Raw genomic sequence first — 57030 nt, 5'->3', positions numbered from 1 at the left:
CAAAGGCAGAAGCTTAACTAGCTGACCCACCCAGATGCCCCAATAATATCCAATTTTTGAGGGAAAACTCACGATAATAAAGAAAGGATTTTTCTTCTATTTGCTTAGCTGAATTTTCAAATCCAACTGAGGAATCTGTATTGTTTATATAATGAAGAAATACAAAGTTTTTTGAAAAGCACAATTTTAAAAATAGAAAGTCTGTGAAACAGTTAAATGCAGGTTTATAAATAATCTGATCATGTAGAGACAAAAAAATTATGGACTGGAATAATTGGAAAATATAAGAAAACACGAATCGAGTTATGCATCAAATAATTTGCAAATAGATGAAGAAATGACATTGAAAATGGGAGATGATGAAGGTACCATCGAACAACACTTAAGTGGGAAACTGGAATGGGAAATGTGGAAGAGTAAAGAATAATGTTCAGTTGAGAAACAAGGTTTTATAAGTAGGTGCTGAAAGTGACCTTGGGTAATGACAGGGTAGCTCTGTTTGCACTGAGTAACTTACTTGCAAAGAGAAATAGCAATTATTTGGCTTCCTTTCTACGTAGACTAGTTTTAGGATTTCTAAAATAGAAACAATAAGCAATATAGCAGAGTACCTATCTTGAAAATCATGTTATGATAAAGCACCTAAAAATACTGGATAAAATATTTTAAAAACCATAATTTTTAAGTGCACACCTGGGCTTGCAAAAGCATAAATAAAATTCTCAAAGAACAAAGATGAGGCACAATCACCAACTGAGTGGTGAGACTGTAAACCAGCATCTGGCTTTCAGGTCACTTTCAATCCCCAGGATTCCAGGTTGCAATGACTGCAAGCCCATGAGAGATATAGCCTTCCCTTATGTAAGGCAGGAAATCAGAATAAAGACGCCTTCATGAAACTGGACCCTTCCTCCATTACCATCGGGAATACAGTAATAAGCAGCTAACTGAGAAGTTAACTTCGCAGTTGAATCTACAAAAGTCATAGGACAGTGGGAGAATATCTTTAAAGCATTTAAAAACAAGTGTCAATCAAAAATTTTATATGCAGAAGAATACCCTTCCAAAACTCAGATGAAATAAACACGTTCCCAGACAAAAACAAAAATAAAACCAACAAGCAAACAAATGAATTTGAGTCTTTATTGCCAATAGGTCTACACTGCAAGAAATCCTAAAGAAATACCTTCTTTCTAGCTGCAGGAATGCTCCTAGATCATAATGGGTATAATTTTTTTTCTCTAAATATTAAGAATATTTACTTTATCTTTGGTTTTCAAAAATGTTACTATAGAATTTCCAGTTATCTTTTATATCAGTTTATCCTGCTTATGACTTGCTGAGATTTATGCATTCATGGGAGCACACTTTCACCATGATTGGGAAATGCTCAAAAATAATTTCTCCAAAATTTGCTTTTTTCCCCATTATGTTTTTCTTTCCTCTTGAGTATATGTTAGAATTTTTTTTTACCACACTCCTTTATATCTTTCAGACTCAACTTCATTTTTCCATTATTTTTCTTTTTATGTTTTTATTTGATAGTTTTCTGTTAATCTTAGTATGAGACATTGGTCCTGCTCTCTGCTGGGGACAATCATCTGTTAAATTCATCCAGTGTTTTTTCAATTTATTACATATTACTGTTTCAGAATGAATATTTGATTCTTTTTGTAGATTCTGATACTTCACTGAAATATTACATTTTTTATTCTTTATATCTTCATTTCCCTTTTCTTTGACAGATTATAGTTATTTGAGTTTTTATTTGTAACTTTAGTATTTGTTATATCTGGGACCTCTACTGTTGACTCTTTTACTTCTTGATTAGTTATAACTTCTTGCTTTTTCACGTGTTAAATGATGCATTTTAGAAGCTGTAAATTTTGTCAGACTCCTATAAAGATTATTGATATGTTTTTGTTTTTCCCTGAAAAAGCAGTGAAATTTGTTGAGGATCACCTTGTTTCTCTGGGGGTTCCATTTTAGGTTAGTCAAAACTAACCAATTTCAGCGTTACCCCTACTGCTCAGGCATCATTTCTGTGCCTACACCAAGGTCTTTATGAAGAGATCTCCATCCTGGCTAGACTGTAACTCCAAATCCCCTGGAACATTTTGCAACTTCTGAAGTTTCTGTTCAGCTCCTTTCAATTCCTCTCAGCTCTCCTCATCTTTTGGCATCTCAGCCATTGGTCTCCTTTAGGTTTCAGCATCCATGTACTTAGGACTAAGAAATGCCTAAGAAAACTCCCCACTCCCCTCATACAGTTCCTTCCTTTTCCATGTCCCCATGCCAACTCAATTCCCAGTTCTTTTATTTTTCTGTAACTCCAGTTTCTGTTGCTTGCACCCAGCAAGACTGCAACTTTCTGCTTGGACTCTGTTTTTATGACCACTGTTTGGGAATGTCTTCTGGAAGAAAGCCTCTGTGAATGTGAGCTCACTTTATATATCTTTTTCTCAAGGAGCACAACCCTGTACTATTGGTGTACTTCCTAAACACCCTCATGTGAAGCCTAAACTCACTTCTAATTATCTTAGCAACTTTGCCTTGCTCAAAAAGCATTAAATATCATCAAATAAAAATTTTGTGAAAAATTGATCTTATTAATGATTAAAGCAGCATGAAAGTAATGTTGCCAGTTTGAAGAGGGCTTAGAAAGGGCATTTATATGTAATTCATCCAAATGGCAAACTGCTCCAGTTTTGTTTTTATACTGAAGTCTCTCTTAATAGGTAGGTAAGAACTGAGGCAATATAATCCTGAACGATATTCCAAAAGATATGATTATTCTGAAATCTCAAGTCATGTACCTGAGAAGCAAATGTTAAGGAAGCTGACTTGTGGTTGTTAATCATAGATACCATGTGACAAGGTTTCATTGTCTGACAAGCAAGTAATTAGATGGGTTGGACTGAATTGTGTTCACTCAAAATTTATATGTTGAAATCATGGTGCTGTAATATCTCAAAGAGGGACTTTTTGGAGATGGGGTTTTATAGAGGTAATTATATCAACATGAGGTATTTAGAGTAGCTCTAAACAATATAGCTGGTCTCCTTATAAGAAGAGATTAGGACATAGATATAAACATGTGAAGACACAAGAAGATAGCCATCTACAAGCCAAGAAGAGGGACCTTGGAAGGAACCAACCTGGTCCATACCGAAATCTCAGTATACTAACCCACAGGACTGTGAGAAAATAAACTTCTATTGTTTATGCATCCCAGACTGTGGTAATTTGTTATGGCAGCCCTAGCAAACTAATAGAGAGGTGAAATAGAGAATCAAATGAATATTAATTAGCAGAGAGCCAAGCATTGTTAGGTGCAAGTCAGTTACCAAAGATACCGTTTAAGCAGCTACTGGAAAATTCTTCTCCATGACAAAGAGTTTATTTCAAGTTTAGGAACAAAAAAAATTTTTTTTCTTAATTGTGAAAGTCTTTTATTGAGGTCTTTTGGAAAAAAAATAGCATCTCTAGTATCATTACACAAAACTCTTATCTTAGATATCTTCAGGTTAACGTTCACTTTATGAAAGCACAATGATCACATCAAGATTATCTATAAATTTGCCAAGCATTGCATTTCTCTGAGACCCTCTGAGAGAATCGTATAAGCAAAATTTACCTTAAAAATTAATTGACCCTGCATGAAAATAAACACCATTATGGACAGTATGGATGTATATGATATATATATATTCTTCAGTCACTACACCAGGTTGATGATTAGCAGATTGAATTCAAAAGAGCAAAAAAGGAATCTCATCCATGCTAACTCTTCCCTAACTTCATGTTTTAAACACCAAGTGCAATAAAGTTTGGAGAAATCATCAGAAACCTAGTTATAAGGCTTCTAAACAGACAAGAGTTAGAGATATGAAAGGCTAGAAAAGTTTCTTTACATTTATCTAAGCTTATATGATGTCAAGAGCAGCTGTATGCTATCTATGAAGACAAGAAATATGCTTTTTCTTCAAAAAAATGTAGGCAGTGGTCAATAGAAATAATGTAGTAAGGATCTCCGAAAATCCTCTGCTCCGTAAAGAAAAAAGTACACTGACAAATTTGTAGAAATCAACTCTTTCAGAACTCAGGGGGGAAAAAGGCACAATCTGGGGAGTGTGCATGCAAGAAAAACTGCTGACCTTGTTATGAACCATGAGCTTTGGGGTGGTTCAACTTGCTGTGTTTCCATCACCAACTCCCCAGTTTTGCGATATCCTCAAAAACCAATAGCCCCACAGTCATCGTGGAAACCAACATCTCTGCAGCATCTGGAGGGAGAGAATATGGTTGAAACAATAAAAGAGCAAATAATTGGTAATCTATTGAAATTAAGTTGATATTAACCTAAACCATATTATTATAAATTAAAATGCTAATCATAATCCCCAGGGGTAGCCCCTAAGAAAATAACTCAAAAATATATATTTGTGTGTGTGTGTGTGTGTGTATAAAGAAACAACAAGAGAATTAAATAGTGCACTATAAAATATTTAACAAAAAGGGGCCAGTAATGAAGGAATGAACAGAGGAATAAAACATCATAAGATATATGGAAAAGAAATAGCAGTTAGTATACAAATGTTGATATTGGGTTTGGGGGCACCTGGATGGCTCAGTGGGTTAAGCAGTCAGCTCTTGATTTCAGCTAGGTCATGATCTCAATGGAGCTGGGATTGAGCCCAGCCTGGAGCCCCGCGTGGAGCCCACATGTCAAGCCCTCCATTGAGGCCTGCCTTGGGCTCCATGCTCAGTGGGGAGTCTGCTTCTCTCCTGCTCCCTCTGCCCCTCCCCCCACTTGCTCACTCTCTCTCTCTAGAATAAATAAATAAATCTTAAAAAAAAATAAATGTTGATGTTGGGCTTAGAGCCCAGGTAGACCTTAGGTCCTGTACTCTTACACTCTCATCCAAATTGTGGAATTAAGACTAAATTTTATCAACATCTGAGCATACAATGTACATTTTCAATGTTTAATAAGCAATACAAAAACATATATAAACTGATAGCAATCACCAAAGACAGCTAGAAGAAGGGAAGAGAGAACAGAGGGCATAAGGGTCTAGAAGTGCATCTCTAAATGTATACTATGGATCAGCCTCTACATAAAGCAGGTACTCTCTCAACAACAGAGGGAAGACATGAGAGGGAAGATTATAATTGGAGTCTTGTAAGTCTCTTTAAAGATGTTGGATTTCCTCTCTTGAGATAAGAGGTCAGTGGGCACTGCTGATCCACACTGATGTGCACTAGGCTAACATTCAGTCTGGAACACTGCATTTGGGAAGAGGCCTGGCGGGACACACTAATTTAAGTGTTATCAGCATGTAAATTGCAGTGAAATCCTTGGGGCTGATGAGGCCCCATAGAAAGTGGACAGAAAATAGATATAAAGAATAAACCTTGAAAAATGTCAGTGTTCAGAGGTTGGGGAAATGAGGAGAAACCCACCAAGGAGACAGAGAAGGAGCCACCAGGAAGGTAGAAGGGCCACAGGGGGAGCAGAACATCTTGAGAGTCGAAGGAAAGGAGTGTTTCGAAGAGAGAGCACTGTTGGCTGGGTTAAATGGTGCTGGCAGGTCAAGTCAGATAAGGACAGAGAACTACTGGTCATTGGGTTTAGCAAAATCAAGATAATTAGTGTCTTTGAGAAAAAGAGTTTCACGTGCTGACTGGATGTGTTCAAGGGAATAAGAGCAAAGACATTTGAGACAAATTGCTGGAGGGAAGTTCTTGAGTAGGCAGGAGGGGTGGGATTCACAACCTAAGTGGCAGGCTGTCCTTCATGAGGGTCGAAGCCAGTAACTTCACAGTGACAGCAGAGGAGTTGGGAATGAATGCAGATCCAGGATCCTGGTCAATATTTTAGTTAAGATTGTGAATTATCATCGGATAGCTTCTGCGTTCTCAGTGACTGTCAGTCAGTAGCTGGGACTGTGGGTGGGAGGACTCCTGGGAGGTTAAAGAGAGAAAATATGGGGGGGAAATCCTCTTAGAGAGGAGACTAGGGAAACAGAGTTCTGGTGGCATCGAGGACCAAACTGATGTGAATACTCATGAATTTAAAGTGGCCTGAGTCATCAGGGTTATGTGTTTTTCTTCAGATGTGTGGAGGTGGGCAAGGCCATCCACCATTTAAATTCAGTCTAACACCTAAAGGTGTAGAACAGAGGCATTAAAATTACCTCTCTAAGTGTAGGATGGAAAAAGAAACGTTAAAAAAATGAACACGTATTTAGGGGGTAGTTTGTAATCAAAGGAAGACAGGAAAGCACTGAGGGAATACGGTTCAATCTCTGAGTTTCCATGTAAAAATAAATATTTGCGATGGAAATTTTTGATAATTCACTTTACAGTAACACTTCTCAGCAGACAGAGATTGTTCACTCCCTAGGGAGGATATAGTCCTTTGAGGTGCTGCCGTAACAAGCCCCATGGGGGCACACTTACATCATAACATTTAAACCATTCCAAGAGGAGACATGGAAGCAGGCACACTTGAAGATCAAGTACATAAAAAGTCCGAATACTTGAGGCTTGTACTATGTGACATAAGCCATCAAGTATGACTTGTATCTGCTACATTTTCATGCCAACATCCTCCTGAGTAGGATCACTCATGCCATTCTTCCTGAGTTCTCACTTTTCTGCATAAGCAGGTGCACACACACACACACACACGGATAACAGAGCTGGAGAACTCTGCATAGGTTTTACACTGCTCTGTAGGGAAGACAGAATGGTGGGAAGACACTTTGTAATGTGTTTCCTGGATGCCACAGGTATGCCTCTGGGCAATGGGTGTGTTTTAGGTGATCAGAGTATAAAGCTCTCCCATCTAGATACCTCCTGAGCACCTCTGAGTACTGTCCTCTTGGTCAAGCTAGAAAGGATATCTGGGACTCATCATCCACCAAACCTGCTTCAGGGAGTAGGTGACTCATTTGCCCATCTCTGTGAGTTTTCCTGTACATTCAAGCCGAGTTTAAGGGATATACCAGAAATAGCATCCCCCTTTTACAAATCATTGTAGATAAACTGGTTGATGAGTAACAGAAGAGCAAGACAGAAGGATGGCAGAAATCGTCAGGTTTAAAAAGAAGAAAAAGCCACCTTTGTGAGACCTCTTTCTCCCATTATGCTGGGGATCTCAGTAGTACCAGTATTATTGACCACTATGCTGTCACAAGCCCTCCTCAGTCACACTTATGGGGAGAGGCAGATACCATGTGACTCATGCTATCTAACTGAAAGGTGCATAAGAGCCATCTAATCCATTTGCCTCTTTTTACAATTGAAGAACATGAGCCAGAGGTCTTCCACAATTTTCCTTGACTTGTCATTTCTTCCCCAGCTGCACAATCTGCTCCTACCACATCTTAGAAATATCTTCCAACCAGAGAAGTGAGAACACTAGGGGTCCATCTATATGCTGCCCAGGAGGGAGGTCTTAATCAGTAGCAGGGAGAAATCCTATAGCTAGTTGATAAAACTCCATTATTATTTTTTGTTTATCTGTGAAGCTTCGTAGAGATCCCTGATTAGCTTTTTCTTATTTGGTGTTCCAAGCTTGCTCTTCAGGGATGGTAGTCCTCATCCTGGGGGAACACTTTGATCCTAAATGGGATTATGTGATCACTAGTTTGCGTAAAATTAGGATGAAAGTATAGCTGGTGGAAATATGGTAAAAACCACTACTACAGAGCTTCTCTCTTTCACCTCTGTTTTGTATCTGGCACCATATTCAGTGAAAACATTTGCGCTATAAAATTTAAAAAATTTAAATGCTCTCTTTACTTTTTAAGTCACTTTTGAGAAGTGTTTTTTTTTTTAAACAATAACTAAAGTGAAAATGTGTTATTCTTAAATTTAAAAAATGCAAAAAGAAATAGAAGAATCCAGGTCAGTGTGTGTAATATGACATAATGAGATGATCTTTTCCTTGTTTGAATTCTATGTAAGAAATATTTGCGCTTGAGTGGGGGTGCACAAGTGCATGCGTGTGTTTCTGAATTTCTGAGTTAATCAAGTTGTTCCTTTGGTCTGACTGTTTATCTTTGCCCCAATACCACACTGACTTAATTACTGTGGCTTTATGATAAGTGCTGGCAATGGAATAACTCCTTCCTCATTCTTCTCAAGATTTTCATGGCTATCCTTGACATTTGCATTTTCATGTAACATTTAGAATAAGATTATTAACCCCCACACATTAAAAAACCTGCTGGGATTCTGATTTGAATTTCATTGAAAGTATAGATAATCTGGAGAGATTTAGAACTTTGTAAATCATCTAATCTGTAAACACATGCACATATAAATATCCTTCACTTTGTCCATTGACCTTGAATCCAGAGTTTTTATAAAATCACTCATTGATTTCAAGAGTTTATCTATAATTTTTTTAAAGATTTTATTTATTTATTTGAGAGAGAGAAAGCATGCGAGAGAGAGAGAGCGAGAACATGAGCAGGGTACAGGGGCAAAAGGAGAGGGAGAAGCAGACTCCCACTGAGCAGGGAGCCTGATGCAGGGGCTCCATCCCAGGACCCTGGGATCATGACCTGAGCTGAAGGCAGACGCTTAACTGACTCAGCCACCCAGGCACCCTATCTATAATTTTTTAAAAATTTCTACATACATAATTGTGTTTTTGTGAATAATGACATTTTATAGTCTCCATTTTAATTCTTATGCCTTTTACTTTTTATTCTTCCTATATACTCGCTAGTTATTGAGTCAATGTTAAATAGACATAATGTTATGATAGCAGAGTAGGCTTGTCTCCTAGCTCAGAAAAAGCTTCTAATATTTCATTAATTAAATGTCATGTTTCTATAGGTTTTGTAAATATTTTTTCAGATTAAAGTTCCTTTCTATTTGAAGTTTGCCAAGTCTTTTTTAGGAAATAGATCCTGAATTTTATCTTGTTGGTGGATTTTTTTCCCATTAGTATTGTACAGTATCTCCTCTGTTCCGATAAATGCTTTGGAATGATATTACTATGGCCACTACTAGTTTCTATGTGCCAAGAACATGTTTTTTCAATAATTCTTTTTAAACTTTGTGTGTGTGTATATGTGTGTGTGTGTGTGTGAGAGAGAGAGAGAGAGAGACAGATAGACAGAGAGACAGACAGAGAGAGACAGAAAGAGAAGAGTTTGGATTTATGTTTGGGTGGTTTAGGTATGATTCTTGTAAGATTTTGTAAATTGATTTTCTGATTTTCATCTAATATGATTAACTCTATCTTTTAGTGACTTATATTTATGTATAATGCAGTAATATATATAGATTTATTAATGCCAGCTTTTTTTTGTATTTCTGTTTATCAAATCTTATTTGCTTTTTTATTTCTTTTTTTTCCCCTTCTGCCTGCTCCTGGATTGACAATGCTTTCAGTTTCTTTTATTTGCCTTATAATTTTGAAAACTATAGATTTTATGTCTGTTTTTGATGATTTTCATTAATTGGTAATATCCAAGTTTAGTAAATTATTCTAACAAATTTAAAGTCATTTGGGGTTTCAATTCTCATCAAGGAAATTTAGTACTCATTACCTATCAAACATCCCTTCCTTGTTTACTTACTATTTTTAGATTTCATCTTGCCCCTTTAAAATACCAAAATAATTATTCTATAATCCATAGGTCATAAAATTTACCAGCATATGTTTTCAAGTGATGTGTCAAAATTATTTGTGTCAATATTATTTTTGTATTTAAAAAAAAACCCTCTGATTCACGCTTATTCTATTGAGGAATATACTTTAATAGTGTACTGAGGATCTGTAGGTTTCAATACCCTCCTTATCTGTATGTCCAATAATGTCTTTGCCGTCATTCATTCAAGAGAGTTCTTGAAGATACATTTTACTTATTTTATTTTTTTTAAGATTTTACTTATTTATTTGACAGAGAGAGACACAGCGAGAGAGGAACACAAGCAGGAGGAGTGGGAGAGGGAGAAACAGGCTTCCCGCTGAGCAGGGAGCCCAACGCGGGGTTCGATCCCAGGACCCTGAGATCATGACCTGAGCCGAAAGCAGACACTTAATGACTGAGCCACCCAGGCGCCCCTTGAAGGTACATTTTAGAACAACAGCTTACCTCTTTGGCAAATTAAGGTAGTAGGTTGTATCTTCAGACCCTCTCTTGCTGATGAGAAGTCACTGGCACTTGAATTATTGTTCCTATGTATTTCATTGTTCTTTTATTTGGTAACTCTTAATATTTCCCCTTAATCCTGGAAAAAAGTAAATGATAAAACAGTCTAACAAAAGTTACTGAAGAGACAAATGAAATTAGTGCTTCTATTAAAGAATCACAAAGTCAGGGTGCCTGGGTGGCTCAGTCAGTTAAGCATCCAACTCTTGATCTCAGCTCGGGTTTTTTGTTTTTTGTTTTGCCTTTTTTGTAACTGGTATTTTTTTTTTTTAATTTTATGATGTTATGTTAGTCACCATACAATACATCATTAGTTTTTGATGTGGTGATCCACGATCCATTGTTTTCAATATAACACCTAGTGCTCCATGCAGTACGTGCCCTCCTTAATACCCATCACTGGGCTAACCAATCCCCCCTCCCCTCTAAAACCCTGTTTGTCTCTCAGAGTCCAGAGTCTCTCATGGTTCATCTCTCCCTCCAATTCCCCACCCCCCATTTTTCCCTTCCTTCTCCTAATGTCCTCCATGCTATTCCTTATGTTCCACAAATAAGTAAAACCATATGATAATTGACTTTCTCTGCTTGACTTATTTCACTTAGTATAATCTCCTCCAGTCCCATCCATGTTGATGTAAAAGTTGGATATTCATCCTTTCTGATGGCTTAGTAATATTCCATTGTATATATGGACCACATCTTCTTTATCCATTCATCTGTTGAAGGGCATCTCGGCTCTTTCCACAGTTTGGCTATTGCGGACATTGCTGCTATGAACATTGGGGTGCATATGGCCCTTCTTTTCACTACATCTGTGTCTTTGGGGTAAATACCCGGGAGTGCAATTGCTGGGTCATAGGGTAGCTCTATTTTTAAATTTTTGAGGAACCTCCACACTGTTTTCCAGAGTGGCTGTACCAACTTGCATTCCCACCAACAGTGTGAGAGGGTTCCCCTTTCTCCACAACCTCTCCAACATTTGTTGTTTTTTGACTTGTCCATTTTTGCCATTCTAACTGGTGTAAGGTGGTATCTCAATGTCGTTTTGATTTGAATTTCCCTGATGGCTAATGATGATGAACATTTTTTCATGTGTCTATTAGCCATTTGTATGTCTGTCTTCTTCAGAGAAGTGTCTGTTCATCTCTTCTGCCCACTTTTTGACTTGATTATTTGTTTTTTGGGTGTTGAGTTTGAGAAGTTCTTTATAGATCTTGGATACCAGCCCTTTATCTGTAGTGTCATTTGCAAATATCTTCTCCCATTCTGTGGGTTGCCTCTTTGTTTTGTTGACCGTTTCCTTTGCTGTGCAGAAGCTGTTTATATTGATTAAGTCCCAAAAGTTCATTTTTGCTTTTGTTTCACTAGCTTTTGGAGATGTATCTTAAAAGAAGTTGTAGTGGGCGATGTCAAAGAGGTTACTGCCTATGTTCTCCTCTAGGATTTTGATGGATTCTTGTCTCACATTGAGGTCTTTCATCCATTTTGAGTTTATCTTTGTGAATGGTGTTAGAGAATGGTCAAGTTTCATTCTTCTGCATGTGGCTGTCCAATTTTCCCAGCACCATTTATTGAAGAGACTGTCTTTTTTCCATTGCATATTTTTTCCTGCTTTGTCGAAGATTACTTGACCATAGAGTTGAGGGTCCATATCTGGGTTCTCTATTCTGTTCCATTGGTCTATATGTCTGTTTTTGTGCCAGTACCATGCTGTCTTGGTGATCACAGCTTTGTACTATAGCTTGAAATCGGGCAACGAGATGCCCCCAGCTTTGTTTTTCTTTTTCAACATTTCCTTGGCGATTTGGGGTCTTTTGTGGTTCCATACAAATTTTAGGATTGTTTGTTCCAGCACTTTGAAAAATGTCATTGGAATTTTGATCGGGATGGCATTGAAGGTATAGATTGCTCTGGGTAGCATAGACATTTTAACAATGTTTATTCTTCCGATCCATGAGCATGGAATATTTTTCCATCTTTTTGTGTCTTCTTCAATTTCTTTCATGAGTGTTCTGTAGTTCCTAGAGTATAGATCCTTTACCTCTTTGGTTAGGTTTATTCTGAGGTATCTTATCGTTTTTGGTGCTATTGTAAATGGAATCATTTCTCTAAGTTCTCTTTCTACAGTTGCGTTGTTAGTGTATAAGAAAGCAACTGATTTCTGTGCATTGATTTTGTATCCTGCCACATTACTGAATTGCTGGATGAGTTCTAGTAATTTGGGGGTGGAGTCTTTTGGGTTTTCCACATAAAGTATCATGTCGTCTGCGAAAAGAGAGAGTTTGACTTCTTCTTTGCCAATTTGAATACCTTTTATTTCTTTTTGTTGTCTGATTGCTGTTGCTAGGACTTCTAGTACTATGTTGAACAATAGTGGTGAGAGTGGGCATCCTTGATGTATTCCTAATCTTAAGGGAAAGGCTCTCAGCTTTTCCCCATTGAGGATGATATTCGCTGTGGGTTTTTCATAGATGGATTTTATGAACTTGAGGAATGTTCCCTCTATCCTATACTCTGAAGAGTTTTAATCAGGAAAGGATGTTGTATTTTGTCAAATGCTTTTTCTGCATCAATTGAGAGGACCATATGGTTCTTCTCCCTCCTCTTATTAATGTGCTCTATCACATTGATTGATTTGCGAATGTTGAACCACCCTTGCATCCCAGGGATAAATCCCACTTGGTCGTGGTGGATGATCCTTTTAATGTATTGTTGGATCCTATTAGCTAGGATTTTGTTGAGGATTTTGGAATCCATATTCATCAGGGATATCGGTCTGAAATTCTCCTTTTTGATGGGGTCTTTGCCTGGTTTGGGGATTAAGGTAATGCTGGCCTCATAGAATGAGTTTGGAAGTTTTCCTTCTGTTTCTGTTTTTTGAAACAGCTTCAGTAGAATAGGTATTATTTCTTCTTTGAATGTTTGGTAGAATTCCCCAGGGAATCCTTCAGGTCCTGGACTCTTGTTTTTTGGGAGGTTTTTGATCACTGCTTCAATCTCGTTACTGGTTATTGGCCTATTCAGGTTGTCAATTTCTTCCTGTTTCAGTCTTGGCAGCTTATAGGTTTTGAGGAAGGCCTCCATTTCATTCAGATTGCTCAGTTTATTGGCATATAGTTGTTGATAATAATTTCTAATAATTGTTTCTATTTCCTTGGTGTTAGTCGTGATCTCTCCCCTTTCATTCATAATTTTATTAATTTGGGTCCTTTCTCTTTTCTTTTGAATAAGTCTGGCCAGTGGTTTATCAATCTTATTAATTCTTTCAGAGAACCAACTTCTAGTTTCATTGATCTGATCTATTGTGTTTCTGGTTCCTAATTCATTGATTTCTGCTCTAATTTTAATTATTTCTCTTCTAATGCATGGCTTAGGCATCGTTTGTTGCTTTTTCTCTAGTTCTTTAAGGTGTAGAGTTAGTTGGTGAATTCGGGATTTTTCTATTTTTTTGAGTGAGGCTTGGATGGCTATGTATTTCCCCTGTAGGACCGCCTTTGCAGTATCCCATAGGTTTTGGACTGATGTGTTTTCATTCTCATTGATTTCCATGAATTGTTTAAGTTCTTCTTTGATTTCCTGGTTGACCCAAACATTCTTGAGGAGAGTGGTCTTTAGCTTCCAAGTGTTTGAATTTCTGCCAAATTTTTTCTTGTGATTGAGTTCCAGTTTTAAAGCACTGTGGTCTGAGAATATGCGGGGAATAATCTCAATCTTTTGGTATCAGTTGAGACCTGATTTGTGACCCAGTATGTGGTCTATTCTGGAGAAAGTTCCATGTGCGCTCGAGAAGAATGAGTATTCTGTTGTTTTAGGGTGGAATGTTCTGTAAATATCTATAAGGTCTATCTGGTCCAGTGTATCATGCAAAGCTCTTGTTTCCTTGTTGTTTTTCTGCTTAGATGATCTGTCCATTGCTGAGAGTGGAGTATTGAGGTCTCCTACAATGAACGTATTGTTATCAATATGACTCTTTATTTTGGTTAACAGTTGGCTTATGTAGATGGCTGCTCCCTTGTTGGGGGCATAGATATTTACAATTGTTAGATCTTCTTGTTGGATAGACCCTTTAAGAATGATATAGTGTCCTTCTGTGTCTCTAATTACAGACTTTAGTTTAAAATCTAATTTGTCTGATCTAAGAATTGCTACCCCAGCTTTCTTTTGAGGTCCGCTGGCATGGAAGATGGATCTCCATCCCTTCACTTTCAGTCTGGATGTATCTTTAGGTTCAAAATGAGTCTCTTATAGGCAGCATATGGATGGGTCCTGTCTTTTTATCCAATCTGCAACCCTGTGCCGTTTTATGGAAGCGTTTAGGCCATTCATGTTGAGAGTGATTATTGAAAGATATGAATTAATTGTCATCATGTTGCCTGTGAAGATGTTGTTTTTATAGATTGTCCCTGTAACTTTCTGTTGTAGATCACTCTTGGGGTCTTTCTCCTTTTATAGAACCCCCCCTTAATATTTCTTGCAGGGCCAGCTTAGTGATCACATATTCTTTCAGTTTCTGCCAGTCGTGGAAGCTCTGCATCTCCCCATCCATTCTAAATGACAGCCTTGCCAGATAAAGTATTCTTGGCTGCATGTTCTTCTCATTTAGTACCCTGAATATGTCTTGCCAGGCCTTTCTGGCTTGCCAGGTCTCTGTGGATAGGTCTGATGTTATTCTGATGTTCCTCCCTTTGTACGTAAGGAATCTCTTCCCCCTAACTGCCCTTAAGATGGTTTCCTTGGTTCTAAGATTTGCCAGTTTTACTATTACATGCCGGGGTGTTGGCCTGTTTTCCTCGATCTTGGGAGGGGTCCTTTCTGCCTCTAGGACGCAAATGTTTGTTTCATTCCCCAGATTAAGGAAGTTCTCAGCTACGATTTGCTCAAATATATCTTCTAGTCCTCTCTCTGTCTCCACTCCCTCCGGGATTCCAATTATTCTGACATTGGAACGCCTCATGGTGTCACTTATTTCTCTGATTCTATTTTCATGGATTCTGAGTTGTTTTTCCCTGGCCTCCTCTTTTCCCTTTTCATCTATTATATTGTCTTCCAGGTCGCTTATTTGTTCTTCTGCCTCAGTTACCCTAGCTGTTTGATTATCTAGATTGGATTGGATCTCATTGATAGCATTTTTAAGTTCTGCCAGTTCAGCTTTCATTTCTGCCCTTAGAGACTCTATGTTGCCATTAATTGATTTCTCCATTCTAGCCATTGTCTTCACAATTGCTAGCCTGAATTCCATCTCTGACATCTTGGTTATATCTGCATCCATTTGTAAATCTGCAGCATAAGTCATGATCTCTGAGTATTTTCTATTTTGGGGGCTCCTCCTCCTAGTCATTCTGTTGATGGGTGTTTGAGGAAATGTATAGAGTCCAAATTATTGACCAGAACCCAAGCAAGATGCACCTGTTTTCTTGGGACCTTAGGGTTGCAGGCCTCTTGTTTTCCCAGCCTGTCTTCTGCGGGAGGGGCCTGCCGTGCTGTTACTCAGGCAACCCTGTTTGGGCGGAGTTGCCCTGCCCCCCTGTGGTGGGGGATGGGCTCAGCGGGAATCAGTTTTTGGGGCTTTTGTTCTCTGGCGGCTCTCCCTGGCGTCTTCCCACGTCTCTTCCACAAGTCAGAGCAGAAGAGACCATTTCCAACCCTCTGCCTCAGAGCAGAGAGATCGCAGTCTGTTCTTCAGTGAGCTCTCCAGGCCACACTGTCTCCGTTTCTGTCCGTGCTGCTATAAACTGCAGTGGCCTGGGTTGTGCGCCCCTCCGCGGCACCCCCAGTCCTGCCTCCAGGTCGGAGCTCGTCTCTGCCCTTTGTGCTTCTAAAACTGCCAGCTGCCCCCAGTTCGCAGGTGCGACCCCTCCGCTGTGGGTTTCTGCCCCGGGGACTGCCCTAAAGTCCTTTCCCCTCCGCTACCGGTCTGCAAGTCTGTGCCCCATCCCCAGCATGCGAGGCTGTCGCTCACCAGTGGTGTAGGATCCCCACGGCCAGGCACCCTCCCGCTGCCGTTTATCCTCCAAAATCTGCCTGCAGAATCAGGGCTCCCCACTTCGTACCTCAAAACCAACCGCCTGCAATATTCTGTTTGTAGAGATCCAGATCTTCTTACATCTCAGGCTGGTTTTGTGGGTTCTCAGACCAGTCTGGTAGATATCCAGCTCAATTCTGGGGACCAGTTGAAATAGGGTCCCCTACTCCTCCACCATCTTTCGCCTCTCAGGTCTTTTTTTTTTTAAGATTTTATTTATTTGAGAGAGAGAGAGAGAGAGAGAGCGCGCACAGTGGGGGGAGGGGCAGATTCCCCACTAAGCAAGGAGTCTGATGCAAGCTGGATCCCAAGACCCTGAGATCACGACCTGAGCTGAAGTCAGACACTTAACCAACTGAGCCACCCAGGTGCCCCAGCTTAGGTCTTGATCTCAGGTTGTGAGTTTGGGCCCTGTGTTGGGCTCCATGCTGGGCATGGAGCCCAATGGAAAAAAAAAATCACAAATCCTATGTATGAAACAGAAAGAGCACCCTAATGAACCAAGAACAATGTGTATAGGAAGAATCAACTTTAAACTCTTAGGAAGGAAAAAATAAAGTCATTAAAATTAAAAAAAGAAAAATCAGGCAGATGGGATAAATGTTAACCTGGTGTGTTAGTCATAGAATAAATGTACAATTACAATATAGTCATGTAAAAGTCTATCACATGGTGAAGAGTGAAAAAGAAAAACATCTGAAAGGGTAATTAAGGGACATAAGTTGATCGACTACACTTTGAATAAAAGACCCACAAGGTCTAGACACAGTGAAATGTAGAGGATGGAGAAAAGACAACAGTCGAAGAGATAATTGTTAAGAATTTACATTCATTGAGAATTTTTATTTATCCTATTCTGTTATCAGGATACATTTTTTATCCAAAGATTCATATATTCTTCAGTAATGGAAAATACTCCATTTGCTTGAGTGTACATTTATGTTTATTTTTTTGTGCTCCTTAAGTGGAATGCATTTTTTTTTTTCTTAACCATTTAAGGACTTAGGTCTGTTTTGAATTCTGAAACATTTTTGCTGAAATCTCTTCAAATACTGTTTCTTCATTATTCTCTCCATTCTTTTGCTCTGGAAACTTTATCATGTCTAAGTTTAGCCACTCAATCTGTTATTCATGTCTCAAGATTGCACTTTGAAAATGGTAGCCCTTTGTTTGTCTGCATTAACATCTGCATGGGTTCTTAAATGTGACCTTCCAGTACACTTTTTCTCTCTTTAATGTGAGGTCTGGAAACTATCTCCTTATTGGTTATAAAATTATGTAGCTTTATGTCTTATTTCAAATATCTGTGCTTGATCTATTTTATACACTCATTTTTTTATGGTTACCTTGTTCATTTTTCTTAATTTATCAAGCATTTCAGTAATTATTATTAATTAATTTATTATTTATTTATTATAAATTTATTAATTTATAGGAGCATCCTAACCATCCTTAGTCTTTGGAAGATTGTGCTATACATTTATTACATCCTGAATGAATTCAAAGCTAATTGTTTACTTTGTTTTTCCTCATTAGCAGAACTTATTTTCCCCAAAATGTGTTTAGGCACATATTCTGAGTGAAAGATTTTTTGTTGTTAGAATTGTTTTTATTTTTATTTGCCTTTTCCAACTTTTCTTTTTTTCTGTCTTGTGATTTTGAATTTTTGTTGTTCTTCACCCAACTCTATGGGCCCTGCATATATAATATATAATATGTAATATATAATACAAGAGTGTCTCAGACTCTGGTGATCTAATGAGAAAGCCAGGAAGCATACTGACTTCTTTGTAGTCTCCTTATCCAGCTGCACAATAGTTGTTTTATACCTCCTTTTATACCCAAGCCCTTAGTTTCAAGCAATCGTATTAGTATATCCCATCTCCCAAAACTTGCCTTGACTCTGTAAGAGCTGAGCTCCAGGTATAACATTCTGCCTTCATACTTGGAGCATACATGTTTCTGATTCATTTCTGGTGTTGCAAAAATGATCTCATTTTAAACTCTGGCTATTTGGGGGTTTGTATTTTATATTTTGATTTCTCATCTCCACGTGTTAGGAATTCCTCTTGAGCACAGATCTTTCTTCTTAACTAATATACAACCAATAGTGTAATACAATGATAAAATTGTTAGTGTCAATTATTATTGTTAATAATATTTCTGGGAGAAAATAGAAATTAGTGGAAGCAGAGGTAAGTGAAAGAGAATCTGACTCTATTTCCTTATTATCTTCAGCTGATTATTGTTTACAATGAATTTCAAGAAATGACATTTCTTCTATTTTTGAAATGTAGCCAGAGACCCCAATTTTTATGTGAAGTCTACTAATTGTTAATATTGGTCAATAACTAAATTTATTAGGTATCTCTAAAAGCCAAATGTACAGATCAACATCACAGACTTTGGACTAGATTGGATCCATGAATTACTGACTTGTGGCCTCTGCATAAATTCTTACTCTGTATGAATGTATCATTCCTTTTTCCTTTTCTACCACTCAGCTCCAAAATTCCTGTGCTAAGTGCAGCAATGTACCCACCTGTGAAAAGAACATGGGAAGCAATCAGACATAGATCACAGAAGTCATCCTGCTGGGATTCCAGGTTGACCCCAAACTTGAAGTTTTCCTCTTTGGGTTCTTCTTGCTATTCTGTAGCCTCACCCTGATGGGAAATGGGCTCATCCTGGGGCTCATCTGGCTGGACTCCAGACTGCACACCCCCATGTACTTCTTCCTCTCAAACCTGGCCATTGTTGACATGGCCTATGCCTCAAGCATTGTCCCCAAGATGCTGGCAAATCTTATAATGCAGATGAAAACCATCTCCTTTGTTCCATGCTTACTTCAGACATTTTTGTATTTGACATTTGCTGTCACAGAGTGTATGAGTTTGGTAGTAATGTCCTATGATCGGTATGTGGCTATCTGCCATCCCCTACATTACACTGTCATCATGAGCTGGAGGATATGCACTATCATGGCTGCCACTTGCTGGATATTCAGCTTCCTCTTAGCTCTGATCCATATTACTCTCATTCTGAGGTTGCCCTTTTGTGGGCCACAAAAAATCAACCACTTTTTCTGTCAAATCATGTCAGTATTCAAATTGGCCTGTGCTGACACTAGATTCAGCCAAATTGTTCTCTTTGCGGGCTCTGTGTTTGTTTCAGTAGGGCCCCTCTGCTTGGTGCTGGTGTTCTATATGCGCATCCTGTTTGCCCTCCTGAGGATCCAGTCTGGGGAGGGCCCACAGGAAGGCCTTCTCCACCTCTGCGTGGTGGGGCTCTTCATTGGCAGCGCCATTGTTATGTATATGGCCCCTAAATCCAGCCATTCTCAGGAACAAAGAAAGATTCTACCATTGTTTTATAGTCTTTTCAACCCTATGCTAAACCCACTGATCTACAGCCTGAGGAATGCAGAGGTGAAGGGTGCCCTGAGGAGATTTCTGAGGAAGAAGTCATCAGTGTGAGGGATGGTTTGGAGTATTCCAAGACTGTGAGCTTTAACACATGGTTCTGGGTCCTTGAATGCCTTTTTGAGTCCCTTAATTTAACAAACCCAGTACTCTTTATCTTTGGATTTCTTATAAAATGAGAATATAAATACTCTTACACTTTAAGCCATTGATACAAAACCTGAGATAAACATTATGAAACAGAAAATCACAGTCTAATCCTATTCATGAACAGAGATGCAAATATCTTAAAGAAAATATTAGTAAAATAAGTCCACAAAATAATATTACATTTTGATAAAGTTTTATCCTCCAAATGCAAGAATTATTTAACATTAAAACAAACAATGAAAATAATTGGCCACATTAACAAATTAAAGGATATATATCAGTAGATCCAAGAGAGTATTTGACAAAATTCAACATCAATTCATGATAAAACTCTTTACAACCTAGTATACAATCTACCAAAAAAAAACAAAAGAACACATATAATAGATATAATACTTACTGGTGAAATGCCAGCACCTTTCCCCGTAAGCTAAAAAGTAAGACAAAGATGTAGACTCTCACCACTTGTTTTCCTTGTTTTGACCTTTTTGCTAGAGACCCTGAAGAGTACAGTTAGAGAATAAGAAGAAACATACAGATTTGTGCACACACACACACATTTGAGAAGGAATAAACGAATTGTGATTATAAACAAAATAACATGATTACATATGTAGGAAATCCAAATTATAAGAAAGTTTAGCAAAGTAGCTTGATACAAAATCAATATGAACATCAATTATACATTTTTATATAACAAATAATTAAAATGAAATTTTACAAAATGCTGGTATAGACTACAGGACTTACTTTTAAAATGCTTAGGAATAAATTTAACAAACCATATACAAAAACTATAAAGATACAATTAGAAAAATTTATTGAGTCCCTATGACAACTAAATACACAGATAATACAACATGTGATATGCTGACTTCTTGGACTAGGAAACATAATATTACAAAGATTCGATCTCCTCAAACTGATTAATATATTTCATGTAATCCTAATCAATATCCCACAATATTCCAGTTGTGTGGGTATGTGCAGAACTTCACAAGCTGAATCTAAAATGCAAAGGGCCAAACACTATTAAAAAAGATAAAGGACGGGGCGCCTGGGTGGCTCAGTCGGTTAAGCGACTGCCTTCAGCTCAGGTCATGATCCTGGAGTCCCTGGATCGAGTCCCGCATCGGGCTCCCTGCTCGGCGGGGAGTCTGCTTCTCCCTCTGACTCTTCCCCCTCTCATGTGCTCTCTCTCATTCTCTCTGTCTCAAATAAATAAATAAAATCTTTAAAAAAAAAAAAAAAGATAAAAGACAAGGTGGGGAGTATTTAATTCTCCAGATAATAAAGTGTAATATAAAGTGCCAGTAAGTAAAACAGTGTGTCATTCATCCAGGCATTGACCAATAAATAAACTGAACAGAATACAAAGCATAGAAGCAGATTCATGACTTTATAAAATGACACTTGCTGTATTAGGGATGTGGCATGGCAGTTCGGTGGGGAAAGGAGAGGCTTTGCAGAGACCAGCATATTTCAGAGTCTCACCTGTCTGGACTAGGTGATTTTCTACCATATCACTCCAGCTTATCTTTGTACCCAAATCACTTTACAGAATAAATAGACTTTAGGAATAAAGCCAGAATGAAGATTTTTTCTTTCCTGGACATACGGTAGATGAGTCATTTTCAGATGTTTTGGTGGTAGAATTTTCTGACATATCAATATTTAAAACTGATTAAGAAGCAAAGAGAAACTTTTTTTGTCTGTCTTTCCCTCTTTATCAAGAAGGAAGATCTTTTCTGGAATTACTCCCCCTCAGCAGATTTTTCCTGGTATTCCACTGGCAAAAACTGGGTCAAATGGTCATCTCTAAACAGTCTCTGACAAAGAAGATGAAATTGAGAGTTTGACTTAGATCCATTATGGTTTAATCCCCTATGGCTCAGAGTGAGAGCCACTTTCTCTGATAAGTTTACTATTTAATACCTCAAGAATATCAGTACTAGCTCAGCAAGGAAGGGGTAATGGCCATAGGGCAGAAAAGCAACAGTATCTGCTAAGTGGTTCAAGTTGTGAAGCAAAACTTCTTGAATCTTAAGTAGGAAATTAAGTGTGCTAATTTTCTCATCCTTTAGCTTTAGGAATCCAACTGATACTTTCTCACAATAAGGCATAATGTTTAAAACCTAAATTAGAGGCTACAACCTCTAAATATAATGAAAAATTATTGTTATATCAAAGAGATTGTATTAAGAATCTTATAAGATTAAAAAATTCTGAATTAGAATAATTTGGTTACATAGTAGGTACTTTTCCTTCTGCTAGATTAAAAAATATATATACTTAAAAATAGCATGAGAAGTATGAATCAATTTTCATTAAAATGTTATCTGTTTATCCTTCCCTCCTTATATTTCTCTAAGCATACAGAGATATGTGGGAGTCCACTAACCAAATGTGTGGATAATGTATTTTTCTGAATTGCTTATTTTCATTTGGGGAAAATATTTTTTTACACAAAATAAAAAGTCAAAATACTTTCCTAAAATATCATGTGATTACATTTTATTAGCCCTGAATCCGACTTACTTGAAGAAATCTCTGGGATACTGAGCTATAGTAGTTACTTCAGAGTGCTTTGATATAGAATAATTTTAGATTTTTTCTTTGTACTTTTCAAGATTGCTTTATTTTTCACACATGGACCTCATTTCCTTTTTACAACAAAAATAATTCCATTTTTTTTTCCTCTAAAAGTGGGTGGAGAGAGGCTGGTAAAGAAGCATGAAGACTTTTAAGAAAGAAGGTAACATGAGTGCAGCCCTCCTGTTTACCACTAGGATCTGAGCAAAGGAAATGCAGATTTGTCTCTATCAGTTGTATCCCTTAGTGTCTGACCATTATTGGTCTATAATAAACATCTGATTAGGGAAGATAGTGGTGGTAAGCACCCACTCTCTGATCCTGAGCAGGGTACAATGCAATGTTGTTGTCCCATTGATCAGCCTAACCATGGAGACGCAATTTCTGGAAAAGTCTACGGGTGGAAGAAAGAGAAACACCACCACACTTGAAGCCCATTCATCCACAGCACATCAGCCGTGGCAAAAGTTTGTATAGGGGCGCCTGGGTGGCTCAGTCGTTAAGCGTCTGCCTTCAGCTCGGGTCATGATCCCAGGGTCCTGAGATCGAGCCCCGCATCGGGCTCCCTGCTCAGCGGGGAGCCTGTTTCTCTCTCTGCTGCTCCCCCTGCTTGTGCTCTCTCTCTGTCTCTGGCAAATAAATAAATAATAAAATCTTAAAAAAAAAAAAAAGTTTGTATAGAAAACTCTTTATTAGGCCAATATTTTCCCTCACCCAATTTCTAAGCAGGAAGTATATGGCAACTAAAGGCTTCTAGGTACAAGTGATAAAGGTGATGTTAACAAATTACCTTGTTTTTCCCTCCACTTGGACTCTTACTCCCTCTTCCTAGGGTTTTCACAATCTCTTACTCCCCATCAGCCACCTCAAATAATATATCCATCCTTCAGGAGATTTCCATTCTCCTTCTATCTGGGCTGGTTGCTTCCTGGCAATTTCATCTGCCTTTACCCTGTGTTATATTTCTTAGTTCATTAATCTCGTCTTTCTCTTTCTTGGTTTAACTCTCCTTGTTTTTATGGAGCACCTCCTTCAGTTGCTCATACACTTAGAAAGGTTTATCATGACAGAAGTGGTGAAAATAATCATAACCACTTCTCATTTCTCATCACTTATACTATTTTATCTTCTTCAAATACCATGTTGAAATTCTATGTGCTATGTGGACAGAAAGAAAGAAAGACAAGACTCAAGCTTTCTGAAGGAGGATTTTCTGTCTCAGAGATGGCAAAATATTAAAATGATATTTAGGTGCAGCTGTAGGTATTGTATTTGTGATCTGTAAACACCTCTCTCTAAATTGACATTCTTTAATAAAGGTCCATCACTAATGATAGAGCCAAGTATGCTTTGTAACATTTATTCTTACTAAAATATTAATCACTATGAATATTGATAATAAGTCTAAGACTCTTCATAAGAAATGCTTTTGCTTTCTCCACTTCAAAGATTAGAGACAAAAAATTAGAGATAAACCGTGACATCTCTTTGTATCCACAATATGCTGTGTTAAATATCATCATTCAACCAAAAGAAATAAAAGTGGTAAATATACATATTTTTTTAAGAGAGAGGGGGAGAGAGAACCTTAAGCAAGCTTCACACCCCACATGAAGCTCGACGTAGGGCTCAATCTCACAACCCTGAGATCATTACCTGAGCTGAAGTCAAGAGTAAGATGGACATTTAACCGACTGAGCCACCCAGGCACTGCTAAATATGCATATTTGAATGAGCATACACCAACATATTATCCTTGGTTCTATCTGGGTATTGGTGAGTGAAATTTATTTTTCTGTAATAATCTTGTTTTCCTTGTAAAATACAAACAATAAAAAAATAAGAAAATTATAAAATTATTTAAGTACAACTTTGAAAGATGTTATCATAAGTGCTTTTAGTCTTCCGGAGAAGGGAGACCAATTTGGGTTTGGATAGCTGAAGAGAGCACCCTGAGTGCTTTGAAGGATTGTTATTATATTTGAAGTCAAATGGGTACTACAAGGACAAAACTGACTTGGAACAAGGAAAAGCATTTCAAGAGTGGGAGCTATGGAGGAGTAGTACTTGATTAAAGTGGAGTGTCTTGAAGAATGAGAAGGTATGCTCTTTCCAACACAGATTATTTTATGAAAAGAAATAACACCAATATCCTCCCCCTTAAATATATTTTTTCTGCTTTCCAATAGATTAAATATACTACTTTTATTTTGAAGTGACTTTTCTACCAGAGTTTAAGAAATAAGACTCTACATGGACACTCTGGAAGTTAGAAGTGGAAGGACTTTACAATCATCAAACATCATTTAGCACATGAGGTGGCAGGGAGAGAGATTCATTTTTTTTAAGATTTTATTTATTTATTTGGGAGAGAGAGAGCACCAGTGGGGCGGTGGGAGGGAGGAGCAGAGGAACAGAGAGAAGCAGACTCCCCGCTGAGCAGGGAGCCTGATGCGGGGCTCAATCCCAGGACCCCAGGATCATGACCTGAACCAAAGGCAGACGCTTAACTGACTGAGCCACCCAGGCACCCTCCACCCTTTTTTTCCTTTTCAAATATTTTATTGAGATTCATTTTAACTGTAGGCCTTAACCCAGAATGAAGAAATAAAAATGTGATCCAGAAATCTTGAGAAGTTTGAAATGGAGACCAAACTAAAGAAAATTAAGGGAGAATTATATCTAAACTGCCAAGTCAAGAATACTAGTAAGTGAGAAATGTGCAGTGATTTCCTGGCAACGATATTTCTCCATTGGGAGAAACCTGTTTCTCTGGATTGTGTATTAAGAGGGTCCATGGCGCCCCTACCATGAGACATCAAGAAATCACAGTCTCTCTTCTATAAACAGGAAGAATTACAGAGTGGAGCAGTTTTTTTGTTTGTTTGTTTTTTTAAGATTTATTTATTTATTTACTTGAGAGAGAGAGAATGAGAGACAGAGAGCATGAGAGGGAGGAGGGTCAGAGGGAGAAGCAGACTCCCTGCCGAGCAGGGAGCCCGATGCGGGGCTCCATCCCGGGACTCCAGGATCATGACCTGAGCTGAAGGCAGCCGTTTAACCAGCTGAGCCACCCAGGCGCCCCCAGAGTGGAGCAGTTTTAAGCCTGGTAAAATATATATGGAGAGAAATTAATTTATGACATGACCTTGAATTTTTTATTTTCTGTGCCAGGGTCTTGCATAGTTTAGAGACATCCTGGTCTCACCCAATCCCAAGCAAACATAAATCCCAAACAAATGCACACTAAAATTTCCTTGGGACACTGAAAGATCAAAATGAATACACGTGGGAAACACATTTATTGGTTCACCTGCTGATAGGAAAGTAGCAAACTCTAAATCTCTCTGAGGAGAATGTGAGTGGATGTAATGCCACAGGGTTCTGTCCCCTGAATCATTATTTGTGTCTGTGGGGATGGAGCTGGGTTCAAATGATGACAGAACAAAGCCCTAGCTTGCAGAAGCGAATCCATCATCAGGTTCTGCCATGAGAACTGTGAATGCGGGCTTCACCTCCTGATGAGGTCTCGTTAGACAAGGGACTCATTCCTGGTCCTTCCCTGTGAGATTTCTTCTAAACCCGAGGCCACATTTGAAGAAAAGAACACAGATTATACCACTGTAAGTAAACGTGGTTCATTAGCCGTAGGAAGGGGTTTGCAGGTGAGAAATGGGAAAGGGGGCTGGGAATGAAACCACTGGCTCTGGGTATTAGTGACTAAATGTCTTTCACGTGTGGCCCTAAGCCTATCTTCATAACTAGGGCCCTGATGGGGACCTCTAGGTACCGCTACTAATTCCCATGGTGTAGCCATGATGCCTCTGACCCTCTAAGACCCTCAGTCCATATTCTCATCATCCTCATGTGGCAGCTCTTGGCTTTGTCATGACCGTGTCAGAGAAGAGGCATCAGCTAACCATCCAGTAGGATATGATCTGATTGACGAAAGGCTTACAAAGAAATTTAGGGGGTCACGTGGCCCACATGCCTCTTCTTACAAATAAAAAATTCTGAAGTCGGAGGTAAGTGGTTACTTGCCCTAAGACCTATCTTCCTTCCCTGCCCTGTTAAATGCCTGCCCCAGCAGATCTCAGAAATATTGTCTGCCCCAACAGGACCCACTTGTCTCTTGCCTGGGAGAGAGATGGCATTCTCTTACAGGGGAAACCCAGGTCTGTTGGTGTACAGATTTCTCTTTTTGTTCCTTGTTTTAGCAGAGAAGTATTGCGATTCTTAACATGTTTCCTTATGATTATCTAATCCAGAAGTTACTCTGTGTGATGGTTTTCAAATCCCTAATATATTGTTAGGAACTTATTAAGTGTCTTATGTGAGTTAACTCATGAGGTTTATTGTTCATCCCATTTTGTAGCTGATGGAGCTGAGGACCGGAGAAGCTCAGAGAGGTCACAAAACTACTATGCGGCAAAGTCAGGATTTGAACCCAGGCAGTTGGGCTCAGAATCCATGTTTGTTTGTTGCACTCTGCTACTCATTAAGATCAAGCTGAGTCTTGAAGTAAGTATTGGAGATGATAAGTAATTTCTGAGTAAGTGTGGAAATTGGACAAATGTGTGTTGCCCCAGAACACCATCTTTGATGGCCCAGGGCTCTCACTCAGAGTGATCAATAGAACCTCTCAGTGTAGGTCAGTGCTAAATATCCAAAGTACAGCCTTCTTTCCTGCCAAGAGATTTTTGAGTTTTAAAACCTGTGTTTTCCTCTTCAACCCAGGAGTGAGTTTCCTTTAAAGGACTTTTCCACTTCCTTAAAATCCTTTTGAAAATTAATTTTTAAAAATCAGCATATAAAAACATTAACAGAAATGAAAGTAAAATGGTGTGTTTATTTGTTTATTATTAAATTATTTATTTATTATTTATTTATTTATTTGGTGTGTTTTCTATTTAAAGTCAAAAAATAACCAAAAGAAAAGACAAAATAAATGTGAAAAGGTTTATAATACCATGGTTTTGTTAGATCTCTAATCCTGATGATTTGGACTCTTTCTTGAAATTTGTGGTCTTATTAATACTGTTAATAACAATTAACATTTATATAACTCCAAATATATGCCAGTTTGGTGGTCATTATTCTTCACATCAGTCCTTTTAGACACCTGTTGTCACTATTTTATGGATGAAAACAATGAGGCGGTGACTAGAGTAAGTGGCTCCAGGTCCTACCATTCACCTTGCAGAATGGAGATTGGAACGATGCTCTGACCAGCACTGTTAACACTGTTAACCATGCTATTTTCATCCTGGTTCAGGGATCTTGCTGTTTTCAGTCCTTGTGAATTTTCATGCTATGGAAGAACAGAGAAATGTATCCATGAAATGTCCCTTATTCTGCACACTGGAGACTTTTCTTTAATATGTAGCTGGAGCGGACACAAGTAATTTGAGATCTCTCTCTCTCTTTTTTGTTATCTGCCCCAGGCTTTTTCTCAGAGGAAAAAAAACAAATCTGGCTTCTTGAACTGTGAAATTCAAAATGCAAAATCATGCCAATATTTAAAAGGAAATAATGCTTTCACCTTGTATTTTTCTACTTTCTTTGTTCTCAACAAATGAGCTGATCGACAATCAGTGTATGCTGTAGAGTGGTCTCCTTGTGACCTTCCTACAAAACTGTACAAAGGTGTGGCGCCTGGGTGGCTCAGTTGGTTAAGCGACTGCCTTCGGCTCAGGTCATGATCCTGGGGTCCTGAGATCGAGTCCCGCATCGGGCTCCCTGCTTGGCGGGGAGTCTGCTTCTCCCTCTCCCGCTCCCCCCTCTCGTGCTCACTGTCTCTCTCTCAAATAAATAAATAAAATCTTTAAAAAAAAAAAAAACCGTACAAAGGTGAGATTGGCATCCAGTAGGACCTATAGTCTGTTAGTAGCTCACATTTGACGAAACGAGTTGTTTCACTAAGAATTCCATTTGCCTCCTTCATTCCTGCCATTTTGGAGGTTAGTTACTGGTTTCTCTCAAAATATCTTAGGAAAAAGAATTACACATAAAACTCTATCATTCCAGCTTGTTTTAAGTATGAACTTTGATGAGTTAAACAATTCTAATCATTTGGGAAAGGGAAGCTAATGCCCAGCCTGATAGCTGAAGGATCCAAGTGTCTGCTGTCCTAGGTCACTGGCCTGGGTGCAGGAGTAACACAGGGACACATCACAGATCAGCCCCCTGGGCTTGCCCTTGGATCCACTCTCAGCATCGCATCTCAGGCCCAGACAGGCTTCCCTGGCCACGGGCTCTGTGCTCAGCCTGCCTGCCCGTCCTCCTCAAGCTCGTATCACATTCACCTCCAGGAGGTGTCCTAGGACTCATCCAAAGGTGATCTTTGGAACAAAATTTAGTCTTTCGGCTTCCTGTGTCTTTATTAGCTCTAAAGACATGCATACAAGACTTTCTCTGAAAGCATGATCTCCTTTTCTGTCATTACTTGTGCCTTGCTTTCCATGGTGAAAGAATGTGTTTATTTCAGGAGAGCCTTAAAAATTTACAAAATGTCCATATTCCCAGAGGACTAGGGCATTAAGAGCTCTCTGAGCCCTCCTATTCGGCTTGATTTCCTGGGACCCATTAGCACAATATTCAGTCTGCCCACAAAATGCCATATTCTGTTCAGACAGAATTTGTATTGTCCAGACAGTTGGACAGTTTCCTATTTCATATCTGCTAATTGGTAGTTCAGTCTACATCCTTTAACTGTGCTCTGCTTGCATGAATTTAAAAATAAGTCAGTAAGTCAAAAGTAGATCAGCCCATATAAAATCAGTAATATTTGAGTGACTTTGTAGATATTTTACTGATCATAATTTGCTGCTATTTCTTGGGACCTCCAGTGAATGTCCACGCAGAACGTAGGAAGTTGGCTTAAGACAACCACTTCCTTTTAAGAGAAACACCAAATTCACAGAGACATAGACACGTAAGTTCACATGAGAGCAAATGCCTCTCAAATTTGCAACTTCATTGCACTCTGCACAAATGTGTCTGCTAGTAAGCATGTTGGTCAACCACATGATTATAAACAAAGGGAATTCACAGAGGCAAACATTAGTATGCAACATTTGAGCAGTATCCAGGGAAAGAGGAGGCCTTCATGAACTGGCTTGGGATAAAAAGTTCCCACTGGTAAACAGGCTGGTCCTATGTGACTTTTTCTAAGGTACTGATGGGAAGATTCCTAGCTGACAGGTAAATTCTCTGTCACTTCTGATTCTGCTTACAGTTTTATTGTTTTTATTGTTTTCAGTGTTTTGGTTTTTAACTACAAACCCCTAAAAGCTACATTGCAGATGAGGAAATTAAAAGGGCATCTCAATGGGCTTCTCTGAATGACAAAGGCCACTTTCTTTGACCTCTGCAACATCACAGCTCTGCCTGTGTCTTGTTCACATTTTGGTGAGTGTTGCAATAATTTTCAACCTAATTTATGATCTATTTCTACTTTTAGTCAGTAGAAGATCTTGATCTTTTTCTCTATTAGGACAATTCAGGGGGAAAAAATCTGTATAAAGAAAAATGAGATTGAGATTTTCAATTTCCCCTTTCCTGTCAAAGGTTAACTATTTTTCATAATGTAGTGATTGATTTCTCCCATATGAAGCTGTAAGAAAATCTGCTTTGATTTGAGATTCCTCTTAAAATTTGGTGAGGATTACTCTGAAGATGAGTAGGAATAATGTGCACCTTTAGTTGTATATTACATTGTAGATTTTTCCAAAATGAAAATATTTTGTTTTTTTTTACCCATGGTAATGCATAAAGTTTATTAAGGAAATGAGCAAATAAGCAAACAATTTATATAAAAAACAAATCATATAATCAATATAATAGTTAATATCAACAGATAATCAATATAAACAGTTTCATGGTTAAAACAAAGAATTTTTATACATATATGTATGTAGGCACAAAAGACGTGTATAAATATTTTTATATTAAAATATAAGTTGGATCATATTATATGCACATTATTTTACTTCATGTGGAAAAATTTTTCATTTCACTATATAAAGATTTATATTAACCTTTTTAATGGTTGCATTGCATTCTGTGTTATAAAAGTAGCCAAATATCTTAATCCATCTCCAATTTATAACCTTTATATCAGTTCCAAAATTTTTAAAATATAAGCAGGGTTATAATGAATATTTACAACCTCTTAGTCACTATAGTTCTGGTACATTGGACCTTTTCCTTTCCCAGACCTCACTAAGTCCTTCCTGCCCAGGGATTTTGTCTTTACTGTTCCCTGAGCAAGGAACAGTCTACTTTGGCAATAGTTAGGGTGGACTCCCCTTCATCATTTGGACTCTACCCATGTGTCTCCTTGTTAGAAAGATTTTTCCTGACAATCCCATCTAAATGACCTCCCTTCACACCAAGTGACTTTCAATCATATTACCCTGTTCATTTTCATCATTATACTTTCCACTATGAACAAATATTTTACGACTTTGCTCCTGTTGTTTTAGGGATGGTAATCAACCATGACGTCTCCTTGCTCCTGGTCTGAAGAAATAGAGAAACAGACCCAGGAATCAGGTAGAAATTAAAAATATATGCTTTCTTAGTGAGGTTTATTGGAAAATATGATCTACAGCTTTAACAAAATGTCTCTCCAAATTAAAATCACAACAATTAGCCCACCTCCACTCCCTAAATGGGACAGTACATGCTCCTGTAGGCTTTAGCCTGAAAGAATAGAAATGCATATGACCAAAAAAGAGAGCAGAGAAGGGGCATCCTCATTTCCTGTTTCCTGTTCTACAAATCCTATAAATAAGAGAGCAGGAGAGCGGCAGGTATCCTCCCGTGTTTCCATCCAGGGGGAGAGAGATTTCTCCCCTAAATGGAAACATGAAGAGTAGATGACAAGTACACCACCCAGCTTCTTCACTATCTGTATCCCCTTCAGAATGCATCTACTTTCCCTATGCTGTTCTTCCAGAGTTTAAAAGAAAGGCTGGAACAGATGATGCACTCAAGGAATATGTGTTAAAGAATTATTGAAATAGAAATTTAAATTGTAGGGGCGCCTGGGTGGCTCAGTTGGTTAAGAAATTTAAATTGTAAAAAACTACTCACATACTCCATTTTCAAAGTTCATAAGAGGGGGACATTGGTACATTTTTCGTGCAGGAAGCTGGCCATAGGTATCACAAGCTTTGAAATGTCTATATATTTTAGCACCTGCAATTTGACTTTTAGAATATATCCTAAATAATCATGAACATAGACAAAACTTCAGTTTGAAAGAATATTTATCTTGATGCTAATAAGAGAAATAAGAACCCCAATTTTTTCAACAATAAGAAATTAAATAAATTGTAATATAATAGAATATTGCATTAGTTTTAAATAATACCTGTAAAATATTACTTTTAATACAAGAAAAATGTTCATTATATTAAGGGAAATGTTAGTTAAAAATAGTCTCTATAATATAATCCTGATTTTAAAATATGACTTTGAGGATTCAAGTTTTTACAAAGAAAAAAAATGAAATTATTTGTAAAATATTCTGTTGGATTTGAAACTACAGCCTAATTTGAAAGTAAAAAGTTCTCAGGTTGGGGCGCCTGGGTGGCTCAGATGGTTAAGCGTCTGCCTTCGGCTCAGGTCATGATCCCAGGGTCCCGGGATCGAGTCCCGCATCAGGCTCTCTGCTCCTTGGGAGCCTGCTTCTCCCTCTGCCTCTCTCTCTCTGTCTCTCATGAATAAATAAATAAAAATCTTAAAAAAAAAAAAAAAAAAAAAAAAAAAGTTCTCAGGTTGTTTCTGGGAACAATGTGAAGAGAGTGTAAAGGGACAGCAAGCACCAGTTTACATGGTTTCGAGGCATAATGTCACCATCTGGCTGTTCCATGACCGTTTTTCCCCCTGGATAGACCCAGCCACCTCCCAGGAAGAGCTTCCTAGAAAGAAATAACCAACCAATGCCCCACCTGTTCCCACTCCCTGTGACCTGCTCAGAACCCATTAGAACAGCAGGGGGCAGTCAGCATGGTAGCAGGTGAAGAAGGTCTGAGGGGAGTTGATGGCCATAGGAGTTACCAAAGCTGGGAAGATACCATGATGACAATTCTTTCACCAGAAAATAAGATAAACTCTGAGATTTTTCTGTGTATTACGTTATAAAAGGAAAAAGAAAACACCCAAAGAAAATACAATTACAATATAGCTGTTAATGTTAATTCATTTTCCCTTTTGAGATTCATAGTTGAGAAAGTTGCAGAACTGTCCTTCTGTTTACCTGAATTTAGGATATATACACGTGTTCATTGCATGGGGCCAAAGAATTCTTTTACTTATGCCTAAATTTCAGTATCTGGTGCTGTGATAAAACTCTCAGAATAAAACCGCAAACACTGGAAATGGAAAAGAGGTACTAGAAGAAGCTTGTACAGAGGATTATAGCTGAAAATGAGGGGCTTACAAAGTTATAAAGACACTATAAAATGAGACTTCATTTAGAAGGCACTTCAAATCTGAAACAAATAAGTAGAAAAGCATCTGAGAAGGGAAGTTGTTAAGTAAACAACCTATAAAGAACAGAGGGCCCTAATCGCCTCCTATCTTGGACCAAGAAGACAAACAAGCTTAGGAAACAAAACTACGTCCTGTTCCATACATTCTGTCAGGGCATCTCTCTTCTAACTACCTTAATAATCAAGACTCAAACCCTTGAAAGGAAGCTAGAGCACTTTAATTCTCCAAAACAACATATGTGTGCGTGTATGTGTGTGTATGCTATTAGGTACTGTATATAATAATGTATAATATTATCTTGTAATATATTTTATTTGTAGTAAATTATATACAGATATAGCCTATCATTCCATTGATAGAAGGGGAATTTTTTCTGATTTATATTAGCACACTGAGTTTTTTAGAGATATCTAAAAATAAATGACAGAAAATTGATCCAGAGTAATATATTTCTAAATGTTCATTCTGTAACATTTAGTGCTATTTTGAGTCTTGATTACCCTAGAGCTCTGACCTTCCTGTTGTGAATGTGGACTTGTCAGTCTCTGCCATAGGAACATGGGAGGCAACCAGACATGGATCACAGAAGTCACCCTGCTGGGATTCCAGGTCGATCCAGCACTGGAGCTCTTTCTCTTTGGACTTTTCTGCCTCTTCTATACCCTCACCCTTCTCAGGAATGTAGTCATCCTAAGGCTTATCTGCTTAGACTCTAGACGGCACACCCCCATGTACTTCCTCTCTCACCTGGCCATTGTTGACATGTCCTATGCTTCCAACAGTGTCCCCAAGATCCTGGCAAAAATCTTGTGAATCTGAAAAGAACCATCTCCTTTGTTCATGCAGACTTTTTTGTATCTGGCTTTTGCTCACATAGAGTGCCTGATTTTGGTCATGATGTCCTATGACCGGTTTGTGGCAATCTGCCATCCCCTACATTACACTGTCATCATGAACTGGAGAATGTGCATGGTCCTTGTTGTGACTTCCTGGGTGTTTAGCTTCCTCTTGGCTCTGGTCCATTTAATTCTCATCCTGAGACTGCCCTTCTGTGGGCCTCATAAAATCAACCACTTCTTCTGTGAAATCCTGTCTGTCCTCAAGTTGGCCTGTGCTGACACCTGGCTCAACCAAGTGGTCATCTTTGTGGCCTGTGTGTTTATCTTACTGGGGCCCCTCTGCTTCGTGCTGGTGTCCTACTCACACATCCTATTTGCCATCCTGAGGATCCGGTCCGGGGAGGGCCGCAGAAAGATCTTCTCCTCCTGTTCCTCCCACCTCTGTGTGGTGGGGCTCTTCTTTGGCAGTGCCATTGTCATGTGCATGGCCCCCAAATCCCACCACCCTGAGGAGCAGCAGCAGATTCTTTCCCTATTTTATAGCCTTTTCAACCCTATGCTGAACCCACTGATCTACAGCCTGAGGAATGCAGAGGTCATGGGTGCCCTGAGGAGAGCACTATATAAGCAGAGGCACACGTGAAGGATAACGAAAATCAACATGGTGAGGGACACTCTGCTCCCCATGAAATATGGTAGGTGGCATTTTTTCACCTTATGCTATAATAAATGCCACATTAAGATAGAATATTTTAGACCTAAACATACAACCTGAAGCCATACAGACTTTAGAAAATAAAATAGATGAATACCTTCATGACCGTATGTATGCAAAGATTCTTAGAGATGATTCAAGAAGCACAAGACACAGAATTTGAAGAATTAATAAATATTAGGCCTTTTCAAAATTAATCCTTCTGACCATCAAAGTCACTATGAAGAAACAAGAAATGCAAATCACAGATGAAGTGTTTTATATTTTTTAAATGCGATGGTGAGTCAGGTATGTCCACATGAGGAGACACGGGAATGTCAGGGAAACACAAAGTTTGTTGTCCTCACAGGTCCTGGAGAAGGAGGCATGCACGCCTTGCAGGGCCATGTAGGAAAGACACCAGGGTGCTCAGGAGACAGAAGACAGGATTAAGGGAAGGTTTACATCATTGCCTTCCTGGGCATTTCCACAGAAAATACCCAATAAAGGGTTGTATTAGAAAAAGCTGGAGTTTGTATAATGGGCAAATCTTTGCTATGTACAGAAAGGGCATCATGGAGACTGATGGTCCAGGAGAATTCTAAAGCTGAGAGTTTCTGTGATCTTCAGAATGCGAGTTACCTTACTTCCAATAATCTCCTTCAAATCCATCTGCCTTCTCTTCTGTCCTGAGCTATAGAGTGCTGTGTAATAGTACGTACTACTGTTTGCCCTTTCTCAAAAATCAACATGCCCAATTCTGACCTTCATACAACTGGGATGGATTTCCTCTTAGGTCTGCCAATCCCTTGGTATTAAAAAAGAATTATAATAAACCAATGTTCAAATGAACAGTTTACAATTGCAAACTTCAAAGTCATGAAATGTTGAATCTCTGATCTCTAAAAACAAAACAAAATGAAAATAAATAAATACCTTTTGCTTGGAAATGGAGTTTTTAAACCCTGACTGATAAACTAGATAATCTTTTCAGATCTCAAAGCAAATTTCTAAAATACACTGCCTTCAATTATGAGAATAAAGTAAAACAAACAAACAAACAAACAAACAAAACCCAATCCTTTTGTCACCAAATTATAGTTACTAAAGGTAAAAACACTAATGGGGATTTTCAATACAACTGCTGGGAAGGCAAGGTTCATGAGGCACCCACAGCCATACACCAGGCCTGTAGACACCAGGGTGGAGACGTAGACACCAGGCCCTATTGAGAGCCTCTTTTAGGAGCAACAAAGCCCATGAGTTTTTAACATGTATGAAGGTCATCAGCTGGGAGGAAAAGGAACTGCTCTGAATAACACCATGTCCTCATTGATATATGACACACAATAAAAACTAGCTTCAGCACAAGCCTTTAAACTGAGGTAGGGTAACTGGTTTTGTCTTCAAATGATTGGAACTCAGAAATCAGTGAACCATGGCTAATTGTAAGGACACCTATCATCATAATAATCTGGTGTATGGACAAGGGCCAAATCTATTGGAACGTCACAGCAAATACTTCTGTAATTCTTACTGATTTGTTTCGTAATGAAACAAATTGTACCATGACCATACTCTGCTGTGGGGTACCATTGGTATTATTGATAAAATTCAACCACCTTATGGAAATAAATGATATGTCAATGCTGATACTGAGGACCAAATGTATTGGGAGATCACGTTAAAGCCTCCTCAAGTTGTAATACCAAAGGAAAATGGCTGGTCTGGGGAAGCCCTAGAGTTGACTAACCATCAGCTCATTTCTATGCTAAATAGCTCTGCTCAAGGTTATTACAAGGTACAAACAACATAGCTCCAAGGGGAGCAAGTAATCAAATTAATACAAAAATGTGAAAATGTATGCCATGGCTTTCTAGGATATCACTGTTTCTTTGAATCTATCCCTAGTCTTCACTGGCTCCTCCCAATATGGGGCATATTCATGCTCTTGCTGTATCTACCCTATTAAGTAAAACCTTGCTGTACCTGCTACCTAAGTGCTCTTTAAATGTAGATGCTCAGAAAAATATGGTCATTTTGCTGGAAGAGCACATAGGCTGAGGTCCAGGTGTGGACCATGCCATAAGAAAGGGTTAACTCGGTTAAATTTGTGTAAGTTAGGAATTTAAAGGAACTTTAAAATATTCTGATCCTAACAGCTAAAGTGAGCCACAGAACTAGAAATTGTGTCCCTCTGAGTTGGGATTCAGAATTACTTTGATAATTAGGGGTAGGAGTCCTGGAGGCACATGTGGCGGATGATGAAGAGCAGTGACAGGATAGCATGTGTCTGAGGAAAAACATGGGATCCAAGGGCTGCTCCCTAGTTAAGAGAAAAGACTGCAGGTGGCAGGATTCTCAAGATGACCCCCTGAGGTACCTGCCCCACTCTTTTTTAATCAAGTGCTAATCTGGGCTCTGCTGTGAATATATTTTATAAATCAACTGATATTAAACTATGGAGTTACATTGGTGGGCATACCCCATTTAGGTGAGCTTTTGGAAAGCAGGGAGTGTTCTCATCTAGGAGCAGAGGAGGAAGTCAGGATATCTGAAGTGTGAGGATGGAGGGCGTCATGTGCAAGGTCTGCAGATAAGGACTTCAGACCCAGCCATGTCCTTGATGTCAGTCTGTGAGACAGGTTCAGAGAATCCAGCTGCCCCATCCTACAACTCTGATCCATGGAAACTGGGAGAGAACACATGTGGGCTTTTTTTTTTTTTAATGTGTCTGGTCTTTTTTTTTTTTACACTGTGTATATATATATATATTAATTTGTTAAAAATTCCAATATAATTAACATATAGTGTTATGTTAGTGTCACATATACAATATAGTGATTCAATAATTCTGTACATTACTCAGTGCCCATCATAAGTGTACCCTTAATCCCCTTCATGGGTTTCCTACCTCCCCCCACCGACCTCCCCTCTGGTAACCACCAGTTTGTTCTCAACAGTTAAGAGTTTATTTTTTTATTTGTCTCTTTTTTCCTTTGTTTGCTTGTTTTGTTACTTAAACTCCCCATATGAGTGAAACCATTTATCTGACTTATTTCACTTAGCATGATACCCTCTAGGTCTATCCATGTTGCTGTGAATGGAAAGATTTCATTCTTTTTTATGGCTGAGTAATATTCCATGGTATATAGATACCAGTTGTGTGTTGTTTTAAGCTGCTAAGTTTGTGTTCACTTCTGGCAGCAACAAGAGAAAACTATAAAACTTTTGGTATCAGATAAAATCCATTTGTTTTCAAATTAGTAAAAAGATTAGTAATCTACCATTTAGTGCAATGGTACTCTACATTTCTGGTCTTGGGGCTTCTTTGAACTCGTAAAAATTACTGAGGACCTAAAGATATATTATTTATATGGTAATATTTGTTAATATGTACCATATTAGAAGTCAAAAGTGAGAATTTATTAAATATCTTAATTCATTGAGAATTATTTCTATTATATATTAATATAATGTATTTTTATGAAAAATAACTATCTTTTATAAAGCAAAAAAAAAGAGTAAAGAGAGTAGCTATGTTTTACATTTTAAAAAAATATTTATTTGGGCGCCTGGGTGGCTCAGTTGGTTAAGCGACTGCCTTCGGCTCAGGTCATGATCCTGGAGTCCCGGGATCGAGTCCCACATCGGGCTCCCTGCTCAGCAGGGAGTCTGCTTCTCCCTCTGACCCTCCTCCCTCTCATGCTCTCTGTCTCTCATTCTCTCTCTCACAAATAAATAAAATCTTTAAAAAAAATTTTTATTTATTTTAGGAGAGGGTGTGGAATGGAACTAGAGCAGGAAAAGGGCAGATGGAGAGTGAGTTAGAGAATCCTAAACCAACTCAGCTCTGAGTGCAAAGCCTGACATAGGGCTGGATCCATTACCCTAAGATTATGACCTGAGCTGTATTCAAGATTCAGACACTTAACCAACTGAGGCCCCCAGGCACCCCTGTTTTACATTTTGAACAATCTTACATGTTGGCTTAAGGAAAGCTGAATTTTATATTTCTGCTGTACTCTGTCTAATGCAATATCACATGTCATGTTACCTCTGGAAAACTCCATGGGGCACTCATGAGAAAGGGAGGGTGAAAAAGGCAAAAAGTCTAAATATAACTATCAAAATAGTTTTGATCATATGGCCCCTTCGAGAGATTCTCAGACATTCCCCCAAGCCCCTGGACCACACTTAAAGAACAAATAACTTAGTATATTCAAACTTAGTATCCACATTCATAAAATGGTAATGCTGATCAGATTAAACCATGTAGTCAGTATAGAGCATTTGGCACATTTTCAGAAACAAGAGAAGTGCTCAATAATTGTTGCTTGTGAATAGTAGAAACCTTCCTCATTTGTATTTACCAATCCTTGCTGCAGATAGAGATACATCTTGGCTTGGGGATCTATTCTCTCTCAGGTTTGCCATAACACGTTCCATGGGAATCCACTTCTCAAGCATCTAAAAATCCCAGTCCCTCAGATGCTTTGATGGAGATTGTAAAGAAGCATGACTTCATAAAACTGTAATCAATTTGAGAGTTTTGGTACAGTAACTTGTGACATTTGTCTTATCTTATAACCCTTGAGATAGCTGCAAGTTTGTGTACAAACAGTGTGATGCCAATATCCACCCTGTTTCCTCACCAGGATTTTCCTCCAAGGACCATCAGACACTACCAACCTCTCCCCCAGAGAGAAAATTCAGGGATTTCCCTCCCTAATCTTAGGAAGAAGATAAATAGGTATAATATTGTATGATCATTCTGGGAATTTGAATTCTCAATAGAAACTCAAGAATGTTTTTAATTCATCTGACTCTAAAATAAAAGCTATGCTCCTGGGGTTCTTTGAAGAACCTTCAGAAGTCTAGTGAGTGACTCCTGTATCTGGGATTTAATCCTCTGAAAGCTACCAAGGGAACAGGACCCTACATCCATTTTAGAGGTACATTTCTCAACTCTGTGGAGTTTATTGTAGGTTAAAGTTGCTCCTTGTGAGAAAACCCAATGCTAGCATGTCCTTATGCAGAAGAGATTATTAATTTATGCTGGGAGATGATTTTCAGTATAGGTAGTTGATAAAGGGCAGGCTATGTGGACAAAAATGATATTCCTGGGTGAACTTCCCTCCTGACTCACACTGTGCACTGTAGGTAGATACAATAGGCACCTGGACGTCTCCCTCCTGTATCTTAGGGACCATCTGCCCACTGTGTGGTGGGCAGGCATCCTTGAACTCCCCCAGCATCTCTCTCACCATTTCCTCCTAATGTAACTGAGTGGTGGTAGCACAGTTGTCTCAGGGTAGTGTGAGGGGGCTCAGACAATGAGAAGCCTTATGCAGCCATTTTCTCTGAACAAGGTTCCCAAATGGCCAAATTAACAAAAGTACAATATCACCTAGCCTAAATGAAGATCTTAATGTCTAGAGCAACCTGTCTCAATGGAAAAGAATGTTCTAGTAACAGTTACAGTAAGTCTTTGCTGAAACACTGTAAGATGTAAGTTTGCCATATAGTCATTCTTTTTGGCACTATCCGAGGTTATTACCCTGTTATGATGATTATTAGGCTTAAAAAATCACTGAGTTTGTGTACATGTCTTTCTTATCACAAAATAGGACAGAAGGAGTGCTAACGCTCCTGACAAGGGTTGGAGAAATAGATATATCTCCCTTGATCAAGAAACATTCTGGGGTCCAGGACAGCCCAGAAAGAGCTGCTCCTACCAACTGAGCAAAGCTTTCCTATTTGAGCTGCTATTGTTTCATTTACCTCATTGGGGCCATGAAATTTTAGGTATCACTACCATGACATTTTCTTCTCTATGCCAGTAATGTATTTGCTTAAGAGTTTTAACCTACTTTCAATTTTATTTTGTGTTGTTCATTTTTTAACAGCAAGATGGTAATAACGGTAATGAAAATGAGAATGAAAAAATATACTCAGACACAAAAATAACTAGGCTAAAAAGTTATTAAACCAATGTTCCCACTGAACAGTGATGGATTCTGTGCCTTCCACAGTATTTTTATCCTTTCTGTTCACAGAGTAAATGTGGTTCAGACATTGCTTATTGTATCCCACTGTGCCTCTAGAATTCTGCAATACTGATGTTGCTGTCTTCCACTTTACATAACATAGGCATAGTCTTTAATTGTAGCAAAAATCCATGTCACAAACTTAAGGCACATTTATGTAGAAGCTTCCCAAATGCAATCATATTCATGGAGGTGAACGAATCTGTGATTTTGTCTCTCTTTAATTTTCCAGTGATCATATTCTGTGAACTTCTCTAGGGAAGGAGAAACCATGTCTTTGTCAAATGAAACTGGGACATATAAGATACGTAGCACGTCAATTTTTGAACTAAAATGACAACGATCCATCTAACAAACATTTCCTGAGTGCCTGTTTCATCGAGAACTTTACCTGTTATTTTGGGATATAAAGATGTTCAGGACATATTACATACCCACAAAACTTCCTATTTGGGAAAGAGAATCTCAGTTCAGATACACGACATTTGGTATAACCCCCTTTCTATCTTTGATTTTATCTTGAGGGTTATCCAGATCTTCATAGTGATGATCTACCTCTTAACTGTTAATATTGACCAAGCCCATATATTTAATAGGTACCTGAAGAGCTTCTTCAGATGCATCTACTCTGATTCACAAGAATAGAAAAGACCCTTTTTACAGGCTGTTTTATCATTAGACTCCCAATGGGGCCTAGAGAAGATCAAGTAGGCTGCCTTCTTTCTCTTTGTAGTACCTAGTGGTACCTACAATAAAATGGTTCAAATGAGGAGGACTATGACCCCATGGCAACACCCCACCAGGATTATACAATGAGGGTAGTGATGCACACAGTTTATAACCACACTAATATTTTTGAATGACCCAGATGCATTTTCTGGCCCAATATATACTAGATTAAGAATTTACAATTCTCTAACCCTAGTATGCTCTAAAAGGATATACAATAATTCTCAGTATTTAAAAAATTACTGAATTCATCTTACATTCAGAAAAGGTAGCATAAATGTAGAGAAAAAGAGAATAAGGTAAATATGAAAGAAATATTAAAATTTGTTGAATCTGTGTAAAGGAACATGGGTTTTTTTGGTATAATTCTTGACACTTTTCTGTGAGTTTAAACTTATTCCTTATCAAAAATTCAAATCAAGAAGGTAATCAATTTTGGGAATAGCGGATCTGGCAAGTGGGGCCAAAGATACAACCTTTCTCTGAGCTCATTTTGAGATAGGTAACTCTAATTTTTGTCAATTCTCCAGCTCTACCTTTTCTCACACTTCAGTCCTTGATAAACTGTCATTAAGAAATGGGAAGCAACCAGTCATGGGTCACAGAATTCATCTTGGTGGGACTCCAGCTCGGTGCAGAGATGGAAGTATTCCTCTTCTGGATCTTCTCCCTGTTCTACATCTGCAGTCTGTTGGCAAATAGCATGATCTTTGGACTCATCTGTCTGGACCTGAGACTGCACACCCCCATGTACTTCTTCCTCTCACACCTGGCTGTCATTGACATGTCCTATGCATCCAATAATGTCCCCAAGATGTTGGCAAACTTAGTGACTCAGAAGAGAACCATCTCCTTTGTCCCATGCATAATGCAGACATTTTTGTATTTGGGTTTTGCTGCTACAGAGTGCCTGATTTTGGTGGCGATGTCCTATGATAGGTTTGTTGCAATCTGTCGTCCTCTCCAGTACACTGTCATCATGAGCTGGAGAGTGTGCTTGGTTCTGGCTGTCACTTTCTGGTCATGTGGATTTATTCTGTCTCTGGTACATGCAATTCTCGTTCTAAGGTTGCCCTTCTGTGGACCCAGGGAAGTGAACCACCTCTTCTGTGAAATTCTGTCCTCAAGCTGGCCTGTGCTGATACATGGATCAACCAGGTGGTTATCCTTGCTGCCTGTATGCTTGTCTTAGTCGGGCTACTCTGCTTAATGCTAGTCTCCTACATGTGCATCCTCTGGGCCATCCTAAAGATCCAGTCAAAGGAGGGCCGAAGAAAGGCCTTCTCCACCTGCTCCTCCCACCTCTGTGTGGTGGGGCTCTTCTTTGGCATAGCCATGGTGGTTTATATGGTCCCAGACTCCAATCAACCTGAAGAGCTGGAGAAAATACTGTCTCTATTTCAGTCTCTTTAACCCAATGCTGAATCCCCTCATCTACAGCCTGAGGAATGCTCAGGTGAAGGCTTCTTTGTATAGAGTACTGCAGAAAAGACCCATGTGAAGCACAGATAGAATGTTGTTTGAGTAGGGTTTCCTTTTAAATTTATGTGGTTTGCTGAAGCAAAAACACATAAGAAGTTCCTGCTTAGAAGTTTGAATTAAAAATGGTTACTGTCCATCTTTTAGCTTTAAAAATAGGGCAAAGTTCCATGAAAAGTAGATCTTCTAAAATTGAGGGACCACATTAGGATTTGGGACATCTAAATTATCAGAATATTTACTCTTTTTTTTTTAAAAAAGATTTATTTATTTATTTATTTATTTGAGAGAGGTGGGGGAAAGCAGGGGAAGGGGCAGAGGGAGACCATCTCAAGCAGACTCCCCACTGAGTGCAGAGCCTGACACTGGCCCAATCTCATGATCCATGAGATCATGACCTGAGCTGAAACCACGAGTTAGTCACCCAATCAACTGAGCAACCCTGACGCCCCTATTTCTTTTAAAAAATATTAAGTGTTCTTTATTTTTTGAAGCCAGGAAAATATTAATGTAAGGAGAAAACAATTAAATGTAAAAAATTACATCAGTGCATTTCTCTGGCTTATGTATTTAGACATGTGACTTTTTAATCACCTTGTGGTAGCTAGAAACAATACAGTAAGATTAATACCATAAGACAGAACTTCCAAAGTAGATTGAAATTTCAATACAGAAAATATTGCAGAATTATATGACTCTATCTCTCCAATTGTGAGGCCAATGAAGTAAGAGTTTAGAGAAATTCTAAATTCCTTGATGGAATAATTTAGGAGTAAGGGGGAAAAGTTAGGGAAGGCTCTAGTCCAATGAGAAACTATGTTAAAAAAAATCCTAAAATATATTAAATGTTTAGGATTTGGTGAAATGAAGGAAATTCATTAGTAAATGTTTAAATGGTTCTAGAGGTCAGAATTTTGAGCACTGCTCAAACATCACATTTACTATTGGGTTATAATTTCATTTTTAAAAATAATTTCTAATAACATTGAATTACCTGTTAAAGTTCTTCAAATAGATTCCACCAATATTTTTTGTAATGTTTGAATCTACTTACCTGAAGATGGTCTGGGGTAGCACCAAACATCATGAGACAATTATGATTAGCTAACATCATCTTTCTTTCATGATGGTGGAAGTTCCTCTGAATTTACCAGAATTGAACAACTGTCTTCATGATGCTAATGGTGATAAAATAAGAGCTGCTTTTTTTATGATTCAGTATTTGTAGATACTGCAAAATGATCACCACAATAAGTATAGTTAACATTGGTCACCATACATAGCTAAAATTTTTTTTCATGTAATGAAAACTTTTAAGGTCTACTCTCTCAAGAGTCATTTTTTTTTTTTTTTAGGGTCACTCTCCACTTTTATTTATTCTTAAGAGCCACTTTCAATCATGCAGTACAGTATTATTAACTATAGTCACTTCGCTGTGCATACATCTCCATGACTTATTTATTTTATAACTGGAACTTTGTACCTCTTGACCCTCTTCACCCATTTCACCCACTCCCCACACACTGGCCTCTGGTAATCATCAATTCGTTCTTTGTATCTGTGAGCTAGTTTTTCTTTTCTTTTTTTTTTTTCTTTTCTTCCTTCCTTCCTTCCTTCTTCCTTCCTTCCTCACTTCCTTCCTTCTTCCTTCCTTCCTCACTTCCTTCCTTTCTCCCTCCCTCTCTCTCTCCTTACCTCCCTCCCTCCCTTTCTTCCTTCTTTCTCTCTCTCTCTCCCTCCCTTTTTGGTTCCACATATAAGTGAGATCATATGGTATTTGTCTTTCTCTGACTTATTTCACTAGCCTAACGCCCTCAAGGTCCATCCAGGTTGTCACAGATGGCAAAGTTTCCATCCTTTTAACGTCTGATTAATATTTCATTGTATATATACCATATTTTCTTTATCTATTCTTCCACTGATGGTCACTTACTTTGTTTCCTCGTCTTAGCTATTGTGAATAGTGCTGCAGTATCATGGGGTTACAGATACCTTTTTGAGTGAGTTAGTGTTTTCATTTCCTTTGGATGAATACCCAGGAATGAAATTGCTGAATCAAATGGTAGTTCTATTTTTAATTTTTTGAGGAACTTCCATAACTATTCTATAGTGGCTGCACCAATTTATATGCACAAGGGTCCCCTTCTCCCTACATCCTTACCAACACTTGTAATCACTTGTTTTTGATGATAGCCATTCTAACAGATGTGAGGTAATATCTCATTGTGATTTTGATGATGACGTGTGATGTCAAGCACCTTTTCATGTACCTGTTGGCCCTGGATGTCTTCTTTGGAAAAGTGTCCATTCAGATCTTCTGCCCATTATTAAAAGAGATCATTTGGGTTTTTGCCATTGAGTTATATGAGTTCTTTATATATTTTGGATATTAACCCTTATTGGATAAATGATTTCCAAATATTTTCTCCCATTTAGTAGGTTGTCTTTTCATTTTGCTGATGGTTTCCTTTGCTGTGCAGAAGCTTTTTAGTTTTATCTTAAAATGTATCATGACGTTAATTATTCTCTATTTTTTGACAAGTCATGAAAACTTCATTAACCTCAAGAGTTATAAAATTCTAGCACATGTACAAAATTAAGTGTAATTAACTTTCATTTAAAAATACATAGTACAGGGGCACCTGGGTGGCTCAGTCGTTAAGCATCTGCCTTCGGTTCAGGTCATGATCACAGGGTCCTGGGATCGAGCCCTGTAAAGGGCTCCCTGCTCAGCCGGGAGTCTGCTTCTCCCTCTTCCACTCCCCCTGCTTGTGTTCCCTCTCTCGCTGTGTCTCTCTCTGTCAAATAAATAAATAAAATCTTAAAAAAATTAAAAAATTAAAAAATAAAAATACATAGTACACAATTAAAAAATACATATTGATATATATTACTCAAAGCATATAATATATAGTATTCAACAATGTAAGCAAATATATATGCTGAGAAAGAAACCAAAAACGTGAAGTCCAGATTGCTACTCAAGACATTTAATATGCCTAAATAAATAAACACATAAATAGAATTCACTTTACTTGGCAGAGGACTATTATCTATGTCCACTGCCTCTTTGTTGCCAGTTTTTTCCATCATAATTTTATCTCTAAATTGTTCACATGTGCTGTCTATACATGATTGTAACTATAAAAATAAAGGCAATTCTATGCTTCTTCCCTTTTCTGAGCAAGATAATTGTATTTCCTTGGAATATAAATTGCCACCATTTTTAGAGTTAGTAATTCTTGAAAGAACAATTAAGTCTTTGCTGGAACATGAAATAGAAGACAGTTCTAGAGAAGGTTACAGTGTTTCAATTCAGGCTTCCAATGAGAATAAAAAAATTGGCTTAACTGTTGCCCAAAGTCAATACCTCAGATTCTAAGATGTCAGGCTGTATATTTGGATGAGCTTATATATATTCAGCAATATAAGCAAACTGTAAACTATAAAGTTATTCAAGTGAATCAAATGTTTATTTTCTCTACATAATCGAAAACAGGAGAAATCATATGGTTGTAATATTAAACACGATGCACTTTTACGTAAAAGTTTAAAAGAATGGAAAAACAGAAATAAAATTATTTAAAGCTCTTAAAATAAGGCAGTAAAAAACTGTTTCTAAACTATTATCTGGTTCAAAATCATTTTTAGGGTATCATTTTTAGAGTAGAATTTCATTTTTACCCTGTACTTAGCTATACACCTTGGAGGGGTCTGAGCTATGTTCTTGCTGTTCCGACGTCATCATGAGTCCTGTACTGTAAGCTGCATTATAGGAAAGCCTCTAGAACCTTCTATCAGAGGAAAAGACCAGCAGTAGCAGCCTTCTAGTGATCGGAGGGTCTTCCAAAAGTTACGAAGTTTCTGCTGAGTCACAGCAGAGACAAGCTGTGCCCTGCAAGCTCACTGATATCTCCCCTTGTCACGAGAAAGCCGTGGAGGAGGGAAAACACACACACACCTGGACACAACGCTGGCATTAGAGGAAAGCAGTAAGATACCCCAGAGGTTAGCAGAGGTCAAGAATTCAGAGATACAGGAGGTTAAAAGAGCAGACACCACCACTAGATTGGAGGCAGGGGGACGGGAACGAATCTCATTTCCCTACTTACTGTGTGGCTGGCGCAAGTACCTAACATACAGAGCCCTCGCCATTAAAATAGGATAATACTTCTGCCCCGGAAGATCAAGGCCTGCCAGCGGGACACTGCATCAGCCCAGGGCTGGACACAAAGACACCCCGAGAAGATGACGCTCACATACACGGTCTCCAGAGACCACTAGTCAGGCGTGAAGCCTGAAGGCTGTTCCCAGTTGCGGACACGGTGTGATCAGAATCGTGTGGTGTCCCTCTGCTCGGAAGGAAGGCGCTTCCCTCTTGGGCTTTGCTTCAAACAGCAGGATCCCACCGTGGGGCCCCCCAGACTTGAAGAAACAGTTCGGTCAGCGGCAGTCTTGTGCTTAACGACTTACCACTAGCACACCTGCTCATTATTCTTTCTTAGCCCTCAAAGTCCCCAACATGGATTCGTTCACTCTCCTACTACCTGAGACAGTGATTTTTTTAAAGCCTCAAAAAAATGTCAGGGGCTCTCAAAACATCAAGGCAGTAATGTCTTCCATCCTGTGAGGTTACATTTTTTTCCCTTAGGAATAACATAGAGAACCTGCTAAGGGGAGGAGCAACATAGGAACCCTCCTTTGTCAGAAGAGGAATAACAAGGGTGAAGCTCAGTGCCTACGCTCAGATCGGGTGGAGAAGGTTCAGCCAGGGGCTGAGGGCTGTGATATAGATGGACAAGCATCAGAGTGGGCAGTCAGCACACCTTGCAATACAAGGAAATGACCTAGCTTCAGTTACCTGAACTAGGTGTTTCATTCCCTCCCACTGGGGCTCTTTGAAGTTCAACTTCTTTAAGGTGATCGAAGGTCCTTTGACCCTGTCTGGAGAATCAAGCAGAATGACAGCATATCAACTAGTGAGCGGCTTATAGAACACATTCTCTAGAGGCAGCCTTCCTGAGTTCAAATCCAGACTCTGCCACTTACCAGCTGTTGACCCTGGGCTAGTTCTTTAACCTGTCTCCGTTCTACCATCTGTAAAGTGGAGATAATTGTACCTACCTCACAGAGTAATCACGTGGACTGAGTTTCTGTGAATGCGTAGGGCATGCATAATACATAGCAGGAACTATCTAAGTGTATGATTGATAAATGACAGAATAAATACATCTACCATGGGCTTAGTGTTACAGCTGGTATTGGAATCTGAGAATAGAAAATATCTCATATTACCTTTCCCTTTTAATGCATAATATTGATTAGTCAGTCAGATCTCGGAAGACTCTAAAAAGATAATTTTTTTTTCCTAGATTTATTCTTTCATTTGGGTTCAAAATCATTTTCCCTACTTAACAGATGAAGCAATTGAGATTTGGAAAGTTTAAATTATTTACTAAAAATGAAAAAGCGAAAAAGAAAATTAGTAAGAAGAGATTAGAAACTGAGAAAACAGTTCTCCCGAACCTGCTATGAGACAGAACATTTTTGCAAGATGCCATTCACAGCCCCTCCTGAAAAGTAATTAGAGCACCTGATAAATCTGAGCAGTTTTCTAACAGATGTTCATGATATTTCAAGAGCCTTTCTGGGCATGCAGGGTTACCCACTCAGCTGACAGTCAGTTTTGGGACTTGCCTGCATCTTTAATCCATTTTGTGACTAGCCTAATAGTCTTTATTTTTTTTAACCTTCCAATAAATATTTTTTTATTTTTTTATTATGTTCAATTAGCCAACATATAGTACATCATTAGTTTTTGATGTAGTGTTCAATGATTCATTAGTTGCATATAATCTTCAACCAGACATTTCCATATTGTATCCGGGCTCCTTCTTTCCTACAAAATGTTTTTACCAGCAGGAGGCAGCACTGAATTTGGTTTACGCAGCAACCTCTCTCAGAGCAGCTTGTTTGAAATAGAATCCTGAGATGAACTCAAAATCACTTTCCCTCTCTCCTTCTCTCTCTCCCTTGCTCTTCCCTTCTTTCCCCTCCCCGCTTTCCTCCAGTTCCCTTTTGTTTTTCTTTTTTTTAAAAGTAACCAAAGGTCAGAAAGGAAAAGCCCAGAGAAAACCTGAGACAGCCTGTGGTCGTTCTCAAATCTTAGCGTGCTCCAGAATCCCCTGGAAGGTTTGTTAAAACTCAAATTGCTGGGCTCCACCCCTGGAGTTTCTGATTCTGTAAATCTAGACTGAGGTCTGACAGTCTACACTGCTAAATTTCCTGGTGGAGCAGATGGTGCCAATCAAGGAATAACACATGAGATAAACTACATAAATGGAAAATTCCTTTTTGATCATGACCTTCAGACCAGCCACACCTTTTCTTTCCTTCTCCAAACCCCAAAGCTCTCCTCCCCCTGAGACAGGGGATATACTCAGAGAGACTCATAATCCCAACCCACGAAGTTGGGAGACGATCCCATTGGAGGGGAGGGTGCTGAGTAGACATGGTTAAAGGGATGTTGGGGGAGGCATGCAGGGAAAGTTCCCTGTGAGAATCAGGTTTTCACCCTGAAAAGCCACTTCTGAATCTACACCAACGGGTGCTTTTGTGAGGTTGGATTGTATCTATTTAAACTGGAGAAAAGGATTGGCTGAAGCTTCTTCGAGACTCTCAGGAAAAGGTGGAGGTGTTCTTCTATTTGAGCCGCAGCCCATTTCTCCAGGGGAAGGGGTGAGGAGACCCAGAGATCCATGCTTGGCCCCAAATTCCCACTGGTGCTCCCCAACATCCAGACTCCCTCCCCCCACGGCCCTCCCCCCACCTCCACACAGGCCTTGTTCCACAAACAAGGGAAGAGGAAAATGAATGCAGTTTGTAATGTGCATTCCTTCTCCCCATGTTCTAATTCCTCTAGGTGAGAGATCAAAAACTATCCTCCCAAAGTTTCTCCTGGCTAGAGGTTATTTGGGAAACAAGCTTAATTTTACAAATTTCTCAACCCCAACCCTCATAACATCATTAACATCTTGGGAGTTGTTTTTATCAGTGTTCCCAGCCCCAGCTGGTGGTCATAAGCCTCACATGGGGCACTTTTACAAACCACAAAGCCAGGACTCCACCCCAGACCCACAGCATCAGAGTCAGGAGGCTGAAGTTCCCAAGTGATTCCAATGGACCCTCTACGGGTAAAAACGTCCCTGTTTTAATCAAATAGCCAGTTAGATCTCTGTGAGCGCTGAGCTCCTTTGCTCTGGGCAGTGAGGAAATGCCTACCCCAGGACTGGTTTCAGAGCAGGGAGGCTGCATGAGGGTGCTGTGTGAAGAGGAAAAGACAAAGCTGGGAAGTGAGGGAGCTCGTGAGAAAAGGAGCCACCATCGCAGTCGACGGAACTTTGGTAAGAAACTTTGAAAAGTTACCCATGGCCTCAATCATGATCTTTTGAATAGTGTAATGACTGAAATCCTCAGCTTTCCCAAGTTGGCTGAACTTCCACTCCAGCTCTGAGTCTGTACTGGGGTGAGGGAGAGGCTGAAGGCAAGTGCTTGAAACTCCCCTCCAACGTCTCCCTTTATTATAGGACATAGTTTTTGTGATTCTAAAGGCTGCCCTAATTATGGCTTCTTTATAATTGGGGGGCTCAAAGGTATCAGTGCTTGGAGGATGCCCACCAGAGAAGACAATAGTTATTTCACACAAGATGACAGTTTTGGTTTTTAACTTTACCAGGAGAGTTGTGGTTTGAATTTCTCCTTGAGGGGAACAGAATGCATTGATGATAATGTTGATCATTTGTGCCTTTTACATGGTGAATAAACACGAATTTGAAATATTTGGTTAAAATCTCTGCTTATTTGTGGACTTAAGAAAATAAAACTCAGTGACTCACATAGTGAATAAACCCCACATCTGTAGGCATAAAAGAAGCAATTTCTTTTCTAAAGTCTTTCTCCTATTTAGCTGCTTTTTAACTTTTTGATCCAAAGAGTCCCCCCAAAATTTCTAGAAAATGGGCTCCTAGGGTGAGCATGTAATGCTTAAGTATTTTTTCTTAACCTGTACAAACTCTTCATAGAGTTGACTTTGTATTTTCGACTAATTAGATTGGGCAGAATTTTCTGTTGGTCTCTGGTATTCAGAAATTGCATAGGTGAGTGTTTTCCTCCAGTTTTTAAATATTAAGTGTGCTTTTCCTTCTCACAAAGAACAGGTGGATCATCAAGGCCAGAATCATTTTCAAAGTAACATCTCCGTGCTTAGTCCTGACTCACTTATAAGCCACTTGGTCCCTTCATATTAACGAGGTGCTCTCCGAACCTTCTTTAAATTCTTGTTCTTTCTTCACACCTGTTTTCAAAACCCTGTAAATGATACCCCAAGTTCTCTTCTATCAAACCCATATTCCAATTCTAGACATTCACAGTTCATCTTCTGGAAGCACAAGTTTCATTTCTCATGATGTTTCACCAGGGTGGTCTTCTCACTGTATAAATGGCGAGACCATTGCCTGCTCATCCTCACCTGAGGACTTAATTCATGTAGTTTCCATGCTGGAGTGGCCCTCACCTCTCTACCAGCAATGGACTGCTGGCTGTGGCAGCCAGCAACCGCAATAGGACCATTATGACCACTTGACTGCCAAAAAAGCTTCTCATTGACCCACTTGTTCCAGGAAATTGCTGGCCATAGAAAATACTGACCCTCCAACCTTGAATAATCCTCTGCCTTTGGCCTTAAACTGTGTGTTTAGCCCCTTACAGCCAATCAAGGACTGCCTAATGCCCCTGAAGCCCAATGAGACTCCTTGACTTCCCCCAAAACCCCAAACCACCAGAATAGAATGCTTGCTAACCAGAGACTGTGTTTTCACTTTTTACTGTCTAAAACTTACTCTCCTTGCTAACTCATTTGAACCCCTGCTGACATAAAGCAAGAGCAGATGCGTTGCCTTGCCAGAGTCTATGAATAAAGAGCCTTTTAAAATTGTGCCTCAAATCTAGCTTTGTGTTTGACATTAACCATCTAAATCCTATTAACTTTTCAGAAGCAGTTTTGGTTCTAACCTCTCTATAGCTGTCCAGCACTAAATTTCTACTTTCCTATGTTATCTGCCCCCTTTCATCCCCTGTATAGACTGGCCTCAAGCCACCCCCACACAGGCATTGTGAAGTAATCATAAGGAATTGGAAGGAGGGGAGCTGTAGCTTCTTTTTCCCTGCCTGCCCCCTCAGTCATCTCCCTCTCTCCATACACCTAAAACTGAACCTAAGCTTAAACACATAATGTCCTGTCAATAAATGTTTTTGAGTATGTTTATACTTATCTACCGGAGCTGTGAGAATGAAGTGGACCAGATTACCATGTTATTTTATATATGTAATATTTAGTCATGGTACAGAACTTTTAAAATCCCATTGACACTGGGAGAAACGTCAATATTCCAAACATGTAAAAATACTAAATAAAAAAAAATCTAAAAACCTTTAAAAAAATTTTAAAAACATTTCTGTCTGCTTTAGTGTTCAATCTTTATCCTCAGTGACTGAATAATTTTCACAAATGCTTGACCTATAGTAAGGTCTTCATAAATATTTCTGAATGAAAGCATGCATGAATCTGTGCTGAAGGAGGGAAGGCCCAGAGAATACATTTTTAAATGTAAAAAGTGACTTGGAGATAGAAAAGTATAGGAGTTTGGAAGAAGGAGCACAGAAAGAAATTGAATCTCAAGGCCAATATGGCACCACAGATATGCTATTCTAATCAACCGTTTTGGTGGACATTATAGTTAATGTTTGTCAGCTGCAAGGTGGCAATTTGATTATTACTTAGCAATAATCCTGCAAACAAAATTTATCTAGTGTCCTGTGAGAAGCAGCTTTTTTCACTTAAATTACTAAGAATCCTAAGGAGAGAGGAGATAAACCCAAATAACAAATTATTTTTTAAGATAAAAATAATATATCTAGAAAATATTCCATAGGGGTACCTGGGTGGCTCAGTCATTAAGCGTCTGCCTTCAGCTCAGGTCATGATCCCACGGTCCTGGGATCGAGCCCCGCATCAGGCTCCCTGCTCGGCGGGAAGCCTGCTTCTCCCTCTCCCACTCCCCCTGCTTGGGTTCCCTCTCACTGTCTCTCTCTCTCTCTGTCAAATAAATAAATAAAATCTTAAAAAAAAAAATTCCGTAGCTGGATTATTAGTTTCAGAGATAGAAACACCCTTTCTAAATTTTTGTAATCTGTATATTACCTTGTATGATATTAGACACACAGTAGGGACTGAAATATAGACTTGTTAAATGGGGTGGATGAAGCGAATTAAACTTCTTCCAGTTCTTCTTAACGATTGATTCTCAGAAACTTCTTTGATGAGGTTATATTCTTTTCTATAATTTGCCTTTCTTTCATTATTTTTTTAAAATTGAAATGTATTTGACCGATAACATTGTGTAAATTTAAGGTGTACAATGTTGACTTGTTATATTTATATGTTGTAATATATAAAAAAAAAAGCATGAGCACAAGTGGGGGGGGCGGAGCAGAGGGAGAGAGAGAAGCAGACTCCCTGTTGAGCAGGGAGCCCGATGTAGGGGCTCAATCCCAGGACCCTGAGATCATGACCTGAGCTGAAGGCAGACGCTTAACCAACTGAGCCATCCAGGTGCCCCTGTCTTGTCTTTTTTTTTTTTTTTCTTCTTTTCTTTTTCTTTTCCTTTTCCTTTTTTTTCTTTTCAAAGATTTTATTTATTCATTTGAGAGAGAGACTGAGATAGAGAGAGCATGAGCGGGGGAGGGTCAGAGGGAGAAGCAGACTCCCCGCTGAGCAGGGAGCCCGATTCGGGACTCGATCCCAGGACTCCAGGACCATGACCGGAGCTGAAGGCAGTCGCTTAACCAACTGAGCCACCCAGGCGCCCTGTCTTGTCTTCCTGATAGCCATTCTAACAGGTATGACGTGATATCTCATTGTGGTTTTGATTTGCATTTCCCTGGCAATTAGTTATGTTGAGCATGTTTTCATGTACCTGTTGGCCATTTAGATGTCTTCGTTGGAAAAGCATCAATTTAGTTTGTCCCATTTTTTAAATTGGATTCTTTCATTGTCATTCGGTTGTATGAGTTCTTTATGTATTTTCTGTATTAACCTTTTGTCTGATATATTGTTTGCAAAAATGTTCATCCATTCTATAGGTTGACTTTTCATTTTGTTAATTATTTATTTTGCTGTGCAGAGAATTTAAGTTTGATGTAGTCCCATTTATTTATTTATTTATTTTGCTTCTGTTTGTGCTTTTGGTATCCTATCCAAAAACTTACTGCCAAATGGCAAAAGGGGAGAGGAAGATACAGGTCCAGTTATGGAATGAGTATGTCGCAGGAATGTGACATAAGGAATATAGTCAAGGATATAAGGAATATAGTCAAGGATATTGTAATAGTGATGGATTGGGATAGATGGTAGCTACATTTGTTAACATAGCATAATGTATAAACTTGTCAAACAATTAAGTCATACACCAGAAACTAATGAAACAATTGTGTCAACTATACTCAAATTAAAAAAAAAAATCATTGCCAAGGCCAATGTTGAGCTTCTTCCCCATATTTTCTTCTAGGAGTTTTATAGTATTAGGTCTTACATCTAAGTCTTTGATCCACCACAAGTTAATTTTTCTGACTGGTGTAAGATAAGGGTCCAATTTTCTTTGACATATGGATGTCCCTTTTTCCTACTACCACCTATTGAAGAACTCATCCTTTCCCTATTGGGTGTTCTTCTCCGTTGTCAAATATTAGTTGACCATATATATTGGGGTTTAATTCTGTGCCCTCTATTCTGTTCTGTTGGTCTATGTGTCTATGTTTTGTGCCAGTACCATACTGTTTTCATTACTATAGATTTGTAAAATAGTTTGAAAGAGTTTTGTCTTTTTCTTCAGGATTGCTTTGGGATTTCTGGGTCTTTTGTGGTTCCATAGGAATTTTAGGATCGTTTTTTCTGTTTCTATTTCTATTGGTATTTTGAGGGGAATTGCATTGAACCTATAGATGGCCTTGGGTAAAATGGACTATTTAACAATAATGATTCTCCCAATCCATGAATGTCTTTCTATGTTTTTGTATCTCTTCCTCAATTTCTTTCAACAAAGTCTTATAGTTTTCATAGTACAGAACTTTCAATTCCTTGGTTAAATTCATTCCGAAGTATTTGATTGTTTTTCATGCTATTGTGAATGGGATGGTTTAATTTTTGAGATGTTTCATCACTAGTGTATAGAAATGCAATTGATTTCTACATGTTAATTTTGTACCTTGCAACTTTACTGAAATCATTCATTAGTTTCAACAGTTTTTGTTGAGTTTTTGAATTTTCCATATTCAAAATTGTATTATCTATAATAGCAACAATTTTACTTCTTCTTTTCTGGTTTGGACACATTTTCTTTCTTTGTCTTGCACAATTGCTCTAGTTATAGGACTTCCAGTACTACATTGAATGAGTGGTGAGAGAAGGCATTCTTGTCTTGTTACTGATGTTAGAGGAAAAGCTTTCACTCTTTCTCCATTGAGTATAATGTTACCTGTGGGTTTGTGGTAGATGGGCCTTATTATGTTGAGGTATGTTTCATCTATACCCAATTTGTCAAGGGTTTTATCATGAAAGGCTGTTGGTTTTTGTCAAATGCTTTTTCTGTATCTACTGATCCAATTATGTGATTTTTATCTTTCATTTTATTAATGCGATGTATTACATTTATTGATTTGCATTGTGAACCATCCTTGCATCCCAGGGACAAATCCCACTTGGTCATGGGGTATAATCCTTTTAATGTGTTCATGAATTTGATTTGCTAATATTTTCTTGAGAATTTTTGCACGTATAATTAATAGGGATATTGGTCTATAGTTTTCTTATGTTCTTATCTGGCATTGGTATCAGGGTAATATTAACCTCATAGAATGAGTTTGGAAGTGCTCCCTCCTCTTCAAGTTTTTGGAACCATTTGAGAAAGGTTGGCATGAATTCTTCTTTAATTGTTCAGTAGAATTTGCCAGTGAAGTTATCTGGTCTTGGGGATTTCTGCTTTGAGAGGTTTTTGGTTACTGATTCAATCTCCTTATTCATTACTGGTCTGTTCAGATTTTCTATTTCTTCCTGATTCAGTCTTGATAGGTTATGTGTTTCTAGAATATTACCCATTTTTTTTCTAGAAATTTATCCATTTTTTAGGTTACCTAATATGTTGCCATATAATTATTCATGGTAGTCTGTTAGGATCTTGTGTGTTTCTGTAGCAACAGTTATAATGTACCCTCTTTCATTTCTGATTTTGAGACTTACCAGTCTAGCTTAAAGTTTTGTCATTTAATCTTTTCAAAGAACCAGCTCTTACGTCTATTGATCTTTTTGTTGTTTTTCTGATCTCTATTTCATTTATTTCTACTCTGCTCTACTCTCCTCTTTCTTTCCTTTTGCTAACTTTGGGCTTAATCTGTTCTTTCTCTAGTTCCATGAGGTATAAAGTTAGGCTGTTTATTTGAGATCTTTCTAATCTTTAAACATATGTATTTATCACTTTTTCTGCATCCCATAAGTTTTGGTAGGTCATATTTCCATTTCTATTTGTTTTAAGATAGTTTTTTTATTTCCTTTTGATTTCCTTGACCCATTGGTTATTTAGAAATGTGCTTTGAATTTTCCACTTTTCCTCTTGTTGTTGATTTCTAGTTTTATACCGTTGTGGTCAGAAAGTTGGTATGGTTTCAAATTTAAATTTGCTAAGATTTGTTTTGTGTTCTGTGTTCTATCATTTGATGTATCCTGTGGAATGTTTCAGGTGCACTTGAAGAATGTGTATCCTGCTGCTGTTGGATGAAATGTTCTATAAACATCCGTTTGGTCCATTTGTTCTTAAGTGTGGTTCAGATTCAATGTTTCCGTGCTGCTTTTTTTTTTTGTCTGGATGGACTACCCATTGCTAGCAGTGGAGTACTGAAGTCCTCTACTATTGTACTATGGTCTATCTCTCCCTTTAGATCTGTTGGTGTTTAATATATGTCAGTGCTATGATATTAGGTAGATTAGGTGAGTATATACATATTAATGTTTTATCTTCTTGCTATAGTGATACTTTTATCATTATATAATGACCTTCTCTGTGTCTTGTTTGCATCTTTGGCTTAAAGTCTATTTTGTCTGACATAGGTATGGCTACCCCACTTTCTACTTTGTTTTGGTTTCCACTTGCATGGAATATCTGCTCCCATCCCTTCACTTTGAGTTTATGTGTGTCTTCAGAGTTCTAATGAATCTTCTTTTTCTGCATTCCTATAGCTCATTAAAATGAGCAGCACCAAGA

The 57030-nt window shown here is 38.5% G+C and overlaps 3 protein-coding genes and 1 long non-coding RNA gene across 4 annotated transcripts; all 4 read left to right on the top strand.

Annotated features, from left to right (window-relative positions):
* The first annotated feature begins 18758 nt into the window (after nt 1-18758).
* Nucleotides 18759-19679, top strand: LOC123835893 (olfactory receptor 2A12-like). The gene is given in 1 exon segment (XM_045865079.2): nt 18759-19679. A coding segment is annotated over 1 exon segment (921 nt).
* Nucleotides 19680-26767: 7088 nt separating this feature from the next.
* LOC123835892 (uncharacterized) lies at nt 26768-30982 on the top strand. Its single transcript, XR_006788838.3, has 3 exons — nt 26768-26888; nt 29629-29777; nt 30854-30982. It is a non-coding gene; the product is annotated as an uncharacterized LOC123835892 (long non-coding RNA).
* Nucleotides 30983-33384: 2402 nt separating this feature from the next.
* On the top strand, nt 33385-34352 carry LOC123835891 (olfactory receptor 2A14-like). Its single transcript, XM_045865078.1, is given in 1 exon segment — nt 33385-34352. A coding segment is annotated over 1 exon segment (924 nt). The 5' UTR covers nt 33385-33428.
* Nucleotides 34353-41759: 7407 nt separating this feature from the next.
* On the top strand, nt 41760-42683 carry LOC123835890 (olfactory receptor 2A2-like). The gene is given in 3 exon segments (XM_045865077.1): nt 41760-42297; nt 42300-42582; nt 42584-42683. Coding segments are annotated over 3 exon segments (921 nt in total).
* The last annotated feature ends 14347 nt before the right edge of the window (nt 42684-57030 follow it).

This window comes from Mirounga angustirostris, unplaced genomic scaffold (assembly GCF_029215605.1).
Source record: "Mirounga angustirostris isolate CCGP_5_RB_7025 unplaced genomic scaffold, mMirAng1.0.hap1 SCAF_12, whole genome shotgun sequence".
NCBI lineage: Eukaryota > Metazoa > Chordata > Mammalia > Carnivora > Phocidae > Mirounga > Mirounga angustirostris.
This window is presented reverse-complemented; position numbering and strand designations above follow the sequence as displayed.